The following is a 72,089-nucleotide window of genomic DNA, read 5'->3' on the forward strand; positions in this document are numbered from 1 at the left end:
GATAGAGTCACCTGTTACAAGATCTGAAATTAATCTTAATGTAGTGCAATAAATTAACTGTGCACACGTTGTTTTAGTATCCTCCTTAAGCGCTGAGCGCAAATTTAATAACGCCATTGAAAGAGTTTCTGTCCATTTCAAATGATTATGTGCCCTAAGAGTATTTTTACGATGACGATGAAGATGCTCAATGATTCTATTTGATTGCGGATGATATACAACAGTACGAAGCTTTTCACAGCCCAACATGTGAGCAAACTCTTTAAAAAGATTGGATTGGAAGTTCCTGCTCTGATTAATTGTTATGGTTACAAGGCATCCAAATCTGGAAATCCAAGCGTCTACAAGATGGGAGCGCCGCAGTCATGTCGGGTGTTGGAATTACCTCTGGCCAACTAGTAAATTTTTCTGTGATAGTCATGCAAAGTTGGTTATCATCTGAAGGAGAGAGGGGACATAAGATGAATGTGTATGTGGAAAAAGCGCGCATTGGGGAATGCAAATTTGCCAATGGGAGGTTTTTTATGTGGCTTTACTTTAGATTGTTGGCATTTAACACAGCTGCAAACGAGAGATTTTATATCCTAGTGCATACCTGGGCATACGAAGCGTTTAGTGATTAAATCAATGGAAGCTGAAATGCCTGAATGTGAGTTTCAAAAATTATTGTTCGCATATTTTTAGGAACAAATGGTCGACGCTATTTTTGAGACATGTTACAATGCAAATAAATGTCCTCAAGAGGGAAATATTGTTTCTCAATTATTAAATAACAATCATTGGTACGTAGAATTTGTTGCGGTTCCTTGTCAGTTGTCTGAGCAGCAGCAAATTATATAAAATCATTCACATTAGGTGATATTTCATAGGTCTCAATTCGAGAAAGTGCATTAGCAAAAATATTATCTGAAACTTTAATGTATTGAATGCCACTGGAAAAAATTGTGGGATAAAATCCAAATGACGTAATTGGAGAAAACTGCATTTTTCAGGATGTTGATGTAATTCACATGTTTTTTTGTCTGTGTAAATGACAAAAGTTCTGCCATCAAGCATATGTTAGAATTTCTTCTCAGAAGAATAAATGGAAAACAACTCACGTTCATGAATGAACCAGTTCTTTTGAAATTTATTTAATTTGGATGAATAAAATGCTGTTGGATCCCACCGATCATTAGAAAGTTGCATCAAAGAGCCGTTAATTGCTACATTTGAAGCACCTATTCATAGACATAATTGGGCACCTATAATGGGATGCCTTAATAATGTTACCTTAGCAATTGCTTCTTTAGGAGCTTTAAAGGAAAAAGCTGTTTCTTCGTACCATTGTAATTGCTTATTAGCTCTGATAGCATTGGAGTGAGGGTTTTCTTTTTGTTTTTATATCCTTTAAGAAATTTAACTAGGGGTTCAGAATATCTGCAGTTTTAGGAACGTAAAGTAAATAAATACCGTCCGCCTCGGGTATATAATACCTTTCATCATTTGGAATTTTCCAAAAAATTCATCCGAAAGATAGAGCCAGAGTTAGAGAGATAGAGTTTGCATTTTTTCAGAATCTTCATTTTGTCGCCAACTCGTCTAATGACCATCAAGGCTTCGCATTCATTAAGCTTCGTTCGCATTCATTAAGAATCTCTGTAAATCTTTCTGTCCCTCCGTGGCACTAACATAGCAAGTGACAGAGTTACATATTTGTATCACTGATCCTTTTTTCAAAGACTGCACATTCTGGCAGCCCTACTACACAGAAATTTAATCACTAATTATAATACAGGTAGCTAAACTAACTAAGCTAACTTTTGTCTTGGCGATAGGCGACAATTGAACTCTGCAGACAACAACGTTCAGTTTCTTGACAAAAGTACAAAATTCGGTTGCCGATTCAGACTCAGACATCACCGTTGTAATGGGTTATACTCCGAGACTTTATCAACCTCCTCAAAATGATGGTCTGTTGCTCTAATGTCGTAACAAACCTTTATTCTTTCATTGCACAGTTTAATTTTCTCTATGGCAAGCCCATGTATGCTTTTCAAAGGCGCTTCTAAATTCTTCGGCAAGAAAGGCATAGTGCTTAGCCGTCCAAAGGGAATATTCCAATCGCTGCATCCGTCCTGGAATAATATCTGAGGGAGTCGCTTCATGGACAGCTCTCCTGTAAGAAAGGAGGGAAAAAAAGGGCAAATGATCCCATCCTATCAGTCTGAGTAAAAACGATAACATTCGGTGTGACAGATTCAGCATTTAAAAATGCAGATCCGTATCAAATTTGGAACTAAATCTGGCGAAAAGTTTTCTGTCTGTCTCTCTGTCAGTATTTTCGTGTGAATATAAATGGGAAAGCTCAAAAATGCGCCTATCAGAAAAACGAAATTTAGTGCGGGGTTTTAGCATCTAAGAGTTATCAAATTTTAAACTAAATACTTAAAGGCGTGGCCACTCTTGAATTCGCACACATTTTGTGACTCGAAAACGCAACAGCATGTACGACAGAAATTTGTTTCACAGTTTTTAGTGTAGGTCTTCATTAAATTTTGAATGAAATACGACAAAGGATTAAAAATCTGTCTATCCGTACATTTTCAGGCATGTAAATGGGATAACATAAAGAAAACATCTTAGGTAAATGAAATTTGGTTTGGGATCTTGTTACTTAAATTATAGTTTTATGTTAAAGTATTGTTTTATATTTTCGAAACAAAAAGCATTCAAAATGCATATTTGATTTTTTTCTCATTTTGCTTCAACCACTGAAAACTTAGGTGTCGGATTCCGAAAATAAAAATCTGTGTATGAGTGGCGCTCACGATTTTGCCTAAGGTCTAAAATTTTGTGCTGGAGGAGGGGGTGGTGGTTATTTCTTGATTCAGAAGTATGCTCGAAAATTTCGGGAAGATTACTCCAGTTGCTTTTTTTTTAAAGTATCAGTTGGCTGGAACTCAATTTATCAATACATCAATTAAACTAAGAAAACACTTCAGCTTTCCTTGGTGCAGAAAAAGGCTAAACTGCATCTCTCTTGCATAAAAACAGAAAAATAAAAAAATATTCTGCAACTTAAACTAATATTTTTCCAGCAAAAATTACCAATTATTTTATGATGCACTTGTCTGTCAATGAGGCTTTAAATTACAAATATAAAAAATAAAGTACTATCATTGATGAGTATTAGCATTGATAAAGGCATATTTGTCTTGATTAAAATATTTGGTCATGTTTCAAATTCCACTCATTTTTTTTAATTACAAAAACGTTTACATGTATTTTAACTTTCAACACTGAACAATATCTATATATTTTGCAGTAGAAATTAAAGTAGATATATCTGATAATTGAAATGTTATTTTGCTTTATTTAAAGTATTAAAATAACCAATTTATAGAAATAATATAGGCTAGTAAATAATTATTTTTTCATAAAACAAGGATTAACAAAAAGTAAGCAATTATTCTGAAAAAACGACAACACGGAAATAACAAAATAAATTATTCATGACAAAAATATATTGAGAAATATTTAAAGTCTAGCCACAGTTCAGAAACGTACAAAAATAAAATTATTTTTTAGAAAAAAAGTTTTAGCTAAATAATCACAAATTTATAATCGCAAGTTCGAAATGAGATGCATTTTTTTTTTCTTAATGAGAGACGTTTAATAAAAGAAAATGATTGTTCAAAACATTGGGCGATTTGTGGGGCGTTCAAAAACGAAATCTGAATCAAATAATAATGAAATGAAATGAAGCTAATAAAGAGAGCAAAGGCGAGTCCTGACGGGGAAAGAGGAGGGTGTAGATAAAGAAAAGGAGCAGTGCATCCATTTCGATCAACACTTGGTTCAGATCAGACATCGCTAAATTCAGTAAGAGGGATCTTCATTTTGTGATTGTTGCTGTTGGCTTCGGGAGGTTGATCTCCGGACGGCTTCCGCTTACTTTCCTTCTGCTCTCTCTCTTTGTTCTCATAAAAATTGAGTTTTTGTTGCACATCAACCTCTCAGTAACCAAACAGGTTTAAAAAAAATCCAGGGATTGTTGCAGCTCTGTGGTCAAAATGGTTGAGCTGACATAAAAAAATTTTGGAGAATAATCAAACACACAGAAAATACCAACCAAGACTAATATATGGCTCTTTCGGATGGTATCAAATTCTCAAATCAATCCTTCTCATACACTAATAGGATCGCATCTAAATGCAAGATCATAAAAATGACCCTCTCTGATGAATCATTAGAGATATTTTACATTTTTTAAAATGCGAATTTTATTTCAAATTATATCAAATAAAAATGATAAAATTTATATCATGTCATAGACAAGTATTGCGTTAGAAATTTTACGCTACTTCATAAGAAATCATAACAGTTTGATATCTTTTAGAGGAAAAGAAATTTGTTTTGAAAGAAATTCTTTCGAGAAAATAAATCAGCTATTGAATAGTAGCTAAGACACACTCTCTTTTAAAGCACAGATTGCTCAGCAATGACGCGCTGAATTTTATCACAGGAAAGTAAAAAGAAAGAACACACCTCTGGAATGAAGCTGGATTTGGGATCGTGACCGGTGAAGATCTTCAGAAAAATTTCCCAAATTCTTGTCATGAGAGCCATTGCAATAGTTTTGCGGTCACTTTCGAAAATATTCCCGCATAAAAATTATTCTTTAACCGTTTTAAAGTTTAAAAACATGTCTGTTAAATGATGTCAAGTGAGTCGCTGTAAAAATTCTTCAGTTTAATAATATCTCTATGATACCATGAAATTAGAAAAGCTCGTATATGCAATGAGCAGAACCTATGCTAATACAATGAAAACAACACAGATTTAATATCTGATCATTTGACGGAATCATGGAAATGGAAATTTTATTTAAACGATTTAAATAAAATGAAATATAACCAATATCTCTGGCGAACAACTACTTCGCCAAAGACATGCCTAAAACAGCTGAAGTTCTCTTTCATGTTGTTTTTTAATGTAAGTGCTAATAGGCACAGTGATGCTGAAATAGTGTTTTACAGTTAGATTTAAAATCCGTTAAAAGCTGTGTGGTAGTAAGTCATTTTGGCCTTATCCTTTTGAGCCAACCTGAAATGGTAAATTGCCAGTCACCATTAGACTAGAATTATTGACCAGGTGAATGAAATGAGGGTGAAAGCAAGCCTCTTCAAGCTTTCGAATCAACCTAAATAAATTCATAATACGTACAATAGTGAATATTTGGGCATAGAGTTATTATTTGCGTAATACTTGCACGCGTCGTCTTTTGGAAAATTACAAAAATAAAAATACTTCTAGAAACATCTAGATAATATTAAAATCTTGCATACTTTAATATGGAAACTATACCTTAATAGGAAATGCAAAATATCTTTATATATAATCATGGTATATTTACCAAAGTTTATTCTCTGAATAATTTTTCGATGAGGAATCAATTCAAGACATTAAAAGAACGACATTTAAAGTCTGTATAATTTTAAATATGTTGATGATCACATACGAGCATTTGTAGACATATAATCCTTCAGAACTCATTATTATTTTTAAAAAAAAGTAATTTCATTTTCCGTATATGGTAAATGAAATTACTTTTTTGAGCAGAATAGAGTTGGATTGCTTCTTTTTTCTATGATTGTAAATCGATGACATTTATTAAGAATGTTATATGAGTACGCATGCATTTGTAAATGCAACCCTATAGGTATACGGACGGATTCAGAAAAACTACACTAATAAGATGAATAATTCCGCAATTAATACTCAATGTACAAACCTAGCATTTATGTATACTCTATAAAGTATTTAGTAAATTACAAATATATGTACTTTACTCCTGTAGATACGTTCGTTATACATGCATTAACGCAATATCAGTAGATGCGCTAGTATATTCTATTTTACACTTTATATGTTTGCTCAGATTCATTTTATTCTTAATGCATGTGTATTTGCATTCATAATGCAACACAGATATGTATTGTGACGTATATATTATATATTTATTATTTAATTAATATTTTACAAACGTACGTATTACGTATTTATATATTTAATATCTACATATTTAACTTAAATAAATATGAATATGAATGTAATTACATAGTGTAAATATGTATTGTACCGAATAAGCACGAAACCATTCGCGCGCACAAACACACATACACATTGTTACAGATGCTTAACTAGACGTTGACACAGAAGCTCTGTTGCAGAGTTTCCAATCACTATTAGTGTCCTAGTAAGGAAGGAAGACAAACAACTCTAGTGCATACCAGGTCAGTGAAGCTCGGCTTGGGCAATGGAAATGAATAGGCTAAAATCTTGGCGATATTGTTATTAGGACACAAGATACATACTAGTTTTTTCTCGAATATTCCTGTGACAGAAACTATAAAGTTGGAGGTTCACACACAAGAATATACATTTGAGTGAATTCTCTCCTTGGAATGGGGATTTCCTGTAGAGTTTCCTCTTAGCGCTTTGCACCATTGAGGTTGTTTGGTAATGATTTGTGTGCTGTTGATTTCTGCAGGTGCCGCTTTTGTGTACACTTCGACTGTGTATTGCTATTTGTTGTTTCGTTCTTTCTTTTGTTGTTAATAAATCATTGTTATCGAACTTATAGGACTTTTAACATGCATTTAAGAGACAGATTTCTAGTAACAATATTTATCTTATCACCGCATAATAGAGTATATATATGGTCGGCCAAAATCTAAACTAGTTTTTTTTTCAGAAATAGAAACTCAATACTCGGGAGAGCATGTGTACAACATTTGGATGGAACTGGTAACGTAATTTTCCTTCCAGTGAGACCTAACCTGACCTATCTCCTGTTTGAATTATACCAATCTATATGTAACGTGTGTAATACAATAAATACTTGTACATAATAATACTTATACATATATGGATACTTATGTAAGATATATATACGTATGTAAGTAAATACGTAGAATCTTACATTTATTCGTATGTACATACACATATGTTATAAATCTAGATGTGCACACACATATGTAAGTATATACGCGCTTACACGTACATACGCATGTAGCTCGTTATTTATGTACAATATATACATATGTAGGTATATAGTGTGTTACATACAAAAGCACGTATAGCGTTGTAAATGAATGTAGCATAGTATCCATTATAGCATGTTTTATATTTCCTTTGAAACATTCAATACACCTTTAGCCAATATTGATCTTAAGAACTGCAGCTCTGAAGCAATCATTTCATCCATGCACTTCGAAGCAGCACATTTATGTAAATGATCACCAAGTTCAAATTTTTAATAAATATTTGGTCAATATGTTAAAAAAAAAACTGACCGAAATTATGAAAAACATTATCAAATTTTCAAGTTTCTTTGCAATCGGAGAAACTTTTAAAGATTTTAACTGGAACTGTATCTTTCAAGGGCCTTTGTTGCCTTTTCCCAAAAATAATTTTCAAGAGAGAGAAACCGAACAATATCTTTCTAGATTTTGGATTTTATTTTCAGCAAATACACATTTCAAAATTCGCCTGTTAAATTTCTGGATGCAAACTGAGCTACTTCTATTAAAAAAATTGAGTTCACATAAAGAATGGAAATATAATTGCCAATTTATATCCCATAACAAATAATCCAGAAATGTAAATAATGTTACAAAAGCAACTGGCGCTTTACCTCGAAGTACTGCACAGTGAAGTTGTTATCTTAACTGTCAATAATCCTTCAATTTAGAACCAGAAGTCGGTGTTCAGGACTTTTTCAAGTGTTTTTGAATGTTGCGATATTAATTTTGTTGTAAAGTACAAAATGTCTACCAGAGAAATGGACACCAGATTTAAAAGATTTTTCCTCAGACGAAAGCGAGGACCTCGCACTCCGTGGGAAGGTATGTAAATATCCTTTTTTGAGAATTTGCTTGTTTAACGAGGCAAACTGCAATGTAGCTAAAATGATAGGCTGTAAATGGCTGTAAATGTATTCCTGCCACTTTGGCAGTCTTTTATTATCAACTTTGGATAGATGTCTATTTGCATATGGCATTCAGAATAGTTTTAAGATTAAACTCAATGATAAAACTTGATAGCATGGCATTGCTCAGTCGCCAGATTGGCGATATTTATTTCGACCATTATAATGGTCCTCCTCATATCCTTTCAAAAATAATTCAGCTTTGAAAAATATTTGGAGACGATGCGATATTTTTTAGTTTAATCAACTTCACATTGTGAAAGATGCTGAAAAGTAGCATTTATGTATTTAACTTGAAAGAAATATACTTGTTATAAGCTATTTATAAAAATATGAATAATAAGATAAAACTATAAATGTCATTGTATAAAATTTATGGAATGCATTAGCATTTTAGCATATTAAAAAAGCATAAAAGTAAATATATATCAGTGCATACTTTACAGTACTTTTTCGCTAATCCAAAAATACTTATCTTTAAGCATAAATGCTGGAGCAAAGTATCAGTTGTGACACAATTCGTCAAAATGTGAACAAATGTGCAAAGCCATTGTTGTAAATTACATAAAGGAATGTTGCGATATTTGGCGCGCTTAGCAACTCATTTGGCCCTTTTAATGCGTATTTTGGCTGCTGTAGGGATTATGAAAAAAATGAATTTTTTACAGCATTTAGACTTTCACGCTATTGGTGAATGAATAAGTCAAGTATGAAATAAAAGTTTTATTACTAAAATTTTATTTCACTATAGATTAATTAATATTTACTTGATAATGCATTTCATAGATAAAACAGAGTACTTTTCCACCTTGTGCATGAGATAAGAAAGGCATGCCAAATATCCACTCTCTTATCTTGAATCATGTATTGTTGTAATTTCAGTTTCGGTGACCTTTTCCTTTGAGATTTACGTTTGAAGATGCGCGTAAAAGAAGCGACATGCTTAAAAAATTCCATGTCAACATTTGAACAATGCGCAGGTCTATCCAAATGAAGGCACGCCGTATTCGGCAATGGATCTGCTAACAAGATAACGTGAACACTGCTACATTTCCATGGAAAGCACAATGAACAGAGTCACTTCTCATTTTCGTAATTTAGGATTTCACACGAGAATTCTACTTGATATCATTGTCGTTTCTCTGAATTAATTCCTCTCATGTTCAATGTTTCGCATACACACATATTTTTGGTATGAAAATTAATTGTACATAAAATTAATAATATGAAATTCTCCGCTCTGAATCGTTTTTTATTGAAATTAGGATATCATTTGAATAGACGATTTTTAAAGAATGCTGAAAGTTAGTTTTCCCCATAGCTATTAATATTTTTATAGTAGTAATGGGAAATGTTGTTTACTAGTGCGGAAATAAAAGAAATATTGTCTTCGTTTTACCCAAGCTCACTTTTAAGCACGGTTAAATCACTACTTTATAGTAAAAAAAAGCAAAGTCAAAAGACCATTAAAACGAGAGAGAAATTAGAAAAAAAAATAATGATGGAATAATTTTAAGCGTAAAAAAAGTTAAATTTTCATTATTTTTCTCATTTAAAGAGCATTTAATTGATTTTTGGTATTTTGAAAGTGAACTGTATTTTCCCAATACCTTATTTTTATAAGTTCTCGAAATTTCTTTGATTGATGGCCCAGTTGTTTAAGGGTAAAATGGCGCATACTCACTCACACGCATATACATATATCCTCAATGACTAAGAACATTGCACCTATATTCGAAATTACAAAGGAGTTACTCTTGTTCTACCTTGGTATGCGGGGTTACCTGAATGAATATCGCTGTAAAAGCAAGAGGCAGAAAACTGAGGTTGGAGTCCTAAGAACCAATACTAGTTCGACTCCATCTATCTGGTTCGAGGAAAGGAAAATCGACCCAACAACATTACTATTTTCACCAGGGAAGCGAGAACAGAAAAATTGCTAAATAAAGTACAAAATGTTTTGCTGTTACTCAGGAAAGAGAAAACTTAATAAATCGATGATTACAAAATTATGGAACTTCATTATTACGTTCTTACTAGGGATGCAATGACTTGCCAATGATATGAAGTCGATAAATAACACTCAGGGAAAGTAGCCTTTTCCTTATTGTCGTCATCTACCGCAAATGGCTGAGTTAATAACACCAGACTAGTTATATATATGTGTTTGTATATGAAAAGAATTACTTTGCATACAATATTTATTTGATCGCGTGCACTATTCTTGGAACTTTTTCGAAAGTTGAAAAATTTTAGCATCTTTTGCAATAGCATATTCTGATAATATTGAACCAAAATACATTTTCCGTGCTACCGAAGAAAGTTCCGTTCCCAAAATTTCTTCTACCTTAGTAACCTGAAGAGATAAATAAAATATTTTTCACTCAGAATGGAATTATGATGGTTAGGGCAAAGAGAAAAGCATTCAGTTCCTCAGCCTTAGTGGATTTCTTTTACTATGGTGAAATACAGCTTAATAACATCCACGATCAACGCACAGTGATTGAAACAGAAAGTACCCAAATGCTACTTAATACATTTAGTAACGTTAGCAATTCTGTCGATCAGGTGTTACAGCCATTACCTGAGAAACAGAACATTTTCACTATTTATGTAAAATAAATCGAGCCATGGAGCTTTTATGTTATAATTATTCAAAGTATTAATTTATAGTGCATTTCAAATCAATATAGTCCAATAAGTGTTTTTTTATTACAGTTGATCCCAGCGGTAAACCTTCTGTATTGGTCAGGTCGTTGGTATTTTTTGGAATCCTTTTCATAGTAAGTTTGCGCAATTTTTAATGTACTTTAGAAAAGCTTTCAGATTGATCTCTTATCGAATAAGCGGACATATTAAAAAAAATTTCCAGCTTCATAGTTCTCATAGAGGAAGTCCCCGATGAATTAGAACTCGAAAGTTTGATTCCCAAATAAGACATTTTTGGAATTATGAATGTGAATGTATTGGACGAATCTTCACGTTTCAGACGATCCGAAAACATATTTTTGTCATTGTGAACATGATAACACAAAAAACGCTTCTAGCTAGACGATTGGAAATTTTGCACATTGTGGAGATACGACGACTAAATTTGCAGATTTCCAGTGCGACTAGAGATAGACTAGATTTGTAGATGAACGAAATCCATTCAGAGGAAGTCTGCTTGTTTTGTGGTTATCGAGTACAATTGAATTCGATAGCTATAAAAAACGCAGCGATCTCGGTAGATAAAATGGGTGCTCATATTTAGTATCTAAGATATGGATATCAAATTTTGATTCAAATCCGTTAAATGATTGATTGTCTGTTGGTCTGTATTTTCTTATGTAGGTGGAAACAATGACTTAGATCAATGAAATTCGGTATGCTATCATGTGACTAGGATTGTAATTCTGTGCCAAAGTTTGATGTCAATCGCTCGACAAAAAGGTGTCAAAATACATATTTTCGCGTCGGCTTCAGCAAAATCGGCCATATTCAAACCAAAGATCTTATCCTTTCATGACTATCGTCCTCCAAGACCGTGCCTGGCATTACCCGTGGTTCACGATTTCATGCGGATGAGGGGAGGGATAAGACTTTTATTGGAGAAGATTTCGGGAAAACCACTCCCTCTGGTTAATTGTAGCGCCTGTCTACTTGTACATTGGGTATTCTATATTGTATAATACAAAAATTATATCAAGTGCCTCTGATGAAGCTCGCTGTGAGGTTGTCTTACCTTGAAAGGAAGACCATTCTTTGATCTCTTCTTAAAGATTCAGCCTTAAAATGACTTCAGAAATAACTGCAATGCTGAAATGACTCCATCTCTTCGAAGTGTATGATAATATCTTAAAAGAGTGTTGCGAATCTGGCATTATTGAAGAATCATCTCCTATTGATGTTGATAACACTGAGCATTACTTTACTTCAAAGAATACGATGAAATAAGAGATTCCTGTAAAAGTGAGACCCCCACCCAACAAATCTGAAATATATATATATATATTATTCTTTGAACAAGTACATAAATTGCAACTCATGGGATTTATTCCGTTTCTCCTCCTCGAAAGCATACATATGAATTTTCAGCAAACATTGAGAAAGCTTTCCTACAAATAAGCTTCTGAAAAGCTAACAGGTGATTATTCACTTTTTTTAATTTTAAACAGAAAACACATCGGTGTAGGTTTATAGTCTTTCCGAAGTGGGTGGCTTCCGGTGCATTAGCTGTTTATTTCAGAACCAGTTCTGGAAATGGTAAAAGTCGACAAAACGACAGAAATGACGGCTAAAAAAAATATTTTTTTAAATAATTTCTTTGAATAATAATAATTTATAATTTTCTAATATTTATAATAATCTTTATAATTCTCATTTTGTTTTATTATTTCCCCTGAGAGAGTCTGCAACATATTTTCAGCAACATTACATATTCTTATTTTCTCTTAATTTCTTGCGTATACGAAGTATACAGAGAGAGTATGCGATGTAGCCAAAGAGAAAGCATTGTAATCAGCAAAAAATTCTTTCGTATTCATGTAAACGCGATAATTCCAAAACTCAGAAATTTAGGAAAACAACTTTGGTATGTGATCTTGGGATTACAGCTTTGTGCTAAATTTAATTCAGATTGGCCGCGAAAAAAGGCATTCACAAATATTCGATCTTCTGATATCAGTGATTCATTGCCAAACAAGATCTTTGGTAGCTCTTTTTCGTCACTGGCGTGCGATTAGTAATGCATAAGCGCTTTCTAATTGGTTATACTGTGGAGTACTATTATGCTAATGCGCGGGATTTTGAAAACGAATATCTGAATACTCCTGATGTTGCCAATGGTCATGCAGGAGTGAAGTGGCGGATACAACCTTCTTTAGAGAGTGTGCTAGAAAGTTTCGGGGAGACAACCACCTCTGGTTTGGGTAGATGCTAAGAAGGCTCTTAATGCTCTTCAAGTTTACAATGTGCTTGTGATGAATACTAAAAAAAAAAAAAACTCACCTTGGCAGATGTCTGGAGCTTGGTGTTGCTCGCAGGCAACAGAACCCTTCTTCTACACCGGAGAGTTGCAAAAGTACAAGGTGCCCGGAATCATCTTGCTCTTCGACGGCTCCATGCTGCTTGCGCTCGGGCTGGTGACCATTTGCGCTTCGGGGACCATGCTCAGGCTCGTCCTCATATCGGTAAGATCTCGATTTACACACTCAGAGTGGCGAAAATTGTTTTGCAAATTAGTAATAAGCCACATTAAATTGAAGGCGTTTGGGATTTCGATTCCTTCGTCTTAGATTTAATGATTCCATTGTTACAATTTATTTCTGTATGGTTTTATTGAATATAAGCCATTTTTGGCCATGAAACGCCGAATGTATAATTACAGTTCATTTCAAGTTTAGCAACTAATATGTAGGAACGATTTCTTTTTTATAAAGAATCAGTAAAATACAGCTGAAAAGGAGAATTTGATTTTAGCTTAATATATTTCAGTATGAACTATGGAAAAATATTCGTTGCTAGTCAAATGAAAAAATTCAGCGTTTCGAAATGCCAGGCAATCAATACTTTTTTTCCCGTCTTATATTTTGTAAATATCTGTTTGAATATATTTAAAATGTGGTTTTCTCTAAAATTCAAATATTTTTTTTGTTAAATACTACATGATATACTGTGCGTTGTATATGATTAAATTTCTTTCATGTAATTTCTTTTAGGTAAAATTATATTTAGCGTATTTGGCGAACACAAAGAAACAACGAAATCTGCCACAATAACATGACATTGTGCATTTATTTGAAAGAAAAAGATGTTCAACGTGACCACAGCCACAAGGTGTTAGGTCAGGTTAGGTACGTCACTACACTATTGTAGCTGAGTGTCACATGTCGGTATCGATGCCATCGATGATTCGTCAAAAGGCATCTCTCAGTCCAACAGAAGTAATTGGGGAGGCCTGGTATATATGAGACTTCAAGAGGGTCAGATCTGATGAACGTGAGGGTCATTATAAACTACCATTCGGTGCTCAATGAAAATGTCTCAAAGGAATGTCTCGAATCGAAGTGGAGAGAGGCATCATCTTGCATGAAGGGCATCTGAAATCTTTCCTGAAATGTAAGGCGAAGTGGTCACGTAAAAGCTTAATATCTACTTTCTACAGTAACTGCACATTTTGTTCATCCGCACACAGGACAATACTTTTTAAAAAAGAAAGACCTCAGAATGAAAGAGGCGCTGAAACTACATCAAGTAGTCACATCATGAGTATGTAGTGGCTTGCTGAGGGGGATTTGACGTCGACCCAGATACGACTCTTTTAAGTATTGAAGCAACCACGCAGTGAAAAGTGAGCTTTATCCGCCTTCATGACATTCAACAACCATTGTGGGTCGCGTTCCTTCTGTGCCATCGCCAATGTAGTAAAGTTTAGTCTTTAATCTGCATCAGCCAGTAATAATTACTGAGGTGGCTGTATCGTGCACAGATATAGATCTAAGATTGCGTGCAGATTGCTATTCTGGAATCCCGTCTATTTTTCTAGTTTTACGAAGTATCGGAGGTCAATTCTCCCTGTTGAAATCTCGACTGTTAATTCCTCGTGACACTTTTTACAACATGGGCGCTGTCAGCATTCAAAAAGTGTCTTCCTCTCATGGAAAAAGCAAACAAACTTCTGTTCCCTCAAAAAATTTTCTCCGTGCACTGCTCCTTTTATTACGAATTTTTGAAGTTTGCACATTAAAATAAAACATTTGTTTAATTATATACCGAAGTGGCAGCCGACTTACAGTTGGCAACTAATTATAAAGAATCATCTGGAAGATGCTTAACAGTCTTGCAATGACGATTGTAAGATTTATCTCAGTCCAATGACTCGTGATCATAAACTGCAAGCAGGAAAAGAGTTTATTTTTATTATCCAAATAAGACGGATAATCTATCTCTATACCAGAACGATATAGATAGAACAGATAATCTATCTCTATACCAGAACGAATCAAAAGTCCATTTTCATTTGATTGATATTTACGGAGTGCTTAGGTATGACTTGTTAAAAAAATTTTTTTTCGTTAATTTTTAATCTTTTTACAGCATCTCATGAAAAGCTAAATGCATTATTTTTTCCTGTTTCCATCTTAAAGCTATGCCAGATTCTCTACGTGTGCTTGGTGCTAGAATCTGTCGCTGGGGCCGTGGCTATCGCCCTGGACACGACTGCGAGAGATGATGCTTTCTACGAGGCTTTATTGAGGGACGTGGAGCGGAACTATGGCCGAGAGCCGAAGATTACATTCGCCATAGACAAAATGCAGATCGCTTTCAACTGTTGCGGGGTGGATGGTCCTGAAAACTGGCCCGAGACTTTATGGGCGAGGAATGTATTAGTGGAAGATTCAGCCGGCCACCTACCCCTCTCTTGCTGTGGGAAGGACGTGCACAGGTGCAACGAGGCTAATGATGCCCTGAGAAAGAAGGTTAGTACTAATTTATCGTTTTTTACATATTTCTGCATTATACTATTTTACAGCTGCCTTTGACGACTAAATAGAAATAATACTTGTGTTTAATTTCAATTAAACATTTTATATGAATATAAATTTACGTACACATTTATGCCGCATAATTATAGCAGCCTCTATTACTTTTGTACACGAATTCCTTAGGTCAAATCACATGACATCATATTAAATGCGAAAGGGTCTCTCCACGTCATCTAGCGTCTGACTGCATGTTTTCTAACGCGTTAACTTTATTTTCCTAAATCTCATCTAAAATATGCAATTAATTCTAATGGTAAACTGATAAGGTGCATTTCACTTTTATTAAAGGATGGCATCTATTAGATGCATCGAAATATGTTAATCAAAGAATAGTCAGAATAATTTTTAAGTACATCGGACACATTACTTCATATCTTTTACCGTATTAGAATTAAAAAAAAAAAATACTTTAAAAATGTAATGAAATGCAATAACAAAGTAAAAATTGGAAATGAAATTTTTTGTCAAGGAATGAAAAAAAAAACAACAACAAAAAACGGTAGAGAACACACAATTAAATAATTGTGGAAGCAAAGAAAAAGGTTTAAAATTTATTATAACGATGAAAACTAGTGTTGCAAATATTGCATTAAAGCATTTTTTAAAAATTGTCAAAATTTGGGGGAAAATTACACGATAATTAAATTGCTGTTATAAGGAAATCCTTTTTTAAATTTTAATATGATATAAAAATTATCTCTGAGATCCATTTCCTGAAGTTATTAAGTAAAAGCGTTTTTAAGAAGTTTTTTGTCTAATTAAAATTTCAAAAAAAAAAAAAAAATAATAATAATCCTTTTGAAACGAGCATAACATTCTTCATGCATTTGGTATTTCTAGGCCCAATGGGCTGCCCACAGACCATCAATATACACGTGGAGGAACCTTTGTTTTTATTATTTGTAGCAGATAAAGATCGAAGGGCCTAGTAGTTGAAAGCATTTTGAGACATCAGGACTTTCGGACTCACGATCAAATTTAAAGCTAGTGTGATAGCATGGTGGATTCAATTTAGGTGATGCTATCAAACCGCCCTGTGGGTTATGTTGGCGCCGTGCATTGTTTGCTCCTGCAAGATGTTTGATGGATTAAAAATTTACATTTTCAATCTCCCTTTGAAACTGTTTGATTTTTCTCTTTCTCAGTAGGAGATAAATTGCTCCCTCGTAAATTGCTGTCGGCGAATTACTTGAATGCGTCAAGAAAAAATGCAGTCATCTTAACTGCTCGCAATTGAAATTCTAGAAGCGAACAGCATTGTCGAAATTCCCTCAAAAATTGAATAATCGTTAGCAGATAAATTGTTCAAGTATCCAACATCAGAGGCGAGGATTTCGCTATCTGCGCTGCCAAAGTGAAAGCAAACAGTTTTCGACGATAAACAGCTGAGGTAAAAAAATATTCGATAATTATTTGTGCAAAGTAGAAAAGTTTTCATTGCTAAGAAAATGCAAGTTTTCATAATTCACTTCGGTGTTCCAAAAAATGCGTGGAAGTTTCGTGTATAAGGCAAGAACCATTTTTGAAGATAATGATTTCATCGCGAATAAAAGAGTAGGCTTTGAAAGAAGATGAAAGGGAGAGATGAACTCTTATGAATTGTGTCATGAAGAGTAATAAAACATGGAAAAAATGCTACAACAGCAGGAGTTTGGGTTTTAACTTCTGATTTGGCTGTCTGAAACAACCACTGTGCTTGTTTTCTTATATCATATCTGATGAGTGGGGGGGGACTTGAAACATTAAGTAAAAGGCTATTAATCTGAGAGGAAAAGATTTTAATTAGAAAGTAATAGATATCAAAAAGATCTATACCATGGGCTGTCGAATGCTAAGATAGTTTTAATAGCGTAAGGGTAAATTAAAAAAAAATTCGATAGAAATTTTGTAATTCCACTTAAGTATTATATGGAAGGTATCACCTAATAAAAAGTCGGACAAATATCTCCTTTTTTTTTGAAAAATGTAATTAAAAAAAAATAGTATTTCGAAAAAAATACTTGTAGCACTTTTTCATCTGTTCAAATTAGCAGGCAGACAGAAGGAAACTTCTTTCTTAAAAGATTTCTAAGATTTTGTGACAATATAATAGCAATTTTTTCAATAAATAAATAAACATTAAATTTTAAAAAGAAAATAAAAAAAAAAATTATTTCATAGCGGCCGGTTCTTGAACGACATTATTAACTGAGAAGGAGCACGTGTTTAATAATTGAAAAATGACTTTAACTTAAATTACAGTACTTTTTTTTCTGAAAAATTGACCTTTGTTACAATATTTGATAACATAGAACAATATTTTCAGGTCTTTTCTCTCGACGACTTTGTTTACTTCACAGGAATTAAATTTTTTCAAAAATAATATAGATATCTATATGGAATTTTTATCTAGCATTTATGTAGCACGTACTTAAGTGAATTAAAAAAGTTTTTTTAAAAGTTTATTTCTGATCTAATTAAACTTTTCAAAACATTTGACAATCATTTCATAACACTTTTTAACAATATCTATAATATTTTAATTCAAACTTGTTACCTCAAATTATTAATCTTTCATTTAGAAGAATGAAAGAATTTATTTATTTTGCTTACAAAAACATTAGTGAAAAAAATATTGAATGAGCTTAATCCAATAATAAATGCCTAGGGAAAATTACTGCATATCAGACGACGATTAAAGATTCTTTCTAATTAAATAGTATCTGAGTGGACATGAAAAATAGAAGAAATAATTTCCCGAGATAATGCAATAAGGTTTTTTCTCTTTTTTGTGATTTTTTTTTCTTTTAAAAGTTAATTATATTTTCTGGTACGTAATAATATACAAAGTGGTTATAATTCAAATGACCCTGTTTAAACTCTCCTAGAACTTGTTCTGCTTTTCGGATTTTGATGAAACTTGGTATATACATTATAAGGAACATGGGAAAAAGATTTCTTCAATAAAAAATAGTTCGAATTTTGACTACCAGGAAGAATTGCGGTTAAAAACATTTAAGAAGCCTATAGAAGAACAAAAAAATCTGTCAGAATCATTAAAATTTATTCAGTTACAAAATGGGCTCAATGCGTGCTCTATTGACATCAATTACGTGTTGAAAGAGCATTATAGCGTGTTCAGTGGTAGCGGAAAGAAACTCTCGAGATATTTCAACAACAGTGAGGGATTTCAGTGTGCAATGCTGGCTTTCAATTCAGGTAAAATACTAATTCCTCATCTATAAACTCGGTCTTTTAGTAATCCCCACAACCAGAAATTACAGGGTTTTAAGTCGGGTGAACGAGGACACCAGGTACCCGGAAAAGCTCTGGTTACTACACGATTCTAGCCAAAGTTAGCATGAAGCAGTTCTTTGACTTGGCGTCCAATGTGGGATGTGGCTCCATCTTGATGAAGACAGTGGTATGCAAACACTGACACTCCTATGAAGCAAAGCTGTCGAAGAAGTTCACTGCACCGTGCACTAGTGACACAGCACGTTTTAAGACCGTGAAAAGTGAGTTTCAGACAGTAACGGTACGAGGATAAAATCAGCAGTAAATCCACACCATACAGTCACGTAATCAGAATGTAGTGGTTGTTGGTGCAGGACATTAGGAATTGAAGTACCTCATACACGGCAATTTTGATTATTCTCAGTTTTATCAAAAGAAAAATGCGTCTCATATGACCATCGAATTTGTAAAGGCTGCACGTCATCTACTTCCATTCACGCCAAAAAACGACTTCATAGCGTGTTTGATGGCAGCATTTGCACCAAGTGGATCTTATACGGATACCATTTTAAAATGGATTGCAGAATTTTTCGTACTGTTAACCACGCATTCGCCAGCTCACGTGATACCGAACGAGCACTTGCTGAAGAATAGCAGTCCTCTGCCTGGCAGAACACCCACGTCTCCAGTCTTTTCAAAATTTTATAATCGCTTTTTCAAACCCTTCTTCTACTTGGGCCCTTTTCACAATTCCTTAAAATGTCGATATTCACGCTGTACAGTTAAGCTATTGCTGCCGTTTTAATAAAATAGTTTTACCAGCAAAGCTCGATCTTTATTCCGCAAGGGCATTAGTAACAATGCAGAAGGATTTTCGAACTTTGACTGCAAACCTCTTTATAGGTTTGACTAATTTGCATAAGGAATCTTTAAAAAGTGCCATTTGATGGTGAAAATTTGAACTAGTTGCTTCCTTGCAAAAAGCTTATCCCATGGTCCATGTAACATATATACCAAGTTTCATCGAAATCTGTTGGGCAGAACAGATTCTAGAGGGATCTGAGTAGGGTCACTTTTAGTATAACCATCCTGTACACAATATATTAAAACGATTTATTTTTTATTTTTAAATGAATTTGCTTTTATAGTATTACATTTATAATAAATAAAGTTATTTATGAAAATTCGCATCATACTTTGCTGTAAGAAAGACGTATCAATTCTACTTTGCATGTTATTTGTAAAATCCCACGTTAAAAATATTTACAAATTGCTTTCATCGTTGAATCGAAATGAGATGATTATTTTAATGAGTTTGTTCTCGATCGGTTTGATTGCACTCACGGTTCAAAGCTATAGAATTTTCAACGATGAAATGGAAGAAGTTTTAGGAAATCGTGTGCATTTTTAAAATTGGGGAAATATGCTTCTATACAATCAGTTCTCTCATTTTGATGAAAAGTTCAAAATGATCGGCAGAGAGTGCACAACAGGATAAGTTGCTTCATAATCAAATGGCGTGTATACTTAAATTCATGTTGTCAAGTGATAAACTAAAACGCTAAAACCTTCTAGGCAATGTTTTTTTTCTCAAAAAGAATAGAGATGATATGAATACATACAGCTACATAAAATAGCTCATAAAGTAAATTCGTTTCATTATTCACGCGTTAAAATTTACATCAACTGAGAAATCTTTTATTTTTTTCATCGATTAACTAACCACCTTTGATGACTAGCTGGTTCTCCGCGATTAACGGTTGGTAAAATTTTCAATTAATTATTTTATTTAATTTGGTCTTTTTAGCTTTCTCAGAAAAATAGTTTTTAGCTTCAAACTTTGATGGCATATAAATCATATTATTTTACATAACATAAGTCCCACACCGTTCTGTTCATTGCATTTCCCTAACTTTCTATCATATCCTTTTGAATTTGAAAAGGAAGTTATTAAATTTCACATAATATAAAAGTTTTGTTGTGGAAACCAAAAAAGCTTTGGTAAAAAGCATTTTTAAAAGATTTTTTTTTAAGTACAAGTGCAAAAGGTATAATTGTACAACATTGAAGTCTCATGTCTACTACTGAATATATTTCATGATTTATACAATATTTAGCAAAACTTTCTGTTATTCTCCACAAAACTTCATTTTACTAAATTATTAAAGAATTTATTAAATATACCTCATAATACCGCATAAAATTCTTTATTTACCTGATCATACTGATTCCAGTTTCATAAAATATAATACATTTGTTCCATTTAAACTATTTTTCCAACTATATATATATATATATATATATATGTGTGTGTGTGTGTGCGCGCGTGTCTATTACTAACGGTTTAGAAATGACTCCAGTAGTACATATATATTGTACAATACTATATAACATTAGTTAATATTCGCAATATTGTATAATATAGAATAATATAATATCACACAATATTGTGCGATATTTTATATTTTACAATATCACACAATATTGTGTAATGTACTGCGTTTCCTGAGGAGTTATTGGGTCCCGATAAGAATGGATATTCTGCATGTTGCCTTTACACGCATTTTAAAATGTAAAAGAATCCTTTCATTAGACTAATTTTCAAAAAATATCATGTTTTATATTTATTTTAATTTCCTACAACACTTGCAAGCAAATTTTGAATTTCTAGATTTAATTTGCAGTGAGAGTTTGAGAGAGTTGAAGTGAGATGTCAAGAAGTTGATAAAAGGTGATTTTTTTTCCATGCATGCGCAACGTGTTTGTATAAGCTAATTTCATTTTTTATATAAAATATATAATTAAAAAATGTATTGAATAAAATATTTTTAAAAATTTATTAAAAATAGGTAAAAATGATTCGGCACAATAATAGATATCATTGAAAAGATAATTCTTTAAACTGTGGGAGGATGTAAAATTTATTATTGTGCTCCAATATTTTTAAAAGTTATCACTGAGAAACGCCAAAGTTTCATTCAATTTTTAACACAGACACGCACGCCTTTATTATAAGTAGAAATAATTAAATGATTTAAAATGAATTAGTAAAATGAAAACTTAAGTTGAATTTAAAGGAAACATTACGCAAGAGGTTACAAAACAATATATAAGCATTTAAAAAGCAAAAATGAACTGCATTGGGAAATAAAGCTTTATTTCAATATGAATTAGAACTTAAAAACAATAATTCGCTATCGGAGACCAATAATACAGAAGAACAACAAACAATGCTTGTATACATTCAATTAACTGGTGAATCAATCTGTCATAATCAGATTTTCTGCTCCTGGTCACAAAGTCAGCTCTTCGAGAAACAATTTTTCTTTCTCGCAGGTGAAAAAGAATCTGAAATGTAAGACTTGGAACACATGAATCCATTAGAGCATTCATTAATATTAAATGAAATAATTTTGAAATGAAATAATTTACAGCACATTATCATTCTTATCACACATTTTTTCATCCTTAAGTTTTCTTAAAGAAAGTTTTTAATAAATAAGTAATACATAATTAAGCAATGCTGAATTAACAAATAATTATAAATACCAATTAATGAATAAATACTAATTTAAGTAATACATTTTTTCAGTATTAAATCGGTTGTTCACTCCTCATAATACCTGTTCCATACAACACAGTATCACTCTTTTTGTATTCGTGAGTAAAATTAATTTCATAAATTAATTTTACCATTAAAAATAAATTTTTTTATTTTATAATGGGTGAAATATTAATTCTGCATTTAAACACATTCATTTAAGGAAAAAGAAAGATTCAACATAAGAAAATGAAATCACGAAAGACATTCTTTTAGTTGAAAGTATGACCAGAGATGAAGAGGTGATTAATGAAGAATCGGGTGGGACTGGACAAATATGTTACTGACAAAGAGTCCCTATTTCATAGACTTCGGGTTCATTATTGAAAAAAATGTTTATGCATATGTAGAAGCGAACTATCATATCAATTACATGCTAATCTGCTCATAATGTAATAATTATTTTTAGAAATATTTAATATTAAAAATTTTAATTAATATTTTTTAGAAAATAGCTAATTTATAATGTAAATATTTCCTTAAGTGTGTCAAACAGGGCAGTAATACAAATTCAAAGCACTTTAACCGCTGTACTTACAAAATTGCCGTCCATTTTTGTTCGGTGAAGTAATATGATCTTTGACAAGATTAAACTTTTGTTTTACATTTTAAGTTAAATTACTAATAATTTAAAAAAATATCAGTCAGAAGAATAATTCATATTTTTCTTATACATACTCTGAATTAATATGTCACAGGTAAATTTAAAATATATTAAATATATTAAAAAAAACCCCATCTGACACATGCTTCTATGTCTACGAGAGAAATCCTAAAAGTGTTTCTATGTATGATTTCCTTTCGCTTTGGACTTGGCTTTCCAAGCTTTGGACTTGGTTATAGCATTTTCCAAGTCCGGGAAAAATGTATTACGGTTTCTACAGAGGGACACGAGGGATGTATTCATCCAATATGAAAGGGATTACAAGACTAAATAATCTTCTAGTTTAAAACGTTATATTCTATAAAATAAAAAAAATCCTTACGATGAAATGATTCCCTCGGGCTCCTCTAAAGCCTGATATTTCTCATTCACTCAACAAAATACGAGACGTATTCGGAAAGTACAGTTTTGGAAAAAAAAATAGTTAAAACTGTCAAATCATCGTTTGAGTGTCGCCAGAAGTATGGGGTCGAGCGTTGTCAAGGAGCAACGTAATTCCTTTACTGAGTATTCCTCTCCGTTTGTTTTGAATTGTAATCCGCAGTTTTCTTAAAAACTCACAATATCGTGCCACCTGGACGGTTTCACTTCTGAGAAGAAATTCAGTAAGCAAAACTCCTTTCCTATCCCAGAACACAGTGCACATGATATTTTGTGCTGACATTGTCATTTTGAACTTTTGTTTTTTCGGAGATTGCGTGTGTCTTCACTCCATTGACTATTGTTTCGCTTCTGGTGTGACACGACGGACCCACGTTTCATCACCTGTCACAATTTGGTTTAAAAACTCCTCTCCCTCTTTCACTGTATCGTGTGAGAAATGTCAATGCACTGCCAAGTCGGTTGGTTTTGTGAACATCAATGAGCCTTTTTGGATCCCATCGGGAATACAAATTGTAATAACCTAAGCGGTCTGTAACAATTTCGTACAAATTAGTACCTTAAATGTGCAGAAATTCGTCTGAAAGTGGTGTCATTGTGAAACGTGTATTCTCATGGATTTCGTCATCCATTTTCCTTACCAGATCATTGTTACCAACAAAACGCCGACCCTTTCGTCATTCATCGTGTCTTCGTCGTAAACATCTTTCACTTGGCGCTTACATGACCTTTCCTGATCGAATTAAGTTCTATAATATCGTAGTGCCCTTCATAAACCGGTTCACTTTAAAATTTTGCATTGTACAGTCGAGGGAGCCATCCAGATTTATTTTTCAATCGATCATCCTATGTGAAAACTAAAAGTAAAATTTTAAAGGCAGTCATGAATACTAAAATTTACTCTGCCTAAAATGTTCGAAGTCGATTTCTACATATTTAAAATTATGAAATTTCCTACGACAATACCTTTTTTTTTTGATGCCATTAACAGATTTCCCATGAAAAAAAAAAGCAGAGTATAACTTTTCATTAATGTACCGTGATTACATCGGGAGATATTTGGTATTTTCTGTTAAGGTAGTGTTCCCATATTTAGAAGTGCACGTTTTTGATATTCTTTGTATGTCGATAATAGCATTTTTATTTTTATTTTTCTGCATTTTAAAAGTGTCTGTAAAGCTGCATTCTACATGTTAAAATCGATTTCTATTTCATTCATAAGATGAATTCACAGTGAACGTTTTCGAAAGAATTTGATTATTTTCTGCCAAGAAATATTCAAGAGCATTGCAAACTTTTGTTGTATGAGCAAAAGATATAAAATTGAATTGCCTTGTTATTATTTCAAAGAAATGTCCATTTTAATGTTAAAATGAATATCTTACCGTTACAGAGAGGAAAAAAAAAAAAAAAAAGGAATTGGTTTTTATTCTTCTGCACTTCTTTATCCATACCCTTCAATGGACATGGAACAATGCACTGCTTTATTCAAAAAAAAAAAAAAAAAAAAAAAAGTAGAGCATTTCTTTCACTGACAGATGCAAATCGACTTTCTCCCGCGCAACCTAATGTTCTATGGAAAGAGATTTCATTGCGTGAAGTCATGCATCCCAGATATACGGGTGTTGTAGATGTTGCTCTCAATGTTTATTCGTGTCTTTCATTTCCAATCATTGCGGCACAAATCTTCTTCTGTCCATAGAAATTTGAAAGTATAACCATACTTTAGTTAAAAAAAAAGATCACGTAGGATTATAAGAATAATGATTCCTTTGGATATCTTTAAGAAGTACAAGTTTAAAAATCGAAAATTTATATTGTAACCTATCTGTTTAAACAAAACAAGGTTCATTTCATTTAACTGGCATTGACAAATGGAGTATATATCAATCCACTGTATGAAATTGATTAATAAAATCAATAAAAAGAATGACAAACTGTGACAATATTTTATTATAATTCTATATACTATTACAATATAAAAATACTATAGTGCTTAGTAAATAATATTTTGAAGCTTCAATTTTTTTTATTCCATTAGTGATTACATACAATAATGATTGCATCATATTCATCTTAAGAAACTCGAGACTTGTGAAAGAAGCGCACTTAAGCAAACACTAGAATATCAGCATTAAATAGTCAAATCCTACAAAGTATTCATTACGAAATGGAAAGTTATTCCCTTTTCTGGAATTGGTTATATTTCGCATTCATTGAGTTGACAAGTAAGAATTCTGACTTATGACAAGGACAGAGACCATCCTCCAAATTTAAAAGTTGAAAAAAATATTATGGAAATAGAATTTTTTTTCCAAACAAATTTTATATTTTTTGCCATTGACGAATTTTTTTAAATATATTTTTATATTACAATGCAGAAAATGATATTTTTGTTCAATGAATGAACAATAAATAGCATTTTAATACCAAAAATTAAATGAAACTGTCGATATATTGAAATGTATGAATGCGCCTCTCAATGCTTCGTTTTAGGAGTAAGACAGAAAATTGCTGTAATGGGAAATCTATTCGTAGGAATGAGTTGAAATTTTGCGTGTCTCCATAGAATGGTCTAGCCCATCGATTTATGCCAAAATATAATATGTTGCCCTTTAAACGTTTTTAAACTCTAATTTTGTAGTTTTTTTTTTTCATAAAATAAAAATTACTTTTTCATGTTAAAAATGCTTGCAAAATATTTAGCATACCTAATATTTTTATAATAAAGAGCTTTGGTTAGTAATTTTGTGTGCTTTCAAAATATGAAAAGTTCAAAATTTGATTTTAACATTAGAAATTCAAAATTTTGATAGCTCATAATTTCTAAACGAAAAGACCTAAACTATTAAAACTTGGTTTCCCGGAATGACTTTTGATGTACTTTTAAAATTTGATGAGAAAAAATGGGTATTGCTATTGGAATAGCACTGGAATAGTTTATTCTTATTTCAATATATGGAAGGTCCCTTAGAAAATTTTTAATTAAAAAATCTTTAAAAGTACGTAAAGCCTTTTCAAATGAGGCCATTTTTATGACTGTACGCTGAACGATGTTAGAATAAAACTGGGCCATTCCTTTTTTTCCACCGTGATTGTACTTCAAAGTACATTTTTTTTATTCCTCATATTAACTGCGCGTAAGTTAAGTAGGAAAGTTTTAACATACATTGTTCTCGTTTTTAAGTTACACTAACAATTAATCGAATACCTGAAATCATAAATTTTTTTTTGCATGATCTTGAAGTATTTAAAATGGGACAAATTAAAAGTGAAACAAATTATTGCTTCTCACTATTTTCAAACATTAAAAATATTAATTCATTTGAAAGATAGAGACAGTGAAATTTTTAAAAAAACAACATATAGTTTATTAAAAGGAATTCCACATAGAACTCCAAAATAAATAAATTTTCCCAAAGTACATAAACAAAGTTTAAGCATTTCAGCATTTGAATGAAAATTTCAATGTGGATTGAGGTCGGATTGAAATACAGCAACGGTCCATCTTAGGATTTTAATACAATACTGTGAGAATGTACTTTAATGTTACTGTACAGAATTATGCAAGAGAGAGCAAAATGTTTATTTGTGACTACATTTTTATTCCAATAAGTTTTCATAAAAGTATTGAAATGATTTATAAATAAATTTAAATTTGATAAACGTAAAACGGTGGCATCACATATCTAAGTTAACAACTCAATTTATAATTTCTGACGAGAGTGGTCGATACATTTTTAAGAATAACTTCGACCTTTACCTGGCACTAAGTAACGAGCTTAAAACACATAATATATTCGAAAAACAAGAAAAATGAAACTCCCTGTATTCTTTTGAGAAACATAAAATGTCAGCAACTCAATATCAGAGTTTTGAGTCGTCCACATTTTAATCAGAGATCCTGTAATAAATAATATACAAAATCCATTCTGTTCTTCCATAAATGCATCAAACTTTCATCCATTTTCAGATGATTCTTCAATAACTTCTTTCGAGAGCTTAAAAATTAGGCAACTTGTTCCTAAAGGGAAAATATGCATGTAATTTATATCTATAAAATTGAATAGGAGTGTTGAGAATTCCACATCCTTTAAAGAATTCAAACAAAATTTTTCGCATATTTTCCTCAGTACATGAAAGGATTAACTCCGAATTTAAAAGGTTTTAAGACCCTTTAAATTGGATGAAATGAGTGTAAAACAAGAGTTTTCGTTTTACAGTCGTACCTTCAGATCTTTTCACTACTCAATTTTTTTAAAAAAACCCTCCTAAAATTCAAATATTAACTTTTTACAGATATCAATCCCATTTTTGTACAATTTTAATTTTATTTTTAATCAATTTTTAAAAATCAATTTGAACAAAATACGTATCAATTAAAAAATATTTTTTTTAATCGAAATATTAAATTATTTTGCTTTAAGGGAAATGAAATCACTTTGAAAACTTTAGAAATATATATATATATATATATATATATATATATATATATATAAAAAAAAAATCCTTACGAAAAATTTCTTTTTTTTTTTTCAACAACCACACAACCTCCTCTTTCAAATTTAAAGGGTGTATGTGCTTTAAGGATAATTATATTCAAATGCAGCAATTATTTTAAAGCACGTGTCGGCCATAAAAATATAAAAAAAATTTCGCTCCTTACCAAAACATAATTACCTTCATGAACGGATCTGATATGTGAATTGAGTGATTTTTTTTAAAAAGATAATTAACAAAGCAGTGTTTAAACTACTTGCAAAAAATTCAATAATATTCTCCAATCCATTTTTTAAATGTCAAAAATTCACTGATATATCTTTTCATTTGCATTTATCAATAAACATGCCATATAATTCAATATTTATTATGAAAAAATTTGATTTTTCCGACATTGCTTTTAGTAACGTTAGAAATATTCTAGGTGAAATTCTTTGGGCGTAACAAAAAATACAAACCATCCTGATTATTTCTTGCAGGGCTGCCTGAAGCCGGCCAGGATGCGAATGCGCCAGTACCTGCACTCAGTGACTCGTTGCGCCCTGTCGTGCGTGTTCCTTCACTTGACCCTGTGCCTGGCGGGAGTGTTCCTGGAGGGGAAGGCCTGAGAGCTGCCATCGTCTGCCACGTGCCCTTATCAGTTCTCCGTCCAGATCTTACAACCTGCAGCAGCCTGGACACGAGAATGATAAGGAAGCGAGGAGACTGCCTTCTGGAGAATGCGTGCCGCCGCCCCTCGGTCCATCCTGCGAGAGGAAAATAATGGCTAGGAAATGAAATTGCAATGATGAAGTCCTAAATGTTCTAATTTGCAACGTAAATACGGCAGGAAATCTGTTAGAGAACTTTGAACATACTCAGTACCTAGAGGCATGAGCAAATCATTATTTGCATTCAAATCTCGTTTGACATCCGGCCATCTGCAATCTTTAGATTTGCTTAAATTCAAACAAGTTTCTGTTTAATAAGCTTAGATAGAACTGCTTGAAGACGATTATGTTCATTATATTTATTCTCATATTGGGTTCGTGCAATGCACATGTCAAGAAGAATAACAGATATTTAATTATTTTTTGAATTGTTAAATTTGGAATAAATCGAAGAAAATCATGAATAAGTTAATTCGGCAAAAAAGAACCCCTTCCCCCCCCCCCCAAGTTCTGAAATATGGACAACTCTCATATCTAAATATACAATCTTTTCATTTTTCTGGTCTACTTGATAAATATTATTGCCCTTATTAAATTCTTGTAAACCTAAATGAATGATATATTAATCGCTTTTTTTTAAACATTTCTTTTTGGGAGTAAAAAAGTTATTTCAACAAAAAATCTCAATAATAATAATAAAAAGAGCAATCTAAGATGAGATTGCAAGGCTATGTATGTTTCCACTAATACTATTACATTACATGTTAACCAATATATTATCAAGAAACTCTTTATTTTTTCGGGAAGCAGTTTCCAAAAAATATTAATTGCGTTCTCAGAAAATTCTGTGGTAATTCAAAGAACATTTCTCGAAAATCCTTTTGAACAAGCATAGACCGATTTTCTGTTTTACTATTGTATCCCTACCGGTGTATCCCTACCGGCAAGTCCAGATCTTGCTCTTGCTTTTGTTTAATAGTGCAATGGAGGTACACACAAAGCACTCTTAATCTGTAAAGCGCCAATAACAATTTTTGAGAAAGAATACTAGATATCGCTTCCTCTTTTATGCAGCCCACCTTTTCCCGTTTACTCTTACGGTATCAGTTGTACACGCGCGACATTAGACTGGAATTCAATTTCTGATCATCGCGAGTGAAAAACTCAGTGAGCTTTTGCAGACGGCTACGTGCTTCCACCCTATGCACGCGCCTCGATGATTAATGAAGCATAACAAAGCACATTGTAAATGAATTACCCTGAAAGTGTTTATTTATAATGCATAAAAGATGCAACCATTTTTAATTTGCTAGATTGACGCAGCTGCGGAGCAACTAGTACGCTCATCAGAAATTCATAAAATGGGCGGGATGTTACTAGGGGAAATAAAAAAAATAAAAAAAATCTTTTTAACGCGAGTGCTCTACACATTCAAACCAATGGTTAGGGACAACATAGAAAAAAGGCGCAGTCCAATTTTTCACAAGCAATTATCAAATCAAAAACATTAAGATGTTTTTTAATTCTTAAACTGGTTTCAGTTTCAACGAATTGTATTTGCGGTAATAATGACATAGTAATAAATGCATTCTAAAACGAAAAACAGTGTAACGCCTCATCGCATGGCTTCGTTCCATTCCTCTCAGAAATAAACTGCGATAAGAAAAACCGATGTTTTGCTCGGTGCTTACAGAAATCAAGAATGAATGTTTGTTTTAAAAAAATGGATAACATTTTATGTAAGATTGTTGATCATTGATATAAGATTTGTTTTAATAAAATTGATAATAAAAGTATTTGAAAAAAGAATGTAAATTTTAAAAATTTACGAATAATACTAAAGCAAAAGAAAGGATTTTTTTTTCATCCAATGGAATTATTTTTGATATTAAATGAAGATACTGAGAAACTGCCTCGGACCCCTCCATGCTATTTTCAGGAAGATCTCCTTTCGTGTGCACCGGGTCAAACATTTGAACCTATTCAGATTTATATCATCTACCACTTACATTTCAGAAGGTGTTCACTCAGAACATTTTGACACATTTGAGCAGATTCTTATACCTTCTTTTCACGTTGAAAAGTTTTTTCCGTTTTTTGCATGGAGTGAACACATTGCACGCGGGCAATCTTCATATTTAAGCATATAGAATGATCTACATTTTTTTTACCATTCTTTTTTAATCTTAAATTTAAATTCTAAAATATTTTCATGGGTGAGACACTGAGATGAATATTCTTAAAGGCAACCCACTATGAAACATTTTATCATTCCAATCTGTTATAAAATTTATTATTTAAAAACTGCTTATTTAGAAATGAAATGAAATTAAAAAATATCTAGTTTTTATGTTTTGAAAGGGGAAGAGGGAATTCTTCTGATCGCGTCCATGGAAAACTTCTCAAAACCATTTCAGTGACGTATTTCGTACAGTGAATTATTACTTCCAAAATTGGATAAAAATTTGGAAAGCAGAACTACAGAACAACAGTATTTTCTGCTTCGTGCACAGGTCTTTTGATTTATTTTAAACAGCTCTTTCATAGAGGTTTTGACACGACTTGTTAGAAAATCTTCCACATCGAACTTATCTAAATCGCTGCCAGTAGCTTTGTGGTAACAAAATGAACAGAAAAGTTAAATTTCTTTTACTGACTTTTACCCATATACATGGAATTGAATTTAAAAAAAATACTCGTTTCAAATACTTTTAAAAAAGCTGAGATGAAATATTTTTAAAATATAAACGAAGTGGTTAAATTTTTAAAGAAAACTAAAATGCAAACACATTTTAGTGAAAAAAAAATCAAGGAATCCCCACCTTTTCCAAATCTTTAAAGAATTATAGTCACATTTGGCTGTGAAAAACAAGACATCATACAACATTGCATTCATCAAATACTGACTTTCTTAATTTAATTATTAAATAATTATATGCATTTAGAAGTCAAAAATAGTAATGAAAGGCAATTTTGTTTGTTTTTGAAACAGTTTAGAAACTGAATAACTTTTCAACTTACTAAGAAAAAATAATCTTTATTTGAATTTATTTCCTGAAAACAAATAACTAGTGGTAATAACTTGGAAAAACAAACAATATGATTCTCATTCATTAGCAATTAAAAAGAAAATTTCTTACCGCAAGTAATGTAATTAGAGAGAATATTATAAGGACGAAGAGAATCCAAAGATATTTTAATATTTTGGAAGTTTTATAATTGAAATCTTTTGGAGAATAGATCATTCTTAATTTTATTTATTTTAAATCTTCTTTTGTACACTTTTCTGATATTATCATTTTGTTTTAACCCCAGGCAGAGTTATAGATATACACCTTTCTTCTTTGGGTTGTTGCCACTCATAAATAATTCATAAATTTCCCAAGCATTGTTAGTATACATTTGTGAATTATTCATTAATACAATACAGTAATATTTTTCAGAAGTCAGACCTTTTTCAGAGTTCCAATCAGAGATTTAACTTTTCAAAGCAGGTATATTCATTACTGCTACATATACTATAAAAAAACATAATTGTGTTGAATTAATGTGCACAAAAGTTGAACTTAATTCAATAACATCACTGGAGATCATTCTTTGGTAGGTTTTTGTAAAATATTCATCGCAAAAGTTTACAGGATCTTCTTTCAAATTCTCCATGAAATTCACCCAACTATTTTTTTCTAATAACTATCTATAATTGAATTTTCTTGATTCATATTTCTTTTTCTTACTGTGGTATTGCAACGAAAACTTCGTCCCAGTAAAACCTAAGTTTCAATACGATTTTAAATTTCAGGTTTAGAAAGTCATTGTACTCAAAGCAATGTCAGTGGCAAACATTTGAAATTTTATGTGCCATTTGTTTGTTTCGCTCTTTCCTTCAGGGTTCGAATATTCTCCTGTTCTTAACTTATGAAGCCTGGAAGAGAAAAAAGAGTAGCAGGGATACAGTAATAGAAGTACACACCCATGCAACCCTACTGGGAATACAAACGCAAAAAATACTAGATGGAAAATTTTAGATATTTTAATTAATAATATTTAAAGTCTCAAACCGACAATTTTGATATAATGGTATTTAAAATTTTACTAAACTTGACTGCAGAAATACATAATAAAAAACCTCGTGATATCAAGTAAAATATGTGAATCTATCATTTACTTGAAGAGTTTGTAAAGCAATGGCCAGTTTTTAATCGGCGTGATTTGAAAGCAGTGACCGGAAAATGGTTCGTACCGAAATTAAATTAAATTTCAGGTTCCTAAAAAATTTTTTGCATTATTTTTAATATTCTTTTTATCATATTTTGCAGAAAACTTTTTTGAAATAACATTTAATCAAATTTTGAAAATCAAATTGTTATGCTGATTTTAATATAAAACAACATTTTAAACATTTAGTTTCTTTTTAGATTGTCCAAAATGAGCGAAAAGATTCATAAATGGATTTACAACAGAAAAAACACGTTAAAAGTAGACGAATGAACCTCTTATCATGAACCAGAATCATTTTACTTCGCTCTATTTTATGATAAAATTTCAGACGTTTCAATCCCGAATTTATGTCATAAAGTGCAGACACTAAAACTACAAAATATGGATAATTAGATATTATTTTATTAAAGTATACAGTTCCCTTTCACAAGAGGGATTGTTATATTTCATTTGATCAATGAGTATCCAATGAATCACACAGCTTTCAATTAAGTAGTGTGCTGTGATGTAGTGTTCTATTTTATTCGATTCGCTTAGCCCAAAATTTCTAAGTAATATAGAGCTAACTAGAGAAATGAGGTTTTTTAAATGTCATTTCTTACTACGTAAAATATTAGCAAAAACGAAGGAAGCAAACCGAACTGTATAATACTTCATAGGCATTCTAATGACTGAGTGGCAGAAATATTTTGATCCGATAAAATTATGAATTTGGTTAACATGCACATTATAATAGAATTGCACTATTCTTGAAATAACATACTTTCTGAACATAACTCTCAAAAGTGTTCAAGTGAAAATGTAAATCATGAATAAAAACATTTTGTTTTTTCATTTGTAAAAAATCTGTTCATTACAGGGAAGACCCTCACAAGAAACTATTATGTAATAATTGAAAATTCCTAAGAAGAATAAAACGATAAATAGAGATCGAATATTTTTTTTATTTTCAAACTTTCTCAAACGATTTACTGAAGGAATATTTTTATTTTTTTAAACAAAAATCGACCTCATAATGATTTAATCACAAAAATTTGTTAAACTGCAAATGAAGGTATCAGTATTTAATAGCCAAATATTATTTGAAATTTTTTTTTTATATTGTGTTTTAAAATCACATAAAAACATTCTTTAAATTTCACTAAAAATATATTATTCGTATATATGTGTGTATAAGAGTTTCTCAGAATTTAATTGTAATTTTAATTAATTGAAATGATTCGAAATGTTAAAGAATTTTCCTTCAATAATTTTAGAACATATATTTACACAAAAGCACTTTACACTATTTAAAAAAAAAAAATGTTTTTCAGTAATTCCAGTTTTAGTTCCTTCAGTTTTTTTCTTCTGATTTTAAACAATTTTGAAAATATTTTGCTACAGCGTTTTCCTTATTTTAGTTGCATCTTTTCCGTACATTGCATTGCATTATTTCTTCTCATAGTTATGATAATAAACCTTTTTTTGTGTATAAGAAATATATATTGTAAATTAGAGTACATCTTAAAAAAATAATATAGAAACAGGTGAATAAAATCTAAGACATTATCTTGCTAAGATGTTTTTGGATTAAAATTTCAATTTCCATAAGATTTCTTTGGGTTAAAAATGGTTATTTCTGTAAATTGTTTCTTTCCTTTCCTTTTATTTTTACCTTACCTTACTTTTTTACTTTCCCCATATTCTGGAATGCCCTCAGGTATAATTGCAGATCTTTTGACTTCTGATTTTCGTCAGTGCTCTGATAAGATGTACCTTAAATCTGAATAACTTATAATTTCAATGTTTAAACTCATCTGTAAACAAAGGTAAAAAATTATAAATATATAACTTTTTCAAATTTGTGCTATAGAGTTACTTTTAATTTCATTAATAAAAAAAATCTGTTAAGTACAAGAACCTAAAGCAACAAGTTTTAAACAAAAAGTTAATGCATTACCAACAATAAATTTATTGCTTATGTTACAAGATTGCTTCGTTATCTTTCATCAAGCCATTGCCATTCATGCCTTTTCATTTTTTTTGAGAAGCGAAAATTTCATCAAATATTCTTTAACTTTTTTTCAAAAAGATAAAGAATTAAAGAAAAAAAAATAAGAACTCATTCTTATCATAAATATTCATAGTAATTCAAATGAAATTTTGAGCACAAAGTTTTTATAAATATTTGTTATACTTGTTTGATAGAGGTGTAAATATATTTGTGCTATTTTTGCTCGGAATAATCTATTTATATAATTTTAAAAATCATCCTGGGGTGAAAAAAAAGGTATTTTTCTTCGAATTACTAAAAGGAAATATTTTTTATTTGTTGTTGAAGATTTTTGAGCATTTAGAAATATTAAGATTGTAAACTATTAAAAATAAATTTTAATATTCAAGCAATATTCTCACCACAATTATATTACCGTAACTGCTTTACATTATTGTTAAACTTTACTGTAAAAACTGAAATTACTTAATTTTTTTTACTTATTTTAATAAAATTTAGAAAAGCCATTTGCACCCATTTGTAATTTTATCAAACCTTATGAGTAGTGAAGTATGAAATGAACAATCGATTTCGAGAATAAAACAATCAAATCTGATGGCATTGATCGCCAAAAATACAATTCTTGGAAATCTACTTTACAAGAGAAATAAAAGGTAAATCAGAAAATTTTAAGATTATGATAATAAATTTCAGCTACATTATTTATATTCCTGGCATTTCCAACAATTTTTCATTCGACATTCAATTTAATTTAAAAAAGTGGAGCTATCGTCTGATTGAATCAAAATATGTTTCGAATAAAGCAGGTCATCCAGTTGCTGAAACGGATAGATAATATTTGGAAAGTAGAAACGCCCATCTTTTGCTAAAAGTATATTCGAAGCATAAACGAATAAAAGCAGAAGATGTTCTGCATAAATGGATGAGGTCCCAAAACTAACGCTACAGAAAGCGATTCCATGATGCAAGGTTTCCATCACGTTCTGTTCTAATGGGGGGAAAAAGAAGAAAAGATTGAAAGAGCAGAAAGAAGATCCGAGAACGTTTTCGTTCGTGGTTCGAAAATGGGGGATGTTCCGAAAGCAGAAATATCGATTCCTGGCGTCGGGAGATTCCTCAGCTCTCTCCCTTCCTCCTCCCTGCAAACGGGAACGAAGAAGTCTTGACGCCATTTTTCGACGACTCTCCTCGGATTTCAATTTCCAAAACAGATGATAAATATGGCAATTTTTTCATTTCAATTAAATTAATTTACATCCTGACTTAAATTCGTTGCTTTAATTTATACAAATTTAAGATCCTGAAATATTCTTCGTTTTTTTTAAAATTATAAATTATAATTATGAATGATATTTTGTACTTATTTGAATTGGAATAAAGCTACTATTTTCAAATGCTATAAATATTCTAATCGATTATAATATCATTTTTAAGTCCAAAGAGAATGTTTCAGAAAATGAGTTTTATTCAAATACCTTTTAATTTTCTCCGGACGGATATGGTTTGTTTATATTACATTTGGTTTTAACAGAGCATTGTACACAGCCAAGAGAGGTTTGTTTCTGATGTTTTCAAATGAAAAAAAAATCAAATAAATTTTTTTAGTTCAGCTTTCAATAATAAGATAGCTTTTTCTCTATAAATATTTGAAAACATTTCTCATTTACAAAGTTAGCATAACACATCAAAGAATAAACAATTTCTTTCCATTTTACTTTTAATGCTGGAGTTGATCTCCACACAGATTTATGAATATAAGATTGGAAATGTTTAAAAGTTATTTCCTATTCTTTAAGCAATCTCTTTTTTTTTAAAGAAGAAATATGAGCAATTAGAAGCACTCAGACATACCTGTTGGAAATGTTATGGAAGAATCGGACATCACAATACAATTCAAATCGACATAAGATGAAAACCTGGACAATAAAACTAAAAAAGACATCTTCATAACAAAAGAAAACCATCTCTCTAATAAACAAGGTGCCAGGCTGGCTGTGGGTTTTGCCTACCTGTCTCCGAATCCTTTTCTCCTGATCCAGGTGTGTCCGTGTCGGCTGCCCATTGGTTCGAGAAATGTCCGTCTTTCGTACCTTCTACGTCACTCGAACCACCGGAATTCCTTCCGACGTAATTGCGACCGGAACTGAGCGAACTCTTCTCCCACCAGAAGAACAGCTCATCCCGGAAGAGTTCCTCCCGGACGCCATCTTGGACGCTGCACTCCGGAAAAAGGCTAAGGGGTGTTCAAGCCTCTGGAGCGGATGCCCCTCGTTGCACGGGGTCCTCTTTTGAAAAGTGGGGGGCCCGTGCCCTGTCCCAGTTTCAGGCCCCTCCCCTTCTTTTTTCCTTCTCTGGAGCAGAAATCATCCGGGAGCAAGAAGAGCGGGAGGGAAATGTCCGGCATCGCGGTTACCGCATCCCCGGGCTGCGCATGCGCGTGTCTGCAGTCGAAGGGACGATCGATGACCTCTCGTTCCTCCCTTGCATCCCACCCGGAGAATGCACTCGTCCAGACAACCTGTTGAGCATCGGGAAAGTAATTACTGCCCATCTGCGCATGCTCATTATTATCTACCTGCCCTCTTGTATCCAACTTTTGAAGGTATATAAAGGTTACCCAATGTGTTTCAATTATTTGACATTTATTCTTGTCGAGCATCTTTGGAAAGTAACCATCACGCTACTGCGCATGCCCTTTAACGCAACTTTCTCGTTCGAGTTCTGGCCATGAATTTGGAAAGGGGGAAAAAAATCAAGCATAGAAGATTGCTAAACTGTAGAAAAACCCAGTCCGAAATCAAAAACAATTCTTACAAAGTTCAGTTCTTTTAAAAATTAATTTTAATGGAATTTCTCAAATCACAAGGCAACCAAATGGGCCGACTGCTAAGCATATGGAGATCATGGATTGGTTAATTTCTTTGAACCTTTCATATTATGAAATTTATATAATAACAGTTGCGAAAGGAAAGAGAACCAAAAGAATTCCGACATTATTTAATTAGTACGGCGGGATTGTAATAAAAATTTGTGACAGTAAGACCGGGAAAATAATAAAATATCTTTTATAACTTTTTATGATAATTTATAACAAACAAAATTCCTTCTTCCTACGATTACTCTTACATTAAATCAATTATCACCTCTATGATGCATTGCATGAACGAGAAGAAAAAGTCGGACATGTATGATAAATACCACAACCGTTTTTGAACAAAATCAGGCACTTAAAAATATGCTGTACAGTATAACCCTCTTCCAATGAGGTCCCCAAGAGTTTTTCCATCACCTCTTTTATTAATTTCCAGCTCTTTAAGAAAGTAGTACGTTGGGAAAAATTTTATTATCCAGCAAAAGTAAAAATTCTGCTTGTTCACAAGTAAATTCAGTCTGCTAAACTCCGTTCAAAGTAAGTGATAGACCGCAGCAATAAATGTAGTTCTGTTTGTAGATTCAAAAAATTTTAATTTCCGTTTTAAAGCAGTTTCAGCTGGGCAGTATTGCGTGAATCACACATAGACGTCAGAAAACAATGATTATTGCGCTTCAAGATATTTAACAACATTTTGTAACGTTTTGAAATCTCATTTATAGAATGGTAAAATTTCTTCAGAAATCTGAAGTTTAAAAAATATTCTAATTTTTAGCTTATCTGAAATTGTTTTCTATAAGTGTTCTGCATTTTATTAATCAAGATTATCGATTTATCAAGATCATTATATTATATTTCTAATGAGAGATAAAGCATTTTGAATGGAAGCAAAATTTTAAATTATAGTATCTGAATGGTGGAAATGTCTTAATGGGTTGAAAAATATCGTACAATAAAAAATGTTTGAATGTCTGCAAATATATTTCATATCAGAATTGAAACGTTATTGGAATCTCTGTCAAATTTAATAGAAAATAAATTCAACTTCTAGAAACAGGAAACCCGCGATTCTATGAATATTGCACAAAAGTTACAATCATTGAAATCATAATTTATGCACAGCTGTTAATGTTCAGTGCTCATTTTTTATGAGAACAAGCATAACATTTTGGAATAAGGTGTCGCAATTATAGAAAAACTGAAAAGGAAAACAGCAACAACAGCAAAAAAAAAAAAAAAAAAATATTTGTTTCAAAATTAAAAACGGGAGCATAAAAATGATCTTTGAACTGAACAATTAAAAAATGCAATCTTATTTAATTAAAAAATGAAAATATATTTTCTATTTACATAACTTATTCTAAGGTTATTATCGAAAATGTAGCCTGTAAAGTTCAAATAGTTAGTTCAGCTCTCAATGAAAATCACGTGAAACGATTTTCAATATTTAAGTTTGATTATCATTCAAAAATAAAACACAAAGTCAGCTTTATTTAAAAAAATTTCAATCACTCATCACAAAAAGAGTGAAATCTAGAAATTAAAAATGCTATAAACTCTGTCTATTAGCTACAAGTAGAAAAATCTAATAAAAAGAATAATCTTTCTTAGGGATTAAAATGAAAAAAATGTTTTACTTTCAAACACATTGTCAAAAATGTCACATTTTTTTAATTGCACCCCTTAAAGCCTGCAAGTAAAAGCAAAGTCACTTCAAAAATATTAATATGTCTCCAAAGTAGGAAGAGTAGGGCTGTCATTTTGCTTTATATCTGCGAAATTCTGTACAACTGGCGTGTTTCTAAAACAAAACCCCAGTTCTAACAAGTACGATGACACTGCATTTGTGCTTTTTTGCGCGAGCATGCTCAATTGTCCAGTCATTACTTCCCCGAAGTTCTGTGGAGAGTGATAGGCACCCCGCCTGTTCAGCCACCGCCCCTGGATGAATGGAGGCAGAAAACTGGAGCACTCCAAAGGTCAACATTTGTGGAAGAGAATATCACCCCTTAAATGATACTGATGATTGCCAAAGATGTGAAGAAGCTGTGCTTACAGACGATTTCAGTACTGAGTTAAAATAAGCTTTCTTTTAAAAAAAACTCCACTCCACTGCTGAATTCAACAATGAACAAATGATTAATATGCTAACTTAAAAATCCGTACTATAAAAGGAAACTATTAAATTTATCATGCACTGCAGGATCCTCTGTTTTAAAATTTCATTGTTTCTTATTCATTTTATTCTTCTCTTCGAAAGGGAGTTTAATAACTTCTTCTATTGTCAATCAAGAATGGCACTTTTTAGATTCAACAGGTGAAGAGACATGAAGGTTTGCAGCTGTTTGCTTAAGTTCTAAAGATTGTGAAAATGCAATACACTATTCAATTTTTTTATCTCTCTGTTTTGCTTACAAAGCGACATAAATGGGTCATAATAATAATAATAATAAAAAGTCTTTTATAAGAATTCAGCTCTTATGGTAGCGCTTCTACAACAGAATTCAGATAAATGTCATTTCCTTTCCTTTACTTTGTAAGATTTTATATTGTCTGTGCTACACTCTAGCTGCAAACTGTCTATTATTTCACAAATTCACTGAAATGCGTCAGTTTAATGCAACAATACTAGCTGATACAGAATAGCGCAGAGTTTCAGTGGGAAAAAAAAAAGCTTCTAAAGTGATTTGATATTCGTTGAAGAAAAATGATTTTCCAAAGAACTAATTTCATTCCTTAATTACAAAGAAGTGATAACCAATCGACATAAATTTCAACTCCGGTTATTTCTAAAATGAAAAAAAAAAAAAAAAAAAAAAAGGCATGAATGCAAAACCTCTTTTTTAATAACACTATTACCATACATATTCAAGCATCTGCATGTACGGTAAAATTAAAACGAATCTTGCAAATGGCAGCACTTTCAAGATTTGATATTTTTAAAAATTATTACCTTCAAAAGAAGTGAAAAAGTGCATCGGGGAAAATTTTTCCCGATACCCTTTTTGCCTTTCCTACGCACAGAAGGGACACGATAAGAAGTGAATAGATATTCACTTACAAAAATAAAGCAAAATCCATCTTTGCTTTCACAAAGATGGAAATATTGAATGGAATTTTCTATACTTTTTAAAGCAATATCGATTCATTATATTTTATAATCATATATGTATATAATAAGGTTATAAACTTTAAAAAATAGCAATGCTGCTTATCAGTTGAAAGTTTTGGCGCCGTGCCAAAATAAAATTCAAATTAAACTAATTACAATATCAAATAAGCATTAAAATACAAGAAAATACTGAAACTTGCCTTGATTAATATTCATATTAGTAAATTAGAAATAATATTAGGGAATATAAGCAAATTTAATGATATGATATATATATATATATAATATACAAAAATATGCAAACTGTATATGTTATATTGTAAAAATGAGCAAGGGATAAAGGTTTAATTTACTATGATGGCTTCTGAAGACTTTTTTTCCTCGCTTTTGGCAAGCATTTATTACATTTTAACTTAATCAAATGCGTTTGTAAATTACTTTTTTATGCTAAGTCCTATTCTTTTCGATGAACATGCATGTTTTTTATTTTCAATCAAACTTATTGAAATTATCTTTGAAGTTCACTTTCTTTTTCTTAATTTACATCATTACAAAATAATAATCGAGTAATAATGGTATTTTATTAAATTTTAAAAAATGGTATTTTTTTGAAAAAAATTTGTAAATTAAACAATTGGTTTTCAGGCATAACTAAGCTTTGATTTATTTTAGTCGTTATCGCATAATTGAAATTTAATTTCAAACTGAATAATAAATATGAAAAGACATGTTACAAATAATATTTCTTGGTCCATACTACAACATATTCTTTAATGCCTAGTATAATTATATGTGTAACAGGTGTTTGTGCAGTTCTTTTTAACTAAATGGAATCAATTCAATAAAAAAAAAATGAATAAATGTGAGGTGAAAAATCGTAAATTGTGTCTATGTTTAAGATTATATGAGAAGACAAAATATAAAAGAGCGTTTAAAAATAGATTAGAATTAAGAGCTTCCGGTTATATTTAAAATAGAATGCATACATCAGATAACAAAAATTACTTTTTAACACATTAAAACATAACTGCATTTAAAATTTTAAAATGATTCTTTCTTATTATGAATATTTTAAAAGGACGTCGGGGGGGGGCAAAAATGTGAACATTTCTTAAGTAATTAATAATATATAATACTTCATAAAATTCAATTCTTTTGCATAAAAGCATTTAATGATTTCCTTTTGTGAATCTAGTTCTAAATTTCCAATAATATTAATTAAATAATATCTAAAGCAGTTTAAAAAAAGATATATGATTTTTTTCAAACTATAAAGAAAAATGTATGGGTGTATTAAAAAAAGCAGGAACATATAGTTTTATTTTTTGTTAAAATAACATTGTTAAATTAAGTGTCGAACAATGTTAATGTTACAAAACAATGTTTATTCTGTAACTGATTAAAATTTATGTTATAAAATACTATAAATTAATATGTTTTGCAATGCCCAATCTTACTGAAGAAAACAAATAATTTTTCTTTTCTTTTTTTTTTTCCTCAAACAACTATTTAATGAATCTAAATTTTGAATTCATTCTAATTTATGGTAAAATCTATTGCAGATTTCGATCTACCGTTTAATTCCCTGCAGGATCGTTCTTTTAAACCATCCATTGTTAATAAGCGCAGAAAACTGGGTGGGTACTAACTCTATCTGATTCCGACATTCTAGGAGTGCAACAGTTTGCTATTCATGCACCACACAGGAAAAACTGAGAAAGGCACCAAATGCACACTGAAACTAGATAAAAGAAAACTGAAAAAATATGGTGCTGTTTTTCAAAAAAGGAAGTGAAAGGAAAAGAAAAAGACAAAAGAGCTTGACGATAGAGGGTAGAAGGCGTATCTGGAGGATGCTCCGAGAACAAATCGAACACAAACGGATGGAAAAGTGGCATCAAATATAAATCACTCACTTTTGGAAGTCTTCCTCTATTCTTCATCGGCAGTGGACACAGAGGGGGGTCTTCCAGGTCCCGGGATGGAGAATGCTGGAAAGGATGCTCAGAATCCTTTCTCCTCCCTCCATGGAATGCCAGCAGACGCTCTCAGGACAGACGGACACAGCCATCTTGGAAGGGGCATCGATCTCCGGCCCTCCCCTGCTGGCACAACGCCAGGTTTCCATGGCAACTCCATCTCTCCTCTTTTCTTATTCCACAGGTTATCTCGTTCTTCCCTCCATCCGCCCCCGCTGTTCCAAAAAGGAAGGGTGGTAGTGGAGGGAGAGGGAACAGAAAGGTGAGGATGAAGAAAAGAATATTTTGGGTTTCCCATTCCTTCGCCTCGCAGTGTTGTCATTTACATACCTCTCCCTACTACTCCCGGGACGCAGTCATCGATCCCAATATCACTTACGCATTCTCCGTTGGTAGTAGTAAAAGGACGGTTCTAAGGGTGGTGGTGGAGCTGAAGATGATCGTCTCAGACTTCCGGCAGAAGGGCCGCCTCTATGGGGAGTGAAAATTAGGTTTGCCAGACGTATGCCCCTGCTTTGCAAAGGTACTCACACACCTTTTGCTGCTCCGGGGTATGGGGGAAAAAAAAGAAGTGGGGGAGGAGGAATTCTCTGCGCTATTAAATGGCGCGCTTGTGTAAAACAGATAAGAAACATAAAGCCGTAAAGGGCCATTTTCTGCTCTCTGAATGGCTTCCCAGTAGGAAATAACCTACCCGGAAAGAAATTCGAGTCGTGTATTTAGGGCAACCGTAACGTTTTGCTTTCTTTACAAAAGGGAGAGTTAATGAAACTTCCTCGACTTTTTTTACGACCTAAAACATAAAAATTGCAAGCTTTTAAAATAAAATATAAGTATACTTTCTGTTTGGGGGGAAGGGGGAAAGGAAGGATTGCGGACGTCCGCAAACCAAACCGGTGAAGGCAATGGTGCGATTGGGAATCAGGATCTCGAGTCGGTGGTGGTGAAATCTGAGTCTAAATCTCGTAGAAGGATGGGTTAGGATTTCAGCTGGGAAAAAAGCTTTCCATCATGGGGGCCCGGCAAGCTGGAGGAATATATAACAGCTTTACTGCAGTTTAATCCTTGAAATATATATGAGAGATTGGAGTTCGCATATATTTTGAATGAAAATGCCTTTCCCTGACATGATTTTTGGTCTAGAATTATTATTTGCTCTAATAATTTTCTCCTCCAAAGTTACTTATCCAGTTAGGTCAGTATGAAGTATGGAATGAAGGAATGCGAAGCAATAGCAACTCAACGTCAATGGTGAAATAATCGTAGAGGATACAGAGGCAAGTTTGGTATAAGGTCATGATTAACTAATGCCACATGTCATTGCAAGAGCAGCGTCTCGATATTCCTTTTAGTGTTCAGTTTAAAGTCAGTGGACCGCGAATTAACAATTTTTGCTGATTTTTTAAAACAAATTTGTACCTTTACTTATGGGTAAAAATTATTATACTAGTTATACTATTCTTACGCTATTAGAATATTACAATTTGCTGTTTATAATTTTTTCAGATTGTTCCTTTGTACTAACTCTACCAGACTCCGACATTATTGGAGTGCAACAGTTCGCTGTTCATGCCCCATCCAGGTGAAACCATGAAAGACTCCGAATGCGCATTGAAACTAGATAAAAGAATTTTTTAAAAATGAGGTGCTGTTTTTCAAATAAATAAATAAACTTTCAGTCGTAGTAGTAGTTTTAACCCATTTCCTTGTTCATTTTCCTTATGAATAAAGCTTATATGCTGAGGTATACAAATGGCACGTAGGGTAGATTTACGCAATGTGTAAAATTACCTCTTTCGTAATAATATTTTGTTAGTCTGCTATTTTTAGATTTTATTCTTTGTATTATTATATTTTTCAGTTTAAAAATGGCTCAGAATAATAAAAAGATAATTAAATAAAAACCACCTATTCAAACACGTATAATGTGGTTGTAATTGAAATATACAAAAAATGGCCAATTTCAGAGAAAGCAATGGTTTTGAATTAGTTAGAATTACTGTAAAAAAAATCAATGCTCGAAAAAGGAAAAGTTACGAAGAGAAATCAAGAACAAATATTATACCATCCTTTGTGCCTGATAGATCAACTCCAAGTGAATTTAAACTACTACCCCAAGTTTAGATTTTCGACACTAGTTGCACTATCACCTATTTCCCTAGAAATAGCATCTACTTTTGGTCACAGTTTGGTAACAAAAAGGACACATACATTCCAACATCTGGCGATGAAAGACATTTCAAGACCAGGACTTAGGAAAAGCAGTAACAAAGGCATACATCCCCTTTTAGAGGTGCAACTCTAAAACAGTTCTTTGCAAACAGAGAAGAATTAGCATCCGTCCGTCATACTAAGTCATGGTCAATAAATTTCACAAGAGAGCTTTATAATCATGAAACAAAAGTAGTCGCATAAAAATTTCAAGAATAAGAACTTTCTTATTTTGGAAATAAAAGTGGGACATTTGGGACTTAAAAAAGAAAAAGGAAAAAGATCCAATAAAACTGTTGGCTGTGATGACGATGAAAATTGTCTTTGAGCCTACTGTTTAAAGCCAAATAAAGATTCAAATCTTGGCAAATAGTTGGGACAATTAACTGAATGTATTGGACGGGTCTGTTCACTGACAGTTCAAAAAGTTTTATTTACATAAGTCGGAGAGCGATTTTGAGAGAAATGAGGTTCACGAGATTTAGGTTTGCCATTTATCATGTACCATTTGAAATAAACTGGTTTCTTAGAATTAAATTATATTTTAACTACAGTGAAGATTAAATTTAATAGCTTTCAGAGCCGTGTGACCGTGCCCTAGGTATTTTGGAATCTTGCTCTGGTCAAGCGGCAAATTTATACAGATGGCATCATGTTAAAGAAAGAAAATACTATAACTAAAAAATAAAATAATTTTATACACTTAAAATTATCCACCAGATGCCTTAAAACCTGATTAATTACTTAAAAATGCAAATTAAGTGATTATTGCAATAACTAAAAATAGAAAAATAATAATAAAAAAATGGATAGCTACCCTTTAATATCTGTTATGAAAACTATGGTCGCAGGAATTAAAATTAACCGCAATGCATTTTCTAAAGGTCTACAATTTTTAATTCAATTAATAGTCACTTCTGTATCGAAATATCGGGTTAAAATATGTCATTTATTTTTAAGACTTCTAGATTTTTTCAAAAGGGGAAACTTTTTCTTCTCTAAATTTAGCGTGAGATCTTTAAATATATCCAGATGCGAGAAAACCCAAATTTTCGTAATTAATTTTTCATTTATTTTGTTTTGATTCTTCTTGTTAATGTAAAAAATCTATTCAAGTCATAGCTATAATAAATCAACGGAATAACAGTCGATTAACAGCTTATTCATTAAGATAAGCACAAAATAATTAAGAAACAGTTGAGACAATAGTTAAACGAATTACATTTAAAATTTCGTCGCTTCCCAAACAACACCACCTATCCCAATTTTTAAAATTTTACAATAAAAAGAAAAAAAATTGATATCTTCACATCAGCAGCGAAAAAGTTGAATTTTTTCCATATTTTAAGCAGATATGTGATTTTAATTTTTTCGTAATTTATGAGCAAAAATTCCCACATTCATTATTGGATTAAATTAAATTTTTCCTTCTTAAATTTAATTATTTATAAAATTAATAAATAAAATTATTAATTTAATTATTTATTAAATTAAATTTTTCCTTCTTGAGGTATGCTGAGTTATTTCCTAAGCGACATTTTACTTAAGACAGAAGAAAATAGTATTTCAGATATCTTAAGAGTGATTTATATTTATTAATTAGTTCATCAGATCAGTGTGGACATTTGCTCTGGCATGTTAACACTTTGCGCTCGAAAAGGTAATTCTATGCATTATTATTCACTTAATACAGAGACTTGTTTATTGCTCCAAAAAATAAATATATATAATTGTTTTAAATTTGAATTTTCCTGAAAAATGAATCTAAATCTTCTTATCCCTCTCTAGGTTTAACAATCAAAATTCAAAAATAAAAAATTAAAGCTTCAACATGATGCACCGTCTTGAATGGTGAGTGAGAGGCACCATCCGAGTGCAAACGGGTTAAATGTTCTGTGACATTTTAGATGCGGAGTCAGCTACATCTACTATTAGTATGGTCAAGGACAACAATGGGACAACAATACTTAGGGCCTATATTTTTTCAAATATAATTTCCTTTTCGCATTACAACTTTAAACATAAGTACTCGTAAGTGGAGTCGGATTTGAGTCGGACGGAGTCATTTGACATTCTTGGTAAACTTCGACGGATAAAAGGAATCACAACACTGTGAAAAATTGAATATTCTTTTAGAGGAATTAAATCAATCCTTTTCTTCAGATCTTAAACTAGTGAAAAAGGTTTTATCCTTGCATGAGAAGAATGACTCAATGTTTAAATGTTTTTCCAGATGCAAAAAGTTTAAGGGTTACTAGTTCTTATACTTTGTAAAATGAATTTAATATCATTTTCTTTTTTTACTCAATAATAGTCGTCTCCGTTATTATTATTAGGATACGTCTAATGTAAATTATGTTTCTATAAAAACATGATACGTTGGATCCACCTTGAATCGAATTTCCATATAACAAAAAATTTCTATATATCGAGAAAAATTTTACATATCTTTTTAAAAATTTATTATAATAAGAAAAATCTTGTATGGAAATAAAATGGTTATCACTAAATTTTGAAATGATGTAAGAATTATTTTTTTCTGTTACTATACGTCCACAAGTTATCAAGGAAAGACTAATAAAATGCGCCGAACTTTTAATATATTCAAAAATGACCCCGGTCTCAAGTACCTGCATGCTTTAATTTCAGAGGATTCTTTTTAAATAATAATAATAATAAGTAAATCAAATGTTGAAGCATCTTTTCTTAATGAACAATTGCTATCTATAGATTACTTTGTAGCCTACTAAATAGCCTACATAGCCTACTAAATAGCCTTGTTTTGCGTCATTCATGTCGTAATTCACAGCTAAAATAGATGTCCCATTTTCTGCAATGCTATCTTATGATTTTTACTTAATTTATATGCAATTGTTCAGAAAAAGTGAAGCGCAAACCTTCGTGTTTCATAGTTCGTTCTTCATATAGGTTGCCTGAAAGATGCCAAGTTATATTTCTCTTGAATCACTAATATAGGATAGTTGCGAGGAAGCTTCAGTTTTGCTTTCCTCTTGAGGAACTGATGAGTGTTTTCGATTAATGTTAGCGTTGGTAATTTCCATCAAGAGTTCATTGGGAACAGGTCTATGAACTAACAGGCATAGAGGTAAAGATTCGAAACACATAATTTTTTAAATGTATAGCGATAATAAAGTAATTTTAATAAAAAAAGAAGCTTAAATTTTTTTTTGTAATGGAGTGATCTTGAAAGCAATGCAACTTATGTTTCAGGAAATACAGTTTAAAACCTTTTTTTTTTTAAAAAAGATTGTTATTTGTAATTGGTTCAATTTTGGGAACACTTGCTGTAATAGTATTCATTATTTTTTTCCTTGATACGTTCCAATTTATAAGGTTTACTCTAGTCATTGTGACTGTTTTCTGGGGTATTCCAATTCGGAAAACTGTGTGTGAGGCAATCTGAGAAATTTTCGTAATCATGCATAAAAACAGAAACCCCAATCTTAAGTCCATATTATTTAGTCCACATTATTAAGTCCATATTATTTTATAATAAAATTATTTTAGTAAATTGTAACCAAATAAATCTCTCTAAGAATTCCATAAAATATTTTGCTACTTACTCTGAAACTGCGTAAAGACTCCTAGTATTTCGTTAAAATATTTACTTAATGATATTTCAATTTTAATATTTCTTCTCTAATTGCAACCTAGTAAGGCTTTGTCTAAAAATGATTCCATTATTTACATAAGTTTTCCATTTGAAGGCTCAAGAACTGAAATTCTGATGCCAGTCTACTCATGTCAGTTTTCCGTTGCCACCTCTTAAGCATATACATAAGCAATCAAGGCACGGAATTTATTTAGCGAGGAAATGTTTGAATACCAGCAGAATCCTTGCAATAGGCCTGAAGTAAAAACTCCCCCCTCCCCGACATATTTGTGTACTAATTTGATACTACTTGATATGAATACTAAGAAAAAATGATACAAAATTTTTGTTAGAGTTTTAATTAAAAATGAATCGACTTATTAACTTTTACTCTCAAAACCTTTAGAAGATAATAACTTTGTAGCATATTATAGCACGCACGCACACACACACACACAGCAAAACCATTTTTTTCCCTTAGTATTTTTTTTTTCAAATTTAATAAATGTTTAAAAGCATTATTAAATACATTTCATTATAATATTTTTCATTGCTTTAGTTTCTGCATTTGCCTATTAGCATTGTTATGATATTGGTTGCATAACTTTGCAATTAATATCATCAGAACGTCTGCTTGCATTTAAACATGTATTGTGCACTATGCATGTTTGCATTTAAAAGATATCATGAATGCAAGCAAATCGAGCTTAAAACATTACAATACTGAGATATTGAGGGGTAGAGGTTGGAATCTCTTAATTTTATTTCTTTCTTTTGGAATTCATTAGTACGGAACATGTGTACGTGACAACCTTTCCTCCGAACTTCAACTGATAAAATGCCAACGGCAAATGCATAAAGAAATCGATTTTCAAAAATCTGCAAACTGTAAACAGCCCGACACCTTATGAAAAATGGAACAGAATTTAATTTAAACTCCTCGTTGCTGCCAGCAAGTCAATAAAATTCATCCGGCAGAGACCATTTTTCTCTTCTTTCGCGTGTCCAGAGGAAACCATAATTGCGGTAGTGGGAGTTATTCCATTTATTACGGCGCGACCTAATTTATCAGAATAAAAGAGTTCGCTCAAGAAAAAGGAATGCCAGTGACAAAATATCCGCTCTCATTTATTACGCCAGAAGCACTGCCCGCTGCTTTTGTTGATGGCTGTGGGCGAGGTAGAGATGGAGTGGATACATGGAGACCTCTTCGATCGCCCCTCGGAGTCTCTGCGTAGATGCATGTTTAAAAGCTCAAGCCGAAATATACCCATCGTTGATTGAGCTGGCTGTTAATGCCATCCGTCATGCATAAATTGTTCAAAATGTTAAACCAAATATGGCAAGTACTTCCGTGACACGAATTCACTAAGAGAAAGTTTTTCAAAATTTTAATTTAATACGAATCCAATTATTAATGCTCTTTTTTTTCAATAAACTCCGCATCAAAATTTAGCTTTTCAGCAATACCAGTTTTATTTCGAATCAATTCTTTGCTTTAATTTTAATAAATTTACCAACATCAGTTTGAAACGCAATTTCGTACGAGTAAAGTTTTTAAATAACCATTCTCAAGTCAATAGCAGAATTGAAAATAATTAATATAAATATTCTAATAGCTCTCGTAGGTAAATACAAATACTAGATTTTTCAGCGATCTAAATATTAAAGTATCAATAATATTTTTATTATTAATGCTTTAACATATTTCAAAGTAATAGTTTTTTTTAAGATGATATGACTAACATTAAATAACAAAGTATTAATAATATTTTTATTATTAATGCTTTAACATATTTCAAAGTAATAGTTTTTTTAAGAAAATACGACTAACATTTTCCCAGCAAATTACATATGTAAAGGTCGTTAAGCACAGAATACAACACCCAATGCTATCAAGACTCAAACGTTATCACACTATGGACGTTTCGATTTAGGGATTTGAATGTCCTTTATATCTAAAATTTATATGGTCAAATATTCTAGAATGATTATATCGTAGATAATTTGGAAAAGTCTGCCTTCCTACAAGCAACGCTTGATTGATTGGAACTTAATTTATTTGAATATGAGGGCATTAATTAATAAAATAAACACACACTATACACACACAAGCGCGCGAGCAAGGATTTAGCATTTAGTTTAAGGGCCAATGAAATGCTAAAATGTCTTTTTAAATGGTGTTTCTGGTGAGAGTGGTGGGGAGGAGAGTATTTTTCTCTCTTTTCGAAGACCATTGGTATCTTGGGGTTCCGGATTCATATTCTTTAAACATTAGTAATATCACATAAAGGACGACAGAATAGTGTGAGGCAGCGAAATTCTTTTCCAGAGGTTTAAGAGACAAATGAATAAATCTTTTGAGGAGGCTTACTCGGATTATCCAGAAACAAAAGAGGTTCATGTTAGTCACTGATTTCCAATAGACTTTAAGTTAGACACATTATAAGTGAGAGGTTAAACGAGCGTACTTTATAGCGTAAGAATTCTAGCAGCAATAACACTACATATTTTTGTGCGAAAATAATGACTCTATTTCTTTCAAACTGTGATATCCATTGTTATGGACAAAAATATTGTATTGGGTATTTATAAAAAATAAATGTTTAACAACGGTAAATGGTTTAAGTGTGTGATAATTTTCATCTTCACACACCGTTTCAGTAGCTTAAATATCACATGAGCTATGTTTTATAAGAGATAAACATAAAAAATACTTTTTAAACCTTTAAATAGTCAAAAATAGCGAGGAAAAACGTGAGCTCACTGAGCCAATTTCAGTCACTTTCGTTTCTGACAATATTTTTGCCAGCAGCTGAAATTTGACTAATGTAAGGGATCAATAAACAATGTTGTCTGCAATTGACTAAATATTATTAAAAATGACGACGGAGGCTTGGATTTCTTTATTTTAGTAAGACGCACATTGAATATTATTTTATCGTTATGAAAAGGGACAATAAAAAGGAATTCAGCTTATTTGTGAGAAGACACGCACCAAAAATAAATGAAAATAACAAACATGTACCATGTTTTGAAAATTTTTCTTGCAAAGCTCGTTTTAGAGATTTTAACATTTAATATCCTCACAAGAATTTTAATAAAAATATTATAAAGATTTTTAATAAAAATTCCATAAATATACTAGAAATCAATTTTTGAAGCGCGTGTTTTAAATTTTCTAAACAAAAATGAAATGTAACTTCATTTAAATTGAGTTATTCAGATTTATGGAATGAGTATTAACATAAGGTAAGTTATTGATTAAGTATGAAATGGGCACATTTCGACAAAATGGCGGAAATGGCTTGAAAAAATTGGAAATAGCAATGAATGATTTCCTATTCTATAAGTCTTTATATAATTTTTTCGATTTGATGCTAAAACAAGTGATTTGTTCTTTTAAGTCATTTCGTTACGCCGCACCATGTTCTCTAATCCAGCTCAAAAATGCTTAAATGGTATCAGCTATTAATAAATGAATTAATTTGTTAGATTCTCATTTGCTCTCTTATGAAACAAAAATAGCAAACGGCAGTTCCATCCAAAATTGAATATAATGATAGGTATCCGTCCTCATCCTCAAGCATAAAGAAAAATGAATCAAAAGGAAGAATTTCTTTCATGGCATTCATCCTATGCAACCCGTATTTCTCATCTTGAGAAATATATATATATATATATATTTTAAATTACCTAAAACAGCGGAAAAAAGAACGTTTTTCACAGCGTTAAATTATTTTTTGAATTTATAATCTGAAAGTATTTCATTGTATCACGATGCTTCTAGTACAGAAAGGCGGACGACCACGCAGACGAGTGTATTTGCAGACAGAAGGTTGTAATACGGAGAGCAGGTTGCGACGAAATAACAGCGTTCACTCTTCCTAACTTTTCAAAATAGACTCCTTCACCTACGCGTTCTCGAATTCTAAATTGTTCGCAGTTGAGCTTACTTAAACGTCTTCAACCGCTGAAAATACCTCAACACATTTTAACTAGATAAGGTATGTTGGCTAAATACTATCTGTGACTTCAGTAATGCGACTTTGTTTAGTTTGGTTATATAAACGCCCCATTTTTAAAGCAACACTAGAGCTACTTTGGGACGGACCTCGTCATTTTGAACCGCTGTCAGATGACGAGGACGACATCTGAAATGGCACTTCCCTCATCAAACTTCCACACCACATCAAACTTCCACACCACACCAGTCGGGGCCAATCGGGAGAACGATTGGCCCCGACTTGATTTAACGTGCACCAGACCTGCTTACATGACGGTTCTTCGGTGGAATCGGGCCTCGATTCTGAAATCTTCCGGTTCTGTAAACGAGACCTTACCACTCAGTTATGCGATATGTATGAGGCAAGAATTGTTCAAAACGGCCTACAGGGTAGACTATCGGAGATGAGAGTTACCAAAACTGGAAGTCATTACTTATTCTTGAAGTAAATCCACTAAGAAAAGGCTTATCAACATTTTGATTCGTTTTTCAATTCATTTAAAATGAATTAAAAAATATTATTTTTTCCCACCCAATAGTTTTGGAGCGTAATCTGAAAAAAAACAAAAAACAAAAACACTTTTTTTTTTTAACAATTTTAAAATTAAAAAGAATAATTCTCAGTGACATCAAATTTATTTTAGTATGGTATTTTCTCTCATTTATATAAATAATCTAAAATATTTTTAAATATAGATCACAGTACTACGTTTCAGTGCTTCATTTTCTACATTTATACATTCGTGTTGCAATAATAATTTGACCTGATGTAAATATCCATATTTGCATTCAAATGGAAGCGCCTTTTTTAAATACAGTATCCTCTCAGGAATGCTGCAGGCATCCAATCAATGAACCACTCAAATGACAAAAAGTTGTCGAGCAACGAGTGAATTAAAAGAATGCATTTAAATAACAAAACTTGTGCTTATTAGAAAAAAATATGTAGAATGAGATGCTGAAAATTATATTTCACAAAACGAATCCTGCAAAATACAGTTTGCAATTTGAGCAGCGACTTATTTTCAGTTTTGGGAAGGCCCCTGATGGATTGATCACTCTACGTAGAATCTGATATACCAAACTATTTATTTTTCCTAAAATTTTTCGTTTCAGTTTTCAGGTGTTATGTTCGTATGGATGCAATGTGCAGTCGATTTTTCACTTACTAGACGAATGGAATCCATCTATTCACTTGGTGAGAAAAATATTTCCACCGAAGTGGTGTTATCCAGAAATGAATGTGTTCAATATTCATTTTATGATTTCGTCATATTTATAACCATGAAGCATAAAGTATATTAATGACATATCATTCATATTATTATTAAATATATTCAAAAGTAGAAAATAGTAAGAATAAAATTAAAATAGGACCCTTTTTTATAATTCCAATAAAAAAAGGAAACAATATTTTTGAATCGTTGGTCAAGCAATAATACAAACAAATGAAGAAGCAATCTGTTCATAAAAAGCAAATTTTAAAATATAACGCATTATGTTTAAAATTTATTTCTATTAGATTATCATGATTGACGGTTTTACTTTGACATTCACTTTTTTCATAAAAAACGAATGAAAGTCAGAAATTAAAAATATTATAAAAAGATAAGAAGTAAAAATATGCATTTTCAGAAATAGAATTTTTTTTTTTTTATAGAATGGTAATATTTTGAAAACACAAACCAGAATATTTACTATTCTAGTAGAACATTAAATAAAGAAAAAAAAACTTGCACATTAAAATATTCATTCTTAGAAATCTAGAATATTTATAGAAATAATTGTTTTTCACAATAAAATAGGATCGTTTAGTTTTGACGTTTAGACACATTTTTCTTTTTTCATACACTAATAACAACGTGTTTTTAAATATGGAGATTCCATCAAATCTAAAATTTTTAAATGGTTATGAAATGTTCTTTTTGTAAATTTCGAAAAAGAAATAAAAAAGTGCATTTACGCAGAAACTTTTTCCTTGCCTAATTTCCTATTGAGGAGTTCTGTTACCTAATATCAACATATTCACAATGGAGTAACAACCTAGACAGATTTGTTGCATTCACATTTTTTTAAAATATTTATAAATACCGCAATAATAAGCTACTGTCTATGGACTAGGACGAAATCTGCTATTCGCGTCACTCTCGCTCGTGTTTCTATACTTAACCCAAGTAGGATCACAAATCGTCTTCAGGGTGTGAAAATTATGTTGGTCAAAAAAGTGGAAGCTGTTTATGGGATGCTAATAAATGCCTAAAATATGCCTCAAGACATTAAAGATTTCAAAATGTTCACTAGAAGTGGATGAGCTGACATCAGAGGGATTCAAAAGAGCATTTCTCATATTTTTCTGTTAAAATCTAAGTAGGTCGTATTTACATAAGAATGCCATGTTTTTAAACAAATTCGAAGACATTTAACAACAGAAAGTTTATATGAAAGTAGATATGAACTCGTGATTCTTCAACTAAGAAATTTTTTTTAAATTATTTTTTATTATTTGAAAACGAGAATTTCAGATTTCTCCGAAAATTCAATAAGTGCAATGACCTGAGCCTGTGCTATTGGGATCAAACATCCTCTTAAAGTGCAGAAATGTGGAAAATAGTTGACAGAAAATAGCCGTGAACGTTCTAGCATGGTGTCTGAATCTGAAAAGTGGATTCTCTCTGTGCACAAAACGACGAAAGGGATTGACTTTTGTAGCTTCAAAACGAGAAGCCAATCTAGTTAAATGATACTGAAAACGCTTTTAAGATTTTACCCACTGAAGTACCTAGTCAGTTATTTATTTCTATACTGATTCTGACGGGGTTATATTTTGACATGTCTGTGGCCAATAACTGCTCGGTCTTTCCAAGAAACCAAAGCAAGAAAAAGTACATAAAAAAGAATTATTCATTCATTAAAAAAATAAACAAAAAATCAAAAAGAATTCGAAAGCGTTAAAAGATAAGAAGCCATAAATGCGACCTAAAAATTTTCGCACGAGAGAAAAAGTACTAACACATATTTTTATAACTAAAAGCACGCGAAGCTTGCAAGAAATGCGCTACCGGCATTATAAGTTTAACAACGCAATTTACCTGCTACCGGAATAACGCTGCTCCGAGATTATTTTTTTTATGAATCTTAAGTCCGTTCCCAGAAAATGAGTATAAACATTTTGTGTAAGATAAGCTAATAACTGCAGTCAAAATTAGACACTTAAGAAAATGGACTTTTTGGCGTTTCGGAAATGGGGGAAAAAATGAAGACCTTTTTTTCTTTTTCTTTTTATTTTAAAATTATATTAAAGGCTCGAGGAATCTTTATCGGCATTTCTTGCGGGCAGCTTGGAAAGTATGGACAGAAAGATTCATAAAATATTGCTAGAAAACAGATGTTGATATTGAACTCGCTAGTTATGAAATGTCCTCTACTGAAGGGCAATGCTTGTAAATCGATCATTGGTACGCATCCGATTTTATAAAGCTTTAATTTATTCGTTTTTGAGAAGCTGCCTTTACAGAAAATGTAAATAATTTCATTTAAATTTTTTTTTTTATCATTATCATTTTTTTTCACTAATAAAAAGGAATGTGTTTTTGTGTGTGGTGGCGCTCTATAAGCTAAACTGTTTGATTTAGTTAGCTACTAAAATTGGCACATATGCACTTTAAAGGATAAGTCATATCACTGACTCTCCGACCCGCCCGAACGCACACGCATAAAGAAAACTGAATGACCGGACTGCCTCAACAGCAACACTGGCTGGAACTGTGGTTGAGTCCTAAGGGCCATTACCGGCCACGATTCAACCCCTCTCGATGGAAGTACGTCCCATCATCGATGGCAGGAGCCAGATTCCCCACCTATTTATGTACCCACCAGGGTGGCGAGATCCAACCACCATACCGGAAGCATCTCATCCCCTTTTCGAGGTGTTCCCCCCGGGGGGGAGTTCACTTTAAAGGATAAAGGAAATGTGAACCTTAGAGCAATTTTCATAGAATTTTAATTCATTAAAAATTAAGCTGAATTTTGCTAAACTTCCGAAAGTATTGCAAAAAAGTAAATTTTCACATAATTTAAAAATTTAAGAAATCATATTTTCAACAATGAAAGTTTTTCAACACATAATTAAGTTTATATTTTTCATCAATTTTTCAAAAATATTTTCCAACAATTTAATTCACACGAAATAAAAATAAAATTTAACCTGCACGATCACATAACGCGCCTGCGAAAAAAAATTCATTAGATGCTATCACGTTGACAAAAGCTCAAATTAAAAAAAAAGTTAACTATTACTGAAAATTATATATATATATATATATATATATATATATATATATATATATATATATATACAGAGTTAGCAAGAAAAAAGTTACCCACTTAAGAAATCTCTAAAATGCGTTCTATTGGTCCAAATAAGATAAAATTTGACAGGTTATTCCGATGATGCGCTTTACATTTATTAATTTAGAAAAAAAATTAGCACAAAAATTCATAATAGATGGCGCTGTAACACAAATGGCATTTATTTGCATATATTGAAAATGAGAAACATAATTTGCGTTACAGCGCTTGTCTATTACCATTTTTCCTTGGATAAAAAGAAGGTGAATTCTTCTCGAACATTAGTTTCTTCTCTGTTCGTCAACTTGTAAGAAATAGCGCTACTGGTGAAATTGTTCAACTAGAACCAACAAAACTACGTTGCAGCTCTAAAGGAATGTTGTCGCATGGAGCATTTACGAAGAGGTCCAATGTCTCCAGGTGCCCTACGCAAGATGATACAGAAATTTGAAAAAACTGGGCAAACTTGGCATTCTTCTAGGCAGAGGACGAAAAAAAAATCCCGTCTTCCAGCGTCTAAAATGTTGTGACCGTAGTCGTTGAAGCCAGCAGTCAGTCACCGAATAATAGTGTGAGTTTGCCATTTGTTTCCAGTGTTCTGGATATGCCGTATTCAATTGTATGAAAAATCATAGGCAGATTTTGCATTTTTATCCATACAAAATAAAGTCTGTGCACCTGTTGCAGGACGGGGACCTCGAGGGCTTGTGACTTTTTGGTGTGGGGTTATTTGAAGGAAAATATCTACCGTCAAAGGCCATCATCTCTATCAGTTCTGAAGGATAACATTCGGTGCCATATTCTTAATATTCCGGCAGACTCACTCGAGCCATCTATAGAAAATATGGTTCACCGATTAGAGCATATTATTGAAAATGAAGGAGGACATACTGAGCAGTTTTAATTTTACTTTATTTAACAATTATAAACCATATTAAATGATTTATCTGCATTATAACGCCACCTAACGGTGAATTTGTGTACTTATTTTTTTTATTTAATAAATGTAAAGCGCATCATCTGCATAATCTGAAGTTAAAATTTTATCTCATTTGGATCAATTGAACGCATTTTAGAACCCTCTGAAGTGGGTAACTTATTTCTTGCTAACCCTGTATCCCTGTGTATATATATATATATATATATATATATATATATATATATATATATATATATATATATATATATATATATATATAATGATATTTTAAACTTTCCAAGGTTTTATCTTAATTTAGCCCATAGTAATTTCATTCTAAAATATTCTTTTATTTCCTGATCCAATTCCATTTTCACTAATTAATTAATTCAAGGAAAGCTTTGTAAAATTACTGAATTGGCTAAAAGCCTCACATTCCCACTCTCCGCGAGAAGGGCTAGAAAAATGTCCAATAATCACATTCTTTTTTAAACCCTGTCCCATCGGTGCGTATAGCGGAAATCCCTATCGAAATCTCATTGTATATAAGCACTATGGATAAATATTTTCCCTATCAAAATCTTAGGTTATATAAGACCAGGGATAAAATGTTCAAGAGCTTTTTCCTCATTCATTTCTGTATCTCTCTGGGTGCTCATCACTTGTACATATGTCTGCTTCTTCAAAATGAAATAAAACGACGTCACGAAATCAAAAGTATCTTTACTGCTTTCAAACTGCACTCTGCTTCACATAAAATAATACTCTCTCTCTCTCTCTCTCTCTCACGCACACACACACACACACACACACACACACACACACACACACACACACACACACACACACACACACACACACACACACACACACACACACACACACATTATACAATGTCTCAAAACCCTTGACCGCGGCTTTTATTCCTTTAATATTGGTCATAGACAGATACTGTAAACTCAAAAGTTGCGTAAAAAAAGTGCAAAATATTATTAAGTCGATTAAAATTTTCTTGGGATTTAACTTTAAAGAATATAAAATTTAAATTTTTATACGGACCCTATTCAAAAAAATTGCGCCATCCTCTAATAAGGTCATATACAAAATTTCAGAATTTTATCATGAAAACTCTCAAAGATATGTTAATACATCGTTGGTGCAGGGTCAATCACAAATTAAAATGCAAATGTTTACAGCTCCAGTGCAGATGACGCGATACAGAAATGCATCATAAAGGAAATAAAATATGCTTCATATCTTTAGTTTTAAATACAACATTTTAAAATCTATGCTTCCTGAAAAATACTTTAAAATTTTATATCATGGATTACAGAATATATCTTAAAAATAACACAATCAATGAACTTTTAAAAAAACTTATGTAATCTTTCCTTTAATTTCTTATTTATACAAATTTTTAATACTTTTGAACCAAGAAATAGTAAAATTATTATTTATTTATTCAATCATTACTTTCTTTGTTAATTTATTTACGACCCCTAAAACACGAACATCCGACATGATTTTTCCTCTTTGGGAACTCATATCCAGACATCGGAAAGTGGTTTAATTCAGCTTTTATGCAGTTTCATATCTTTGAGACTTTTTGTGATAAAAGGTTGAAATTTTGTACATGACCTTATTGGAGGATAGGGTATATTTCACTCATTGGGAATTTTTTAAAAAATCCATTTCATAATATTTTGCACCTTTTTTTACGCAACTTTGTAATTAACAGTATATGTTGTCTATGATCAATATTTAACGAATAAAAGCCGCTGCCAAGGGTTTTGATACATCCTGCATATATATATATATATATATATATATACACGGGATGTCTACTTTAACCCTTTAAAGGGTCATTTTTTTCTAGTCATATTAAGTTAAAATATTTTTAGGCTTGAAATTAGAATAAGAAAAGCGATTCATTTAGCTTATTAGAAAAATTTAATTTGATTAATTAATTAATTTGGTAAATTAATAATTAAGTAACAAATCAAGACACATCATTTTGTCTGAGATAAAGAGTCTAAGTTTCTGACTTGCTAAAAAAATTTGTCAGAACTTATGCCAACCTACATAATTTCATACAAAGATTGATAAATTTGGTGGGAAGCATATTTCCTACGGCCCTAGAAAGGGTTAATAGGACCTGAATACATAATTACAAAACAATCAGTATTAGGCATACCATATTAGATTCGCTATGTCGTTAGTATTAGGCATGAGTTGTATTTATTAAAATATTCTTAAGTCACCAACATGAAGCTTTACTTTATTGCAACCAAAACTAAATGACCTATAATAATTTGAATATTACTGCTTTATAAAACGAGCGATTTTAGATTACTTCAATGACCGTCTTAAAGAAGATGCACCAATCAACGTCCAGATTTTCCCCAAGACTGATTAGCCTAAAATTATGAAATTGTTGATTACCCGAACATATAGATATTCAAAACTTCATAACTCTATCCAAATTGGTCACAGAAGAGAGAATTTTTTAAATTTTTATTATTGACTAGCCGCTTTTGGTGAACAGCCGGTTCACCAATCTTAATGTTCGTTAAAATTTTAATAATTAAATATTTTTTTTTGCAATTCCTAATTTAATAACTACTTTACCAAAATATTTTAAAACTTCAAATTTGATAGTCATATAATTCACTCATAATATTATTAAAGCCTTCAGTCATACGTAATATATATCTCTTTCATTTTCTGTTAGCTCCCGTAGAATTTATGCTTTAAATTAAAGTGGAAGGAATTAATCTGCAATTAATATAAAAATATTTTTTACTGAAACAAAGCCTTTTTTTTAAATAATATGATTACTGAAAACAGAGTCACTGAGCGTTTAAATTTTATGGGCACTAAAGAATATCTTTCTTAATTTATGTAATATCTCAAGAATCTGACAACAAAATTTTCTCAGATTCATCATGAGAGATCGATTAATTAACAATGCTTAATTTTAAATGCATCAAACATTAAGAAAATAAACAGAATCGTTTGAAATAATCGGGCGAAAAATGTTAAGCCTAGCCACATTAGCGTGGGAAAAAAATGAAGCCTTACTGATTTGACGGTGGGGAAAATAGAAATATTTTTTTGGCGGGAAAGTTAGTTTTTAATTAATAATTAAAATTCTAATTAATTCAAAAATTCATTCAGGTGCAGATTCCCTACCTCCAAGGTATACATCTACCAAATTTGGTAGCTGTAAGTCAAACGGTCCGGCTTGTAGAGCGCCAACACACACACACACACACACACACACACACACACACACACACGCACACACGCACACACACACACACACACACACACACATTGAGCTTTATGTAAGTATAGATTTAAAAGTTGAATGTAAGAATATTTCTCTGAATAAGATTCCTTAGGATCAAAAGACTGTATAAAATGTGGACTTCATATTTTTTTTCAGAAGTATATTTATTAATTGAAACAAAATAAAATATTATTAATTACATCATTTAATTCCAGTTGAAAATAAAACTAACAAGTGAATTTTATTACGAATCAGAGAAATTTTGATTGAATGAGATATTGCATAAATTATAAAAAAGTGTTCTGTACTGGAGTGCTAAATTGTTCACTTTTCTGTATTTCTATTTTTTTAAAAACATGTTCCGTGTCAGTAAAAAAAGAAAATTATATTAACTGAAGTTTAATCACTTCCACTTCAAATTTTACGGGAATCGAAGAGAAATCAGAGAGATACAATGAACAGAACAGCATAAGTTTTCTATAATAGTATTAATTATATTATTTTCAAACTTTGAAGCATAATAATTTTTCCCGTAGAAGCTATTTAGAGAGCTACATAAAATATTTAGTAGAAAATTTTAGTAAACTTTAATTCCTGTAAACCAGCTGGTTACCAAAAGCGGCTAGCATCTAATAATTCAAATATTATTGCATACAATAATTTTTTTGTCTTCTATACTAAACAAATTCTTGACACTTCAATCATTTTAACTCAATATTATTATTTTTTTTTCAGGCTTACTGAAGATTTTACTAATAATTAAGCTCAACTCTATCGTGACCATAGTTCTTGACATTTCATCCCTTCATGCTATTATCATTACTGCTGCGTACGGTCTATTATTTTGATTTCATATTTTTCAGGATGAAAAAAAAACTTTTTTTTTCTTTTTAAAAAAGCCCATTCAACTATTCAGGGGGTTAAAAGAAAAGCTCTTTGAAATAATAAGAGTTCTGTAGCATCTTTCGTCTTGACAGCTCCCCCTTTAAGAAATAGAAAACTATTAAGAAATTCGAGAAAATGACTTACGTGCGCATTTAACAGAAAATGTTTACCATAAATCTGCCACATTTACATTACCATTCCCTTTCCACTTAGTTCATTTCGGGTTTCTTTATTTCCATATCCACTTCTTAACCTTGTGAATGTGCATCTGTACTTGACAAGTTTCTTTAGACGACAGTCGTTCAATTTATTTTCATTTATTCAATTCTCCTGCAAAAGCGCCACCAGACAACGGCAAACTACAAATGTATATAAGCATCACTTCCGATATAAAAGCGCCTTTCGTCTACAACACGAAACACAATCGACGCGACACAACACAAGATGGAGTACAAATAAGAGAACAATTCATTTTGCAATTTATGACAAAATAAAGCGTTTTTAGATGACAGGGAAAATTCTTCTTTTAGTAGAAATGATTCAAAATACCTGATACTCATCGATCCAAAATAAAAGATCGATTTGGTGGGAAAGAAATCTTGTTTGATTTAAAGATGTTTCAAGAATCCCGCAAGAGTCCCCTTGTAGAGACGGGCGGGCACCTTACACTCTACACTTCCTTCCTATGCTATGAATCGTTCCATTCACAGCTTATTTACATGCTATGTTTTGAAAAAAGAATAAATTTTAAAGTAGCAGACGATATTTCTTATTTCAAAAAATAAGCTGTTGCCAGAAAACATTATCCTAAAACATTTGCCTTTTTAAAACATTCTCACTGAGCATCCTTCTGAAAATGTGTAAACACTCTCTGTATTATAAAATACCATGGAATTCCAAATCAAATCAAAATTTAAAACAAGCTGCTTTGAGAGTCATTGCATCTTGTTGCATTATAGGGGAATGAAGCCTTTCGAGTCTAATATGCATCGTTTAGTTTTTTATTGAATTTTTCTATTCTGTGGAAGGTGATTATGAAGATACCAGTTAAATATCAATGATTCAAATAAAGGAAATGATAAAATTCGTTCTTGATAAAGTGAAACTAATGTAAGATACACTTTAAAACCTGTATTGCACAGTTGATTAAAGCACACTTTTTAAACCCGTGTTTTAAATGGAACATAGAATTTTCATCTTCATATAGAATAGTCGCTTCATCAAGATTTTTATGACATATAATGGACCTACACATCATCCAAATATTTTATTTAATGTAATAAAAATTCGACGAAATTCGCTAACCATGATTTGTAAGTTTTGTTTAAGCAAAAGTTTTTGGGGGTGAGGGGAATTCCTTGCACCTAAGAAAAATTTGTAAATTTCATAATAATTTTTTACTGGTGTCATTATTCTTTTCATTATTCATTATTCTTTCTTTCATTCATTTTCATTATTCTTTTAGTGTAACCATTAATCGAGAAGTGAGTGCAATTCTTTTCGGCCTACTAGTTTAATTTTTCAAAATAACCAATATTCTAAAAAGTATCTTTGTTTAGTATTACCTACTAGAGATGACTTTTGTATCCCAGTTATTCGGTTTCTTCTAAACTGTTCAATTTCCAATTTTTCAATTAACTTGTACTTCTCAAAAATTTCTTGCGAACTTTTAAAGTAGTTTTTTTGCTTCTTTCTTCTTTAAATCATCGGCATGGTTTATGATTGTTGATTTTTTTTTAAATGACATGGTTATTTATGGAAAATACCTTCTAAATATATCGTATAAAATTTACAAAATACTAAAATAAAAAATAGTAAAGGCAAAAAAAAAAAATACTTAGGGAATTATCCCACTCAGAATTTGTGATTCTACAGGTTTTATTTCGATCAATTTATCCAAATTGTTAAAAAAATTTTTTATTCTAATGGAAAATGGCTGGCCTGACAAAATATGTAGAAGCAAATTGTTTTTATTGCTTTGAGAAAGTGTTTTACTTTAAAGACTATAGGCCCGAAATTATAAGGAAAACTATAAGAAGATTTCATTTAATACACATATCTTCTACCATGTATCTTCTACAATATTCCATGTACAGTCGATACAAACCAAACTTGGACATCAAAGAAAAGATACTAATTCAATCAAAGTTTGTAAGATAAAAATAATTAAAAACATAATTAAATGAATTTTCAATAGTATATTTATTGAAATTATAGAAAAAGACAACAAAAATTATAAATTAATTCATTTTAACTTTGAAATTATGTCAAAAAAAATAATGTCCCATCCAAACTCGGAAGGATAAGAAGATTCGGAAAACTAGTTAATATTTCAAATGAATTAATATTTTGTATGCAAGCCCTTGTTTTTTATAACCCCTTTAAGATGTTTAGGCATAGATTGCACGAATTTTTCACAAAAATTAGGTTTCATATTTTTCCATTCCTGCAACAATATTCTTTTCAATTCATCTTTACTGGAAACTGCGTGTTCTCGGGCTTTTTTTCTTAAGGTATTAACATGAATTTTCAATGGGATTTATATCAGAGCTTTGGGGGTGGAGTGTCCATGACTTGAGGGCATTTATATGAACCAGGAATGCACTCGATAAATTTTATGTTTTGGATTATTATCCTGATAAAATCGACAGTTGTTGCCAAGAGAAAGTTTTTGAACATATTGTGGCAAATTTTTCTTTAAAATGTCAAGGTATACGCTCTGATCCATTCTCCTGTCAATGAAATGCAGGATTCCTGAGCCAGTAGCTGAACCCCCCCCCCCAAGACCATTACTGTTCCGCCGCCATGTTTCATACTTGTTTTCAAATTTTTTGTGCGCAATTCCCATCGAATACAAAAATGTCGAATTTGATCTCATCAATAAATAGGACATTTTTCCAATAAGAAAAATCCTTGCTTTTACACTCCTTGCGAATTTAAGATTGCGTTTTGCTAATCTAATTTCGCTTATTTATGAAAGACTTTTGTCTGGCTTTTCTTCCATTGAGATCTGTCTTATGGAGCATATTTCTTATTGTTGACAGGCTGATTTTTCCCCCTAATACCTTTTCAACAATAATAACTAACTTTGTATGAATGAAACGGATTTGCTTTCACTTTTCTAATTAAATACCGCAGATCTGCTTCAGTGAAAGTCTTATTTTGGACTGTCTTATGCTTATAATCCACATGATTATTGGGTTTGAAGCATTTCATGGTGTCAAGAACAGTTGAGTGACTTTTCTCGACAAGCTCTGATATTTCTGGTACAGACTTTGCATTTTCAGCATACTTAATAACCAATTTTCTTAACTCAAGTCTCGTTTGGCCCTTTTTCCTTGACATTTTAATTAAATTAATGTTTACTTTCACAATAAAGGAAAATAACACTGTTGGGAAATCTCCTTGAGCAACTAGAATGTTAACTATAAAATTGGCAGTAATTTTTACCCAGAATTGCAATTATTGTGAGATGTCTGAGTTTGGCTTACGGGTTCTTTTCCATAAATTTCATTTTATGTCTAAATTGTTAATTATAATTTATGAATTGGCACTATTTGGTTATGTTTTTAGCCATACAATAATTCAATGTTAAAAAATAAAGCTTTTTATATTTTCCTAACTCATTTTCATAAAATATTTTGGCAGAACAAGATTTTTTTCCTGTGGTGTCCGAGTTTGGCTTGTAGTGACTGTATTTAGATGGTCCAAGAACGTTTTTCACTCTATCTATTACCAACAACAGCTGTGCACGGAGTTATCCATCGGGCGAAATTTCCCCGTTTTCCCCAACTTTTCAGTTGTAAACGAGAGTTGATTTAAACTTCTTAAAAAATCTTCTGCAGCTCTGATTATTTCTGAAACGCCGAACAACCACTGAACCATTCACAAATTAGAATACTGAGTTGGTGATCGCTTTATCTGAGACGATTCGAGCGTTTAATAGTTCCATAAATTTACCAGTTCAAATGTTTTCTTTTTAAAGAAGAACCAGAGGGCATTGTTGATTCGCTTCAAGCTGCTACCAATTGATACATCAAATAAAAGCAAAAACTTCTGCAATGCAACTATTTAGTACCAGAGTTTCCTCAATGAAAGTAACATAAATGAAGATGCACGGGAGAGAAACTCCTCAACGTGTAACTGAATAAAGAAAGCAGAGTATTACTTAGCCTCACACACAAAGATTATCGAAAAATTGAAATTAAAAGAAAAGAAAAACTAAATGAGTTTATGTTCGGATGAATTCGAAAGGACCTTAAAGAAAAAGGAAATTCGAATTGAATTATGGAGCAATAAGAGAACAGCAGCGCTCGAGAAAACAGCTATTGGAAAGTGCAAAATGGATTAGAAGCAAGAAATTGGATTATAAAGTTCTTAATGAAAGCGAAAGTGGGAGAGGTAAAAAAAGAAGAAAAGATGAGAAATCTGATGTTTTTTTTTTGTTTTTTTTTTATGTAAATACTTTCGAAGCACGAATGATTAAAATTTGAATGTGTGAAAGAAGTTTTGCGGGCCCGTTTCCAAAATGAAATGGATTAAAATGAAGATGCCATTTTTGGGCGTCTTTGTCTAGTGTTTTGATACATCAAAAAATAAAGATATTTTTAAACTATTCTTTTTACCATGTGTGTACCTCATTTATGTTTTAACCTTTGGATTGCGGCTAAGCAGAATCAAACATGATACTTTAAATTGAAGAATTTAGTGAAAAATAAGAAAGAGCTTCCTTTTCTTTCCAAACTACTGTAATATGAGGTCCCTTAGTCTTCTAGCCTAACAACTTATTCAGATTTTACCTCATTAGCATTAAGTCATGTTATTTCACAGCTAGAGAACAATAATTTTTATTGAGTGACTAGAGGCACTAAAAACTACGAAGAGAAAGGATAAAGCTTTAATGGTTCAGCATCTGTACTATCCGTAAAGAAGGAAGGAATTCTATTCCTCCTTATTTCTAGTCAAATTTCCATCTGCATGAGAGATACGATAGCGATTTGCTAGAATGTTTTAAAGAGACACTGAAAAGATTTGCAGAAGATTATTCTCAGTTTCATATTTTATCTATTGTGCTTTGGAATATTGCCATTATAATTATTAATTGGAATAAAAGGGAATATATATCATACATTAAAAAAAATATCCTTCGGTCATTGTGTATTCATTGCATGCCATTGGTGAACTTTAAGATGGCCAACATAGTCAATAAATTAATATCTTTGGTTGTCTTTTATCACAATGAGTCGCTACTATGCGATTAATACAAGTATCCACACTTGGATTAAAACTATAACGATTGTGTTTTTTTAAATAAAATATTTTTAATACAGTATACTCTCAATAATGTGGTAAGCATCGAACCTGAGAACCCGCGAGCAACATCTCCGGAATAGTGAGGTTTATTTATAAAATACATTGACACAACACATCTTATCTTTATTTCTGAACAGATGCAGAATTATATTGAAAATTTTTCTTACAATGAATATTGCAAAATATAATATAAAATTTGAATAACAAATTATTTTGCTCTTTGGCAAGAGAACTGACATCCAGTAACTAAATGGATCGATCGCTATGACAGTCCGTTTTAAGATGTATTTTCTTTGGATAGCAAAATATAAATGAAATATTTCCTACACTATTTAAATACATTTAAAAAAGGTGTCTATTTCCAAAGAAATAAGCAACTGACACATTTCAAATGCATTTCTAATAGTTAAAGAGATCTTGTAATCAGTGAGTATGTGAGTACTGTCACGAAGAAAATACAACTTGATTAAATATTTTGATTTATTTTAAAAAAAGACACGACTGAACATTAGAATCGGGCACATGACGGCACCAAGTTGTAACTTTTTTTAAAATAGCGTCGAATGTGTTATTTTTTTCTTCATATCTTATTCTATTAGTTTGGAGAGTTTTGATAGATTCGTAGTTTTTTTTTTTTTTTTTTTTTTGAATTGTTGGGAACGATTCTCGAGACGCTTATTTCACCGGAGAAATATAGCAAACACATTCAGACCTCCAAGATAAAGATTATAATAAAATACATTCAAAAGAACTAAAATACTGTAAATTTCTGGAAATTTTTCAGCTAATAATTTTTACATAATGTTGCATTAAATATTACTTCTACTTTATTTTTATTTAATTCATTTTATTGAAGTTCATATTCTTTAATCCACTTTATTTAAACAATTTCAAAATATGGGAATAAAATAAAGATAAAAGTTTTCTACATTTTTTTAATATTTAAATATTTTTTTTCATTTATTTATATTTTAAACCGGCAACATAAATGGTTGATGATAAAAGTCATTTAAATGAGAGTTTGAAAATCAATTTTTATTGCCTAACTCCAGAGCAATTCCAGTCATGGAAAAATTTTAAATACAATGAGATACTAATTCGGCTCATTTGATTTATTTTTCTATCTCCAATCTTAAGAATTATAAGTATGGGGAAATGCGAATTTCCCTTGAAATCCTTCACCTTTTCCAGCCCTTTGAACTAAATGGCCCGTCTACCAACTGATTCGGATTTTTTTTTTTTTTTACATTTCTTACAACATATACCAAGTTGATTAAAATCCAATCAAAATGATTCTCTCTCTTTCTATATACATATAAACTTTCGAACGAAGGACGGTTTTAGATTCTATGGACCATAATCAGTAAAGATCTGCAGAAAACTTTTCCGAAATCGTGTCATGAGAACCATTTGCAATAGGTAGTTTTCTGCCTAAAAAAACTGATAAGTATAAATCAATTCGATGATTTTAATTAAGAGGAAGTGAATGACCTTAAAAATTCACAAACAATTAAAAAAAGCAAATGAATCGAAAAGCGAATCTAGAATGTTAACGAAACCTAATAAAAAAGGGGCAAAAACCCGCAAATGTATTGGAATAAAAAAGAAGAAAGTATTCTGCGCACCAGATATCTGGAAAAATGTAATTAAGTCATAGTGGTTTGATTTCCATTGTTACAAAAAGTTAATAACATTACGAAGATGATAATGATATTAGTTGCTGGATTTTCTCTAGTGGAATTCATAAAAACGGTTGCGGATGCGAAAAATGTCTGAATTGTAACAATGTTTTCTTAAATTCGTTTGATATATTGTTATTTTAATAATTTCTTCTTCATTTTAGTAAAATATGCGAATTTTAGATTAAAATGGATTAATATTTATATTCACGGAGTTCGATATTTATAAGTATCGAGTAACATTCGTATTTATAGATCATTTACACTTGTATAGGTCACAAAAAACAATGCTTTTATTCACGATTCCCAACATTTCTGCCCAAAGCTGTATGCGCAATATTCCCCCCTCAGAGCACAGAATTACAGGAGGAAATACCACAAAAATGTACTTTAAAAAATGATGGTTTTTTAAAAAATAATTGTTTGAACAAAAATAACTCCTTTTACTTAATGAATATTGAAAATCGGTCAGTGAAGAGTTTGTACTAAATTTGCTATTACAAATTTCCTCAAGTGCTCAGATTTCATCCATTCTCCTTTCAATGTTAAAAAATGGAATGAACAATCAACAGAGAACGCAAGAACTTTGAATTCATAATACGCTGTCGCAAGTGTGGCACATTGGATGAAAGAGATTTAATAGCTTTTTAACTGCAAATACATTTTATCCAATTATATTATTTTGTGAAAATGTTAAAATACATTATATAGCATCATAACGTCTCATTGTGGAGCAATGAAGAAATAAAATGTAATTAAATTTGATGTTTTTCCTGATGCAATCTTGTTTTTATTGAAAAATTCCTAATTTTTAAAATAGTTTTCAACAAAGTATCTTCAATTAAAATAACGACAGTGTTTTATGAAAATGCAGAATTTTATTGCAGCTTTCAAAATATAAATTAAATTAATTAAAAGAGAATGTAACATTCCTTTAAAGCCTTTCATTTTCTTCAAATATAATAATTCATATATTTTTGTTCATATACTTTCTTTATATATTCTTAACTAAAAAAAAAAAAATGAAATCAAAAATCTTCCAAAATTTTTAAAGATAGTTTACAATATATAGTTACAATTAAAAATATAAACACAAATAAATGTAACAATAAAATATTGTTAAATGTTATATAATTACGCACCCATATATATCACATATGTACATATACCTTAACATGTAACAAAAATTATTTGCTGCATCATATTATTCGAAGTCGTTTCTAATATGAGAATTTTACATTTTCCAAAATAATTACCAAATTTTTATAAAATTACAAAATTGCTTTGATAAATCTAGCGCCTATTGTACGCAATATTCCATTTTGTTTTTCTTTTCATATAACGTTGATGCTCTTTTATAAATAGAAATGTTCTTTTTTTTAATGGGTTTGAATTGTTTTCGCAAACAAACCGAGCAATTCAGATTTTAAATACCAAGTATCCTAATTCTCAAGCAAATTCTATTATTTGAGATGTTAAATTAATCTTTTCCTTCACATTTCAAAACATAAACTATGGACGTGACCAATCAATTTTTAATGATGTGAATCTCAAATGGTGGTCGATTTCCCTTAGCATTTGGTTGAAATTCCCATAATTTATTTTCTTAGGATGGTCTGTAAAATATAGAAAATAATAGCATAATGAAATACTTTAATAGTAAGTGAAATAACGAAAAATGTTCACATTAATTGCACGTGTTAAAGGCTTTAAATATTACGATTATAATATGATTTCAAGTAACATTATGGTTAAGGTTTAGTTTTAAGGAGCAATCAAGGATAATTATCGAACAAAATATGATTGAAAGAATAGCATGTTTGCAATGAATTTGAATTGGAAGTAATTTGTCTCAATCAGAAAAACAGAAAAGAAAAAAGTTGTTCTTACTCTACTCTTTTGTTTCATCGAAATAGCAACAATTTATTCTCACTGAGCAGGTGGCGGATAGGGAAAAGACTATCAATAGTTTTAGACAAAACATCTGCTTTTATTTTTTTTCCCCTTAACAAAATTTTTTTTTTCTTCCGAATTCGAATTATGATTAGATTAATTTCTGTTGGTTCTGTATAAAATTGTAGTTTAGTTTAGAACAGATGAAAATATTTGATATCCAGATTCAGTTCTTAAAGAATAAGCTTATTAAAATTATTCTTGTAGAATCTTTAAATTTCTGTTTCAATTTCTAGAAATATATTTTTAGATAAATAAAATATGCAATGAACGATTATTACAAAGTAATAAATTTTCTTAAAGAGTTCTAATAATGGAAATATTTTTAAATATTCGTCAGGTTCTTGAATAATAGTAAATTTGAAATAAATTATTGCTATTTTTCTCCATCGGAAGAAATATAGTATTGAATTGGAAAAATATGAATAAAGCTCAAATTTACTGATATTACTTGAATAAAATACTATATTGATTCGTAATATTATTCTGTTTAGAATAAATAAGACAATATGTAAAAAGAATATCAAGATGCATCAATATTATAACAGGTATTGAAGAGGCAACGTTTTACTGCGCATATCCAAGTGACACTCGGACTTGTGCTATGCATTAATCCAAGTTTCTTTGGAGACTACCTAATTTGTTGTTGGGATGAAGGATTGCTTAGATTTTCAATTTATGTAACTTGGTGTTATTGGCTTCCTCAATAAAATGTTTTTAAGCTTCAAATTTTGATGGATATATAATTAAATCTATTTTAGAAGTTTTATAACTTTTTGTTCATTTTATTAGTTATTTACTTTCTTTTCTGTTTAATTTCCTGAAATTTTAATTTGAAACAGAAGCGATTCATTTCAACTAAATGGAAAACTAACTCTTTTGTTTTTGCCCGGAACCAAAGATGCGTTTTAAAGGCAAGAGTACAGAAAAATGGCGTTCAACATTGAAGTCTTATTGTAATTACAGAAAACTTATAACTTACCAAATACCTTCGTCTTCAACAATAGAAGAAAAATTTGTAAAAACAATGAAAGCGATTTGAGTTTTTTTTTAAGAAAAGAAAATATATTGTTATATACGCTTGATAAAATACGTTTATTATACGCTTAAAATGGTTTTTTAAAAATTAATTAAAACTATAAAATATTGAACTGCAATTAAATTGGATCATTAAGAAGATAATA

The 72,089-nt window shown here is 31.3% G+C and overlaps 2 protein-coding genes across 3 annotated transcripts; one reads left to right on the forward strand and one right to left on the reverse strand.

The window, feature by feature from the left end:
• Positions 1–12,972: 12,972 nt before the first annotated feature.
• LOC129972086 (CD151 antigen-like) lies at positions 12,973–16,585 on the forward strand. The gene is made up of 3 exons (XM_056086065.1): positions 12,973–13,146; positions 15,103–15,435; positions 16,517–16,585. The coding sequence occupies exons 1-3, from the start codon at positions 12,973–12,975 to the stop codon at positions 16,583–16,585; spliced, it is 576 nt and encodes a 191-aa protein (XP_055942040.1).
• An 8,725-nt stretch (positions 16,586–25,310) lies between these two features.
• On the reverse strand, positions 25,311–42,878 carry LOC129971117 (uncharacterized). Of its 2 annotated transcripts, XM_056084606.1 has the most exons (3): positions 36,576–36,646; positions 28,322–28,609; positions 25,311–27,387 (listed from the first exon to the last, which is right to left on the reverse strand). In XM_056084606.1, the coding sequence occupies exons 1-3, from the start codon at positions 36,604–36,606 to the stop codon at positions 27,323–27,325; spliced, it is 384 nt and encodes a 127-aa protein (XP_055940581.1). In that variant the 5' UTR covers positions 36,607–36,646; the 3' UTR covers positions 25,311–27,322. The 2 variants fall into 2 exon arrangements, 1 of the variants encoding a protein (XP_055940581.1); XR_008784762.1 differs by lacking the exons at positions 25,311–27,387; positions 36,576–36,646 and adding an exon at positions 42,625–42,878 and having other exon boundaries at positions 27,919–28,609.
• Between the last annotated feature and the right edge of the window lie 29,211 nt (positions 42,879–72,089).

The sequence above is a fragment of the Argiope bruennichi genome, chromosome 6, assembly GCF_947563725.1.
Source record: "Argiope bruennichi chromosome 6, qqArgBrue1.1, whole genome shotgun sequence".
Classification (NCBI taxonomy): Eukaryota; Metazoa; Arthropoda; class Arachnida; order Araneae; family Araneidae; genus Argiope; species Argiope bruennichi.

What these genes read in the sequence shown, in the direction of transcription:
- LOC129972086 (XM_056086065.1), top strand. Translation starts at nt 12,973, where the DNA reads ATGTCTGGAGCTTGGTGTTGCTCGCAGGCAACAGAACCCTTCTTCTAC. An exon ending in TCAGGCTCGTCCTCATATCG is followed by an intron (nt 13,147 to 15,102) that starts GTAAGATCTCGA and finishes TCCATCTTAAAG; the next exon opens with CTATGCCAGATTCTCTACGT. An exon ending in ATGATGCCCTGAGAAAGAAG is followed by an intron (nt 15,436 to 16,516) that starts GTTAGTACTAAT and finishes GATTCAATTTAG; the next exon opens with GTGATGCTATCAAACCGCCC.
- LOC129971117 (XM_056084606.1), bottom strand. Translation starts at nt 36,606, where the DNA reads ATGTCCGATTCTTCCATAACATTTCCAACAG. An exon ending in TTCCATAACATTTCCAACAG is followed by an intron (nt 28,610 to 36,575) that starts GTATGTCTGAGT and finishes TTCCTCTCGCAG; the next exon opens with GATGGACCGAGGGGCGGCGG. An exon ending in TGCAAGAAATAATCAGGATG is followed by an intron (nt 27,388 to 28,321) that starts GTTTGTATTTTT and finishes TTTTCCCTTTAG; the next exon opens with GAACAAGTTGCCTAATTTTT.